This window comes from Lotus japonicus, chromosome 2 (assembly GCF_012489685.1).
Source record: "Lotus japonicus ecotype B-129 chromosome 2, LjGifu_v1.2".
Lineage (NCBI taxonomy): Eukaryota > Viridiplantae > Streptophyta > Magnoliopsida > Fabales > Fabaceae > Lotus > Lotus japonicus.
The window spans coordinates 68,954,796-69,021,336 of NC_080042.1; the positions used below are offsets into that span (position 1 = coordinate 68,954,796).

The window sequence follows — 66,541 nt, forward strand, 5'->3', positions numbered from 1 at the left end:
CTCGCCTCAGAAGTTGAAAAAGAAGAAAAAGAAGGGCGAGAAACCTCCAGCTGGCGAAGCGTCCACCCCACACCTGGCGGGCGGGGAGACTTCGAAGCCCTTGGGTGGTGCTGAGTCCTCACCTTGTCCAGAGGGGGTTTCCGCTGGTCAATAACCTCCTGTCAATTCTCCCCAAACAATTCCTTCCCCTGATCCAGTCGGGGCGGACCCAGCTGGAGCATCTTTCGCCCGACTGGTGAGCCATCAGGACGAAAGTGCAAACCCCCAAGTGTCGCCAGTCTTTGCCCCCCCAGTCCTGAAACCAACCATGCTACTGCCGACGATCAAACGGGACCTTCACCAAGCCAACATCCTTCCATCATCGACTTCATGTTGTCCAACGACTTTCTCGGCAATATTAGAGCAGCTGAGATTCCTGACCATGACATCGCAGCGCAGGAAGCCCTCAACCACCTCTTGCGAGCGGGGTGCCTCTTTGCCCAACTATCCCAAGACTCAGTTTCTTCCGCAGAAGTGGAGAAACTTCAACAAGAGGCTGAAGGTTACCGCATGGCCACGCAGGAAGCTCACAAGGAATGGGACAAGTTGCTGGCACAGGTGGTAGCTCAAACGAGGAAACTGACCAACGTAGGCGTTGAGATGAACTACCACGAGGAGGACCTAGCTGCTTGCAAGGAAAGGACAATGAATTGGAGTTGGATTGGTATGAACTTCAGCAGGAGGTGAAGGCAAAAACGGAGACAATCAACACCGACAGGGCCGCTTGCATTGTTCAAGGCAAGGAGATCGCGTTTCTTCAGAGCGGGTTAGGAGCGACGAACGAGGCCCTGGCTGATGTGAGGTCACAACTTGAGGTAGAAAACCAGGCCCTCGCGGATATGGACTCCAAGATCAAAACCTCTCAAGCCAGGTTGGTAGCTAACGTTGCTGCTGAGGTCGTGGAAGAACGTGGTCGCGGCTTCTTTCTCGCCAAGGCTCAGGTTCAACATCTCTATCAAGGAATTAACCTTGATGGAATAGGAGCTTTCAAGAAGATTACCTCGCATGGGCTTGTTGGCCTTGACGATCCTCCGGGTTTCACTGCCGAGCGTTTCGCCGCTGCTGAAATTGAGAGGGAAAAATCGTCAATGCAAAAATAGCTATGTTTTTTTTTAAAAAACTCCCTTTTATCATCTTTTGTAAATATCATCTTTTGTAATCAATTAATGTTCTTATATTTTTCCTTTATTTTGATTTCGTCTCGCGTCTGCCCGCCGCCATTTAGGCAACTTTTAGGAATTTTTGCCTTGCGTTCGCCCATCACCATTTAGGCAATTTTTAGGAATTTTCGCCTTACGTTCGCCCGTCGCCATTTAGGCAATTTTTATGAATTTTCGCCTTGCGTTCGTGTAGCGATTTTGAAGGTGTGCCGAAGAAACTAGGACTTTTGCTCATTTTGAGGCTTTTATTCACAACAATATTTCCCGTAAGAGCAGGTGTGGCCTTGGCGGTTTCATCCCGCCAAGGGCTTACACTGCTGGGGGCCCAATGGACATATGGTTTACCCAGACTTATGCCTAGTTTATTTTCTCGCCCATATTTCGGGGAGCGTTGTATTCCAAGATTTCGGGGAGACTAAGGGGATAAGGGACCCACCCCATTTTGGGGATGAGTCGCTTTCCCGCACACATCGCCAACGAAAGGTCAGCGTTTTGCGCAGGAATTTCTCGGAGCAATCCCCAGACATCAAGGTCGTGTTGGGATTGCCACCTTCGGGGAATTTTTTCCCACCGAGCAAATGTGACGTGTTAATTGAGTTGCTAACTGGGTAGCGTCGGTTCGCGCCGGACTTTCACGGAGCAATCCCCAGACATCAAGGTCCTGTTAGGATTGTCACCTTCGGAGAATTTTTCTCATCGGGCGAACTCATCTTTGTTATTTGAGTTAGGAGTATTGCTAATGAATATCCTTTTGCATTTCATCTGAATAGAGAGAAGAGAGGGAGAGGAGATTTTCGCGAAAACTCGACCGATCTTCGTGCAGTTCGTCCCTACTTCGAGGTACTGAGGTAACTAGCATGATTCTTACCTCTGATTACTGTTTCTACTGCGTTTCTGAAGTCGTTTCTATGCTCACAGTTTTGAGCTTTTTGTAAAACTGTCTGTTTTCTCTAATTTCTCGCTTGGGTTATGTTCCCTACGTTCCCAATAGTCTAAAACCTCTGTCAGTAATCGCCGATTGCGATCGAGCTGTCCAGGATCTGAAAAACTGTTTCAAAACCCTTTTGTCGCACATTTCAGAACTTTATTGTCGAAAAGTCGTAATCTGACTTCGTGCCTTTAGGATTTGTTGTCACGGATGTCGTTAGGATCATTGCTGTCAAATTTGTTTTCCGAACTGATAACTTTGAGGTTTTGAGCTTTTATTTTGGACCAAAATGCCCCTGGATAGCCGTATTTCGACCCGATTGTCCGAAAATTGTTCTGACAGTTTCTTTGCCTTAGTTTTACCCTAAAACTACCTTGTGAATTGATTTGATCGAAGAAAAAGAGCCGGAGCTCTTTTTCCTTAATGGCCGAGAGCTATTCCTTTAGGGGGGGAGTTTTCGTTTCCGAAAACTTGTCTTTTCATACCCGATTGTCGTATTCTGAAGCTTTAATGCTTTGTCTATCGTTTATGTGTTGTATTGTGATCGAACTAATCGATTTCGTTTGGATTCTGCTTTGTTTTCTCCGAGGTTCAGTTGAAGGAACTTGAGGAGCTTCAAAGCATTTGAGTGAAGGAACCTTTGATTGCGAGGCTGGATCAGCTCGAGGTTAGGGCAACTTACTATATTAGCTATGATTGCATGATAGGCGTCGATAAATTCGACTTATGCTTTATCTGATGTTGTTGATGATGATGAGTTGATGTTATGATGCTTTTCCATAACTTGTGATATTGTGATATTGTTTGATGGTGCGTTTTGACGCGACTTCGGAGTGGAGATTCATTGATCTGGTGATCTTTGATATTTCGGGTTGGATGAACAACCCTAGGCAAGTCCAAACGAGGGGTTTGAGACTTAGCCATTTGTTGGTATTCGTTGGTTTACTTAGACTTTCCCCGGGAAACTTCTTTTGGCGGGTTTTTGGAAACTTAGAAAGATTAGAATTTCAAAAACTAGAGACTTTGGGAGACTTAGACTTTGAGAAATAAACTCATAACCTGACTAATCCAATTCGAAACGTTTTTACTAAACGAATAATCATAGGAGAACTAAAGGGGAAAATAATTGCGAAAGACGGGGAAAAGTCGACTTTTGTTGTGGGTTTGGAGAGTTATTGGAATTGGGGAAAGCCACTAAGGTGAGCTATGGTGATGATTGAAAGTCACCGAGTACTCTAGTACTCTTGTGGGTTGTTATTCGAGTTGTGTTGTATTGACCGACACTAACTCTGGGTTTAGGGTGTTGGAGTTGTGTTGTATTGACCGGCACTAACTCCGAGTCGTGTTGTATTGACCGACACTGACTCTGGTTTTGATTTTGGGTTTTGTTGTTTGAGCTGTGTTGTATTGACCGACACTAATCCCTTGGGTTATCTTGTTGTTGGAGCCGTGTTGTATTGACCGACACTTAGTGCTCTTGTTGTTTGGGCTGTGTTGTATTGACCGACACTAGACCCTTGTGTATTCTTGTTGGTGGAGTTGTGTTGTATTGACCGACACTTACTCCGAGTTGTGTTGTATTGACCGACACTAACTCTTGGGTTGTTTTGAGATTGGGTTTGAGCTAAATGTTTGCGTGGTGAGGACGATTCGATGTTTGGCTAACCATATTGCATCAATCGGGTGAATAACGGGAATGGTTCACCTGTGCATCTTTTGGTGAATAACGGGAATGGTTCACCAATGTATTAATGATGAATAACGGGAATGGTTCATCATACGGTGAATAACGGGAATGGTTCACCAAGGATGAATAACGGGAATGGTTCATCCAGGATGAATAACGGGAATGGTTCATCCATAGTGAAGAACGGGAATGCTTCACTTGTGGCGAACGGGAACGCGTCACAATCCGGATCATATTGTGCATTTCACGCATACATTCATTCTGACTAGAATCGTGTGCTGTTTGATTTATTGAAGCATTGTTAGAGCCAATAACATGCTAGGATTGTTTATATATATATCAACATATATATCTATACCCCATATCACATGTTGAGTGTATATCTACTTATTTCCGTGAGTTGACCCTAGCGCCTTGGCTTTGGTTTCATGTTTGTGTTTGGGCGGTCGGCCTGCTGCCAGATGCCGACGGTGGATTGGGTTTCTATGGTCTCTTCCTCGGGGGGGGATCAGGTATGAGTTGGTGGACCGTCATGCTCCCACCGCTGGGGTGATCTATCTTGTGGGTCATCGGGCGATGTACCGGGGAAGGGTCATGGAGGAACGGACTGACGAGCGTGGACGTCTGTCGAAAGGAGTTCTACGACGCATGGAGCTGTGCTTCAACTTGCCGACTTCAGATCGCTGTGGGCTTGGTACTGGGAGGTTAGGTTTAGGCAGGCGTCATGTTTTGTGTAGAGCTCTGATTCGTTTTGCTTTTGGGACAGGGTAGGTTCCCGACGCATGACTTTTTGTGTGGTTCTCTTACTGAGGGATCACAGTGAGTCAGTCGGACCATAGGGGTCTTTTCTTAGGCCATTTTGAGGCCGACTTTCTCCTAATGGATTGTAATTATAACTTTCTCACTCACACTTCTGGGTCTGTATATATTTGCCTGCGGGCACACTACTTGGAGTCACTGCCAGTGCGCGTGACGTGGGAGTGCAGCTGAGGCTGTACATGTTTATATTTGATGTATATTGGTTAGTTTAGTGGTTGGGCTATGTCTTTATTTTCTATTGCTTGATTTAAAAGGAATCAAACGAAAAAAAAAATTAATTGTTTTCCGCGTAGAGTTATTTTTGGTTACTAAAGTGGCACCCGGAAATTGTAAGACCCAAGTTTTTAAGCTTATGCTAAGGGAATAAAATTCTTATTCACGATTAGGGTTGATGTATCTTGAAGGGAAACCTGAACAAGAGTGTACTAAATGAAATAAATGTATGAAGGAGAAAGTTCAGGAAAAGTCTGAGGATCGTATCGAAGTCGATAAAAGTTATGGCACGATCGTTATACGCTTAAACCTAGGTCAGAAACCCTAGTATATAGCTAATTTTCACTTAAAGTCACGATCGAAATTAATTCCAAAAATCTTCAGAGAAATGTTAGAACTTCTCTTTTTCCATATATGACAATCGTTTCGAGGCGAAACTCTAGAATCTACAAACGTCCGATTCCAATCATCGGAAGTTTGCCGAAACCGAAACCCTCGTATTTCAAAACCCTAGAATCAACCGACAGTGTAGACTTTTTCTATTCAGAGCTTCAAATGAAGATTCCACACGCGTACACCCATTTCTCTTGATGATTTCAATCTTTCTTCAGAAGGAAGCTTTCTATTCCGGCATTCGATGCAAAAAGTAACTTATCGGGTAAAATAGTTTTACACCGACTTTGCATTAGTTACTTAAAATACAAGGAAACCTCTTTTGAGTTTTGGTATTATGTCGTCAAAACCTATCTTAGAATTCATGGAGAATGAAGCCGGAAAAATCAGATTCGCGAAACTTTCATTTTCCCCCGTTTTTCCAACCTCTATATATAGCAAGAAAGATGAGAAAATATCACAATTTCCACCATTTTCTCTCCAAGAACCCGCGAGCTCACCAAGAGGAAGAGGAAGAAGAGTTTTTGTTCATTTCTTGCTTGATCGTCGATTAATCAGTTGCTACTTCAAGGTGTCGAGGTATAGTCGCTAATTCTTACCTCTGGTCGCTTTTTCTATAGCTTTTCTCTATGTCTTTTTGTGCTCATAGTTTTGAGGTTTTTGCAAAACTATCCTGAATACTTCATTTTTGATTCTAAACATCTTCCCTACATTCTTCTGAGTATGTCTAGCTAATAATACTCCGCCGATTCTCGAAAAACTACCGTCGAGTTTCAATTCTGGTGAAAATACCCATTTTGGGGTAAAGCTTCGTCCTTTGGACTGAAAACTATCGCCTTAGCTTAGTGCTAGTAGGATTAGTTGTCATAAACGTCGTTGGTGACGTCCCTGTCAAATTTGGTTTTCGGAATTTCAGTTTTGAAATTCTAAGTTAAAAATATTGACCAAAATACCCCTGCGACAGTTTTCGATCCGATAATTTTTCCGAGTTTAGAATACCCTTAGTTACGGCTAATGATAGCATAGGAACCAAGTTTGATCGAAGAAAAATCGAGCCCCACAATTACCAAAAGTGGCCGAGCCCTCTAAGGGGGGAGGAGGAAAATTTCCTTTTCCGAAAACTTGTCCTTTCGCGCTAGATTATCGTACCTCGGAGTATATGGTACTTCGAGTAACCTTAGTAAGTATTGATAGCTTAGTTTCCGATAGATTCTGATAGTATTCTGTGGTTTTACTTTAAAGGTGCTTTTGAGGAATTTCCTGAGGAGCAACGCTTTGCTTGTGAGGAAGAGTTCGAAGATCACCCTGTAGAACCTACAGGTGAGGGCTTCTCACTGAATCCTTAGTTAATGCTTAGGTGTCGATATTTCGACTTGTTTTACTGTTTCCGCACTTGTTTGTGTTTGATTGGAAAAATGTTTTCTGAGGCTTCGGCTGACAATGTGGATGATTCATCTACTGAATGTTTTTGAGATTGACTTACATGCTAGGTGCTATGTGGGTAATCTAGGATGTGCGGTGCATGCTTTATATGCTAAGTGCTACGTGTTTATTCTGAGATGCATTGATATATGACATGTTGGTTGACTGTGATGATTTAATTATGTCTTTTAATGATATCTGAGATTCTGAGTAGTGAGAATAGCGGGCAGGTCATGCCGATTTTCTTTTGAGAGTTTTGAGAAAGTTTGATAGGACGAATGAGTTTCGGGCCTTGTTATGGTGTTTTATGGATCGAGACATTCTCTGGAGTCAGTTGGGGATTAGGAGATCCCGAGAACTCATAAGATTCTGCGATAAGACTAAAAGGATATTATTTTGTAAAGAAAACTCATAAGACATTAAACAACCTCTAAATCTTCAATTAATGATAATAAACTCGAAAGGGAGCTTAGGATGCAAATCTTAGTTTTGGAAAACGAGAAGTGTCGTCGGATCCAAGTGTTGAGGAGTTTGATAAGTTTTGAGTATGTTGATGCTCTTGTGCTGTTGGAGCAGCTGTGTTGTTGGCCTATCCGGGGGATAAGTCCGGGAAATTGATAGTTTCCGAGTATGTTGATACTCTTGCTCGTTGAGCGGTCTTGACCATCGGATTGAGATGAGTCGGATGATTTGGAGATCATCATGAGTTATGTGTTGTTTTGAAGTGTGTCTTTTGTCGCAGAATCGACTGTTACCTTAGGGTAAGCTTTTAGAGACTTTAATTTACCTAGAACACGTGGCGACGTGTCGAGTGAGATTCGGAGACGTTGTTTGACTAATCATCCTGCATTCATGCAACATTAATGAGGTATTAACACAGGACGTACTCTGGACCTCGTCGGTTTCCAAAATGGTCATAAGACCCGGAATGCCGTGTAAGAGCGTTTGTAGACGACTCTTGTAGCAGACCGAAATGGCAGACCTACGGGTTACGGCTGATCTGACTACCATTGTTGTTGGAGTAAGAGGCACGCGGTCCGAGATGGTCCCACCGTGGCTGGTGTTAGGGCTGATCCGTTTGATGTCCATCCGTTCCGGAATGCATTTGGTTAACTGGGTTAACCGTCATTTGCATATCATGCAACATGCATACTGATTTAGTTGTTGAGTGTGATTGTTACCTGTTAATCCTAGTTGGAACATGTTAAGTGTTATTATTGTCATTTATGTTCATTATGGAATATGCAACCCTAGGATGTTATCTCTAGTTATAAGCCTAAGTGGCAATTTATAATCTGTACCTATTGGGTTTATTATTTACATAGTTCTTTGGAGTTGACCCTCGCGTCTTCTGTGTGTGTTTTGGCGGACAACGCCTTTTGTCAGATGTCCCTTGCGGACTGGTTCACAATGGTCCACCCTTCGGGGGGGATTAGATACGAGATGATAGACCAGGATGACCCCGGTTCGTGGGTGGTAGACCCCGCAAGCCACCGCGCGACGTACTCCGGGAGGATCATGGAGGATCATGTCGACACGTTAGGACACTTGACGGGAAGAACGATGAGGAGATGTTCTGTCAGCTTCAACTTGCCGCCAGGAGTGCATTGCGGACCCGGAGCAGGAGGAGCACCACCGCCACCTTCGTCTTCGGATGAGGAGGACCCTCCGAGGAGGAGCCTGTGGGAGTGCATTCATCAGAGTCCAACACACTCAGCGTTGCGATCATTGATGATCAGGGTTCGGGCCCTAAGCCCGCGAGTCCAGCATCGGAGCGCATTGTGGTTGCGAGGGGAGGACGGATAGGGTTGGTAGACTTAGTCGTTCTGGATTCTGATTCAGACGACGATCATGCTAGCACGTAGGTTTAGTGCTGGTGTGAGCTCCTCGAGTTAGGATTAGTGTAGGAGTAGAGTCTTAGCTCTGACAGTCATTGCTTCATTTGTTTCTTTGGGGACAGGGTAGTTTCCCACCTATAGCTTTTTGTGTGATTTCTTTACAGAAATCACAGAGAGTTGGTTGGACTTAGGAGGTCTTGTTTCAGGCCGATGGGTCAGCTTATTCTCAGTTTTGAGGGATGGTGTTGCGGACACTTACCTTTATATTTGGTTTGTACATATTGCCTACGGGCGCTACTTTTCTTCTTTCCGTCACTGGAGGTTACTCGTGACGAGGTTGCTACTTACAGCGGGGGCTGTTATATATATATTGTACATTAGTTCTGTTGCTTTTCGCAGTTGGGTTGTATTTAATTCAGTCTTGTCTATATTATTATCGAAAAAAAAATATTCACACTTTTCCGCATTAAGTTTATTTTTGGTTACTAAAGTGACGCCACCGAAATCGGGGTGTTACAGAAATCGGGGTGTTACATTGTGGTATCAGAGCTTAGTCGAGTCTTTTGCGAGTCTTTGGGGAATAGATCCTCTGTGCTAGGTTGTGTGACTCTGCAAAGAGTGAAAATTGATTGTCTGCAGAGCGATTTTCGCTCTAATTGGTTGCGTTACTACTTAATCGGATGGAGTGGTTTGTCTAGTGCTACCGTATGGTTAGTACTAATCGGACGTTTGATGAGACATAGGATGGTGGACCTTAACCGGATGGCGGAGGTAATAGCTACACTGATCGAGGCAATGATGAACCAGACTGCGGAAGACGCTTATATGCGCGCTGAAGAGGCTGCACGTGAGCATCATCAACGACTGATGGCGACAGCTATGTATCAACAAAGAGGAATGGACCGAACAGGAGCTGGGGGACCAATGAGGTCAGGTTCCCAAGGCTACAACGGAAGGGAGAGATATCATCAGTGGGGACCATATCAGCGTTCCGAGGGAAGAAATCTTATCTCAAGAGTGTACAAACCAAAAACTGCTGATACTGGAGGGAAGCCAGTTGGTGACAAAGGTGTGACATGTTTTCGTTGCGGAAAGTTTGGGCATTTTGCTAACAAGTGCTCAGTGATTGGACGGAGATGCTTCAAGTGTAACTGAGAGGGGCATCTAGCTGTGAACTGCAAGACACTTCGGGAGGGGACGTCTGACAGTGAGATGAAAGGGAATGATGCTACCGGAGGGACAGGAAACACGATTTCGGGAAGAACAGTGACGTGTTACAGGTGCAGAAAGTGGGGCACTACAGTAACAAGTGTCCAGACGGGGGATCTCTATGCTTCAACTGTGGAGAAAGCGGGCACTACGCCAGTAGGTGCAAGATCAAGGCAAGTCTATGCTTCAATGGAAACCAACCGGGACATTTCTCCAGAGATTGTAAGGCACCCAGGGGCGAATCAGCAGGGAATGTTGGGAAAGGAAAACAATTTGCTACAGAGGGAAGGATTCATACCAAGGAGGGGGCAAGAGCTGAGGAGTTGAACGAGGAAGAACGTGGGAACGATGGTGATATTTTAACTGTCCTCTTATTCTAGAATAACTTACTCTTTTATCTTCGAAGCGAGTGTGAAGCGCCTAACTTGTATTTACTACTTAGACTATGATCTTATGATTATTGTCCCTAGTAGGACCTTATTCGAAGTTGCTCGTGTTTTAACTATAGAAGTTACACGAGGTTGGGAATAGCACACTAAGTCTAGAAAGTAGTCTTCCACCGATGCGATTATGAGGAAGCTAGTAGCTGAAGAACGAATCTTAGGGAGATTCTGTATGGGTAGTATACGTGTTATGTTGAGGGTGTGTAGTTCCGTAGCGGGATCATTAAAGGATTTAGTATCAGGATATTTGTGGTTACTGGAGGATAGGAACTCATTGACTGTTCCAGTGGGTTTTTCTAAATTTCCACCTTCAATGTATTAGGCCTGATCAACCTAATATTGAGGGGGTGATATTCGGAATCACAGCTGGTAATGGACCTTGATAGAAGGATGTGTAAGATGAATTTGAATTGATTGAGGATTAGTCGGATTTGGGAGGAAAGTTCGTGTTAAGCACTTGATTGTAAAAGATTAAGATTTAAATCTTTGGAAGTCGATGAGTGTCGTATAGACATTGATTGGTTAGTTCGTGTGATTGCTCCAAGTAGAGGTAGACTAAGTCAAGAGATTTAATGCTGGAAAAATATTAAGTAGTTTCTCGGAAGTTATGAAGTCATAGGTTATGTGATTACTGAGTGGAATTGTTAGAGACTAAATAAGTTGGATTTAATCAGGTTTTAGATGATAGCTTGATGGTAGCAAGATTGAGAAGAATTAACTCTGAACTAGATTGTTATAGTCGAGTTCGAGGAATAAGTATTGCTAAGCGTTTGATTAATATGTGGAGACATTATAGTCTTAAGAGATGAATTTTCTTTTGAAAAGTGTTGAATTAATGATTAAGTTGGAGAAAGAAAGTTTTAGCATAAGTTGAATACTTGAGGTTGTTGATATGAATTCCAAAGAAATATGCTAAGATTACTAAGTGAGATTTACTAAGTTGGATTGAAATCTTAGGGTTAAGATTGATCTTGAGAGTCGGGAATCGCGTACGAGTAGGAGATCTTAGGGTTGTAGGTGTGACAATGGGAATTGAATCTTAGAAGATTGAAGACCTGAAGGTGAGTTTCGGGTTAAGACCATTGAGGTATAGTATAAGAGAGATCTTGAAGTAAAGGAATTCTGGGTTGTGTAGGGTGTTAAGGTTGGTTATAAGTTGTTGATCGATTGATGTTGATTATGAGGTTGCGGACATAATGACCATGTGATAAGATTTGAATGATGTTAGCGTAATAAGTTGTGAATGTGAAAGCATGACGACACTAGTCAGGTCGTTTGGGTCAGTGAAGGAGTTATAGTTTTTAAGAAACGGATATTCATTTAAGAAGTATTGAAGGATTAAAGGTCATTAGAGAATCAAACTTGGTGAAGGTTTAGGTTTTAAATCTATGAATGTCTGTCTAAGGTGTGTAGGACTCGAAGTTTGTCAGAATTTGATTGAGAGATTAAGAAGTTGATTGACGAGATGGTGATTGAGTTACAAAAAGGAAAGTGTTAGTATTAAGATGAATACTTAAAGTTGTTATAATTGAACAAGTTTCTTAGAGCCTAAGAGTGAATGAAACTTTGTTATGGATTTTGATGATGCATATTACGGTTAACAAGTGAATTTTACCAAAGTTGAATGAGAATCCTAGGTCTAAGGTTGATCTAGTGAGCTGAGATTCATGTACACATAAGAGATTTAGTGGTGTTAGCGGTTACGATAAGAGTTAAATCTCATAATATTGAAGGATCGGATGATACAATGGCTAGTTAAGTCCCTTGAGGTGTAGTTATGATGTAATCTTCTAAAGGATAAGTCTCGATTTGTGCGAAGTGTTAGGGATTTCAGTAAGTGTAAATAGGTTTGAGTGATGGAAGTTTTGAGGAAGAAGACGATAAAAATGGATTGTTAGATATTAAGAGGAGGATTATTTTATAAGTTGTTGATAAAATTGATGTTGAAGGGGATAAGATTAGTGAAGGACAAGAAATAAGGACATAAGTCGAGTTTTAATTCGAATAGTGACTAAGTAGAAGTTTGATTTCTTGCTGTGTGTAAAGATAGTTACGAAGTTGGAGGTGTTTTAATGGATTAGCGGTTTCCAAGGGGATGATTTGTCTAGGAGTTACCGAACGGACAAGTGGAGTTTTGGATTGTAGATGAAGATCACGAGGACAAGTTGAGTATTTACTTTGAAAGGACAGAGAGGCACCGAGTTAAGGAGGATTTCGGGCGACCGAAAGTAAAGAAGCAAGTGGCTAAGATTGTGCGACAGCACGGAGTGCCAACCGGTATCATTTCAAGCAGAGGTCCGACGCCAGTGATCGAGCCAGACGACATGAAGTTGAATGATGGTTTGTCTTTTGAGACGCCGACAGTTAACAGTGGGGATAGAAGAGTGAAACAGTTAAGGGGAAAACAGATTGCTTAAGTAAAGGTTATGACGAACAATGACACGGGCAATACTACATGGGAATTGGAAGACAAGATCAAGGAACTGTACCCCGGACTTTTTGCAGAACTCTGAGTTTCGAGGACGAAACTTTCTTTTTGGAGGGGAGTATTGTAAGACCTGGATTTTCAGAACAAGTTAATTTCCGACTCACGCGTAAAATCAGTGTAAGCGTGACAGGAGTTTGATATTTGAGAAAGATTAATGAAGAAGAAAGTTCAGGAATTGCTTGAGGAATGTTGCGTAGTCGCTGTAGGAATCAGCGCGAGTCGTCTGCACACCTGCCTTATGGCGAGCGTGTCCAGAATAGACTAATTTCGCTTTAGAGCAACGTTTTAAGTGAGATTTCGAATTCTTGGAAAATTTAAAGATTCTCTTTATTTTTCCTTCGACCAGCGTTTCATTTCGGAACTCTGGACTGTACGCACGATAGTATTCACTTTTCGGAAGTCCGACGACGCTAATTTATTTGCTTCGAAACCCTAGATTCGAGCGATGGATGAAGACTTTTTCTATTCGGGACTTCTAACGAAGTTTCCGTCTGCGTTGCCAGATTTGTTTCGAGGTTTCCAATCTTTCTTCAGAAGGAAGTTTTGTCGTCCGACGATCACAGCAAAAAGTAGTTTTTCGGGACAGATTAACTTACACCGCTTTTGAGATTTTCGATATCGTTTTTCCCAAATCATAGATAATTGTTTTGAGTTCTGGAATTCTGACGCCAGAATCTCTCTTAGAATTCTTTGGTGAACGTGCTGCAAAAATCGGAATCGCGAAATTTTCATTTTCCCGCGATTTCACCTGCCTATAAATAGGCGAAAAAGCAAAATATCTTCTCATTTGCACCAAAGGAGGCCGTGAGTTTGGGAGAAGAGAGGGAGAGGAGATTTTCGCGAAAACTCGACCGATCTTCGTGCAGTTTGTCCCTACTTCTAGGTACTGAGGTAACTAGCATGATTCTTACCTCTGATTATTGTTTCTACTGCGTTTCTAAAGTCGTTTTTGTGCTCACATTTTTGAGCTTTTTGTAAAACTGTCCGTTTTCTCTGATTTCTCGCTTGGGTTATGTTCCCTACGTTCCCAAGAGTCTAAAACCTCTGTCAGTAATCGCCGATTGCGATCGAGCTGTCCAGGATCTGAAAAACTGTTTCAAAACCCTTTTGACGCACATTTCGAAACTTTATTGTCAAAAAGTCGTAATTTGACTTCGTGCCTTTAGGATTTGTTGTCACGGATGTCGTTAGGATCATTGCTGTCAAATTTGTTTTCCGAACTGATAACTTTGAGGTTTTGAGCTTTTATTTTGGACCAAAATGCCCCTGGATAGCCGTATTTCGATCCGATTGTCCGAAAATTGTTCTGACAGTTTCTTTGCCTTAGTTTTACCCTAAAACTACCTTGTGAATTGATTTGATCGAAGAAAAAAAGCCGGAGCTCTTTTTCCTTAATGGCCGAGAGCTATTCCTTTAGGGGGGGGAGTTTTCGTTTCCGAAAACTTGTCTTTTCATACCCGATTGTCGTATTCTGAAGCTTTAATGCTTTGTCTATCGTTTATGTGTTGTATTTTGATCGAACTAATCGATTTTTTTTGGATTCTGCTTTGTTTTCTCCGAGGTTCAGTTGAAGGAACTTGAGGAGCTTCAAAGCATTTGAGTGAAGGAACCTTTGATTGCGAGGCTGGATCAGCTCGAGGTTAGGGCAACTTACTATATTAGCTATGATTGCATGATAGGCGTCGATAAATTCGACTTATGCTTTATCTGATGTTGTTGATGATGATGAGTTGATGTTATGATGCTTTTCCATAACTTATGATATTGTGATATTGTTGGATGGTGCGTTTTGACGCGACTTCGGAGTGGAGATTCATTGATCTGGTGATCTTTGATATTTCGGGTTGGATGAACAACCCTAGGCAAGTCCAAACGAGGGGTTTGAGACTTAGCCATTTGTTGGTATTCGTTGGTTTACTTAGACTTTCCCCGGGAAACTTCTTTTGGCGGGTTTTTGGAAACTTAGAAAGATTAGAATTTCGAAAACTAGAGACTTTGGGAGACTTAGACTTTGAGAAATAAACTCATAACCTGACTAATCCAATTCGAAACGTTTTTACTAAACGAATAATCATAGGAGAACTAAAGGGGAAAATAATTGCGAAAGACGGGGAAAAGTCGACTTTTGTTGTGGGTTTGGAGAGTTATTGGAATTGGGGAAAGCCACTAAGGTGAGCTATGGTGATGATTGAAAGTCACCGAGTACTCTAGTACTCTTGTGGGTTGTTATTCGAGTTGTGTTGTATTGACCGACACTAACTCTGGGTTTAGGGTGTTGGAGTTGTGTTGTATTGACCGGCACTAACTCCGAGTCGTGTTGTATTGACCGACACTGACTCTGGTTTTGATTTTGGGTTTTGTTGTTTGGGCTGTGTTGTATTGACCGACACTAATCCCTTGGGTTATCTTGTTGTTGGAGCCGTGTTGTATTGACCGACACTTAGTGCTCTTGTTGTTTGGGCTGTGTTGTATTGACCGACACTAGACCCTTGTGTATTCTTGTTGGTGGAGTTGTGTTGTATTGACCGACACTTACTCCGAGTTGTGTTGTATTGACCGACACTAACTCTTGGGTTGTTTTGAGATTGGGTTTGAGCTAAATGTTTGTGTGGTGAGGACGATTCGATGTTTGGCTAACCATATTGCATCAATCGGGTGAATAACGGGAATGGTTCACCTGTGCATCTTTTGGTGAATAACGGGAATGGTTCACCAATGTATTAATGATGAATAACGGGAATGGTTCATCATACGGTGAATAACGGGAATGGTTCACCAAGGATGAATAACGGGAATGGTTCATCCATAGTGAAGAACGGGAATGCTTCACTTGTGGCGAACGGGAACGCGTCACAATCCGTATCATATTGTGCATTTCACGCATACATTCATTCTGACTGGAATCGTGTGTTGTTTGATTTATTGAACCATTGTAAGAGCCAATAACATGCTAGGATTGTTTATATATATATATATATATCTATACCCCATATCACATGTTGAGTGTATATCTACTTATTTCCGTGAGTTGACCCTAGCGCCTTGGCTTTGGTTTCATGTCTGTGTTTGGGCGGTCGGCCTGCTTCCAGATGCCGACGGTGGATTGGGTTTCGATGGTCTCTTCCTCGGGGGAGATCAGGTATGAGTTGGTGGACCGTCATGCCCCCACCGCTGGGGTGATCTATCTTGTGGGTCATCGGGCGATGTACTGGGGAAGGGTCATGGAGGAACGGACTGACGAGCGTGGACGTCTGTCGAAAGGAGTTCTACGACGCATGGAGCTGAGCTTCAACTTGCCGACTTCAGATCGCTGTGGGCTTGGTACTGGGAGGTTAGGTTTAGGCAGGCGTCATGTTTTGTGTAGAGCTCTGATTCGTTTTGCTTTTGGGACAGGGTGGGTTCCCGACGCATGACTTTTTGTGTGGTTCTCTTACTGAGGGATCACAGTGAGTCAGTCGGACCATAGGGGTCTTTGCTTAGGCCATTTTGAGGCCGACTTTCTCCTAATGGATTGTAATTATAACTTTCTCACTCACACTTCTGGGTCTGTATATATTTGCCTGCGGGCACACTACTTGGAGTCACTGCGAGTGCGCGTGACGTGGGAGTGCAGCTGAGGCTGTACATGTTTATATTTGATGTATATTGGTTAGTTTAGTGGTTGGGCTATGTCTTTATTTTCTATTGCTTGATTTAAAAGGAATCAAACGGAAAAAAAAATTACCTGTTTTCCGCGTAGAGTTATTTTTGGTTACTAAAGTGGCACCCGGAAATCGGGGTGTTACACCTGAGGTTCCTGAGTCTCTCCTCCTGACGCTGTGGGTGACCTCTGCCGCTCTGGCGAGGACGTCTGTGAGGGCAACGGAGGCGTCGGAGAAGGAGGAGGTGGAGGCGGAGCAGGAGGAGTCACATGATCCGTCTCCTCACGTTGAACCTGCGCACGTCGTGGCCTGCCTCTGACGCGGAGCGTCGGTGAAACATGCCAATGCTCAGGATCCTCATCACGTCGTCTGCGACGTGTTTCCATCGGAATTGGAGAATTTCTTCGGAAAAACTCGAAAACGGAAGAAATTGTATGGAAAATCAAAGAATCTTCTTCTGGATCACAATCTCCGAAAAACTTGAGAACAATTGCTTAGAAGAACAAGTCTCACTCTTCTGAATCACGATCCACGTAGTCCGGGAATAGAAATCTACCGATCCCCACAGACGGCGCCAAATGTTCCGTGCTAGAACATAGAGAGGGAAAGTAGTACCCAAAGTGTGAGGAAAGTGATGTGAATGCTTAGAGAGAGAAGCTCTAACCGCTTAGAGAGAAAGAATATAATTGAATTTCAATGCTATTATTTCTCAAATGAGCTAAGAGTCCATTACAATTGGTATTCCCCTCCTATTTATAGAGGTAGAGTTGGGCTTTGGCGCCTCTATCCTATCCAAATGGGCCAGTTGGGCCTCGAGAAGGGAGACCCAAGGTCATGGCGCCTCCCCCGCCTAAGGTCAGATTCCCTAGGCGAGGGACCCTAGTGTCTCGCCCAGTCCAATTAATATCTATCATGACGTATTATTTGTTTACCAAATAATATTATTTGATTGTGTTCAAAAAATAATTTTGTTCATCCTTTCAAAAAATAAAAAACTAATAATTTTGTTCATGTAATTGTTGAATAATTTTTTTTTAAACTAGAAAGAGCTCTAGATCTTTACATATGTTGTGTGGGTCTCCAATAATTGAGCCCACAATCATATGTGTTAAAAGAAATAGAAAATAAAAAGAATGGAGCTTGTGGGCCGTAGCCCATGTCTTGGTTCAAAGGGTTTATACCCTTGTTAATCCCTTGGTCGGTGCTTCAGTCACGTGAAGGAAAAGAAAATAGAATTCTCCAGATTGAGAATTGAACTGCCACCAAGTTGTAACGTTCGTGTGAGAAGAATTGAATTCCTTTTGGGAAAAGAAGAATTTGACTAGCCATGTGACAGAACCGTTAGAATAGTATCGTTATTGGAATTGGAATTCTAAAAGGAAATAGAGAGTATGCAAGAGAGAGCCACGAACAAGCAGTGCATATACGAGAGTGATAAAGCCTCGTGTGAAAAAAAGAAAGAACTGGGACTGTTGTAGCCGTGTGATAAAGAGGAGAAGACTGGTTCTTGATAGAAGAGTGGTACTGTTAAAGTGCTTTAATTTGGCTGAAATTACGGTGTGTGAATCCTGTCAGTGAGCTGGTAATAACAGTATTTTTCTCATTGTGTTTTGCCTTCTCTTTGTACCGGTTCAGTGTACCCTTGAGGTAAGATTTATTATGTTGTTATCCACCTTATTGGTGAAGATTGTAACTGTTTTGTTGATCCCTGGTGGTTCGAGGATGACTTGTAGTGTATCCCATTAATTTATTAGTGGAGAATTTTACTGGCTTGGTCTCGTGGGTTTTTGACCTCTTTGAGGGTTTTCCCCACGTTAAAATAATTCTGGTGTCTCTTGCTTATTATTTGTAATATTCTGTGCTTATTATTTTTTCCTGAATTGTTTGTCTGTAGCCTATTTTAATTGCATCGAGGGGAAAAGTCGATCCAGGAGCTTCCGCTAATTATTGTCAGATTATATTATTTGTCATCTTTTCCCAACAACTGGTATTAGAGCTCCGGTTGGAGTTATGTTTGGTGCTTTTAAAATGCGTGAAGGTGATGTTGCTGGTACAATGCTGAAATATTTCATAACATCCTTTATTTGAGTTCATGGGTTTCTTTTGATTGTTGTTTGGTATCTCTGTTTCTGTTTCTTTTCATTCAATGTTTTGGGTCGCCAATAATACTTTTAGAGGACAATTGGATCTACATGCTAGTTAATACGCAGTTAAGTCAATTTATAGAAATTTCTTATCATGTTAGCACATCTATATCATTGTATAAGGCTTAAAATTTTCATGTTACATTGCAACCGCAGGTGAAAAAAAAAGTAGCTTATAAGGTCCTAAAAAGCATTTGTGGTCTAATATTTTTTGAAGAAACCACTTAATGGCAACGGTTAAAAAACTGTGGCGTAAAAGGAATTAATAAACCGTGGCATAAATGGCAAAAAGTAACCGTGGCCAAACTTCTCAATAAACCGTGGTTGAAATTTCTATAGCTGCGGTTTACCAAATGCGGTATTATATAAACCGTGGCATTAAGCTTTTGAGCGAACTGTGGCTTTAAAAACACAAAACCGTGGCACTTGAGCTTGGCCACGGCCACATACACTGCGACATAAAAACCGTGGCCAAACCGCGACGTAAGCTTTCAACCACGGTTTTTTAACATGATGCCGCGGTTTTCTGTCTGCGGCAGAAAGCCAAAAATGTTGTAGTGAATTGGATTCTTCCAATTATTCTATCTAGAATTCCCGAATGGAAGACTTGCTATTATGTAAAGACTTGTATGATCTCATTGACAGAGATGACACTAAACCAGCAAATACATCTGATGCAGAATGGACAAAGACAAACAGGAAAACTATTGGTATGATCATGCAGTGGATAGACCAGAGTATCTATCATCATGTGGCCAGTGAGACTAATTCCCACAGTTTGTGGAAGAAATTGAAGGGCATGTTTGAGTCAAAAAATGCACAGAACAAAGTATTTCTATTCCGCAGATTGGTGAATCTGAAGTACATGGATAGTTCTTCAGTTGCTGAGCATATGAGTGAAGGTATGAAAAACACTACAGGGGGGGTTTGAATAGAGTTTTGAAGTATAACTGCTTTCTCTCAAATATTATGTCAATCTTTTCGGTGAAAGAATATAAGGTGATAAAGATGAGGGATAAAGAAAAACACACAAGAATTTTATCCTGGTTCACTTGATGAATCACTCAAGCTAGTCCAGTCCACCCGTTAAGGTGATTTCTTCCTTCTTAGAATGAAGGCAATTCACTATTCAAAGATTGTTACAACTGCACTAGCACACCTTGCATAGTGACTAACAATTCTAAGAACTAGCAACACCAAGACAACCTTGTCCCATCATGAACATTAAGATGAGGTGTAGTACCTAAGGTGCAAGGAACGTGATGTGAGATTCCAAGAGAGAATGAGAATGTAACCGCTTAGAGAGAGAAAGTAACTGAATTTCAAGCTTGTTATTTCTCAAATGAGCTAAGAATCCTTTACAATTGGTATCATTCCCCTATTTATAGTTGGGGAAGTTGGGCCTTGCGCCTCTAAGTCATCCTAATGGGCCAGTTGGGCCTTCGGGACAAAGGCCCAAGTCCCTGATGCGATTCTCGCCTTAGGCCAGCCCCCTGGGCGAGGGACCCTGGGGTCTCGCTCAGTCCACAAGACACCGAGCTCGAAGCATGGGAGCTAAGTGTGTCTTTAAACAAAAGAGACGAGGCGATGGACGTAAGAAACTAGCTAATGCCAAACATAAGGCACAGGAATAAAGAGCAACTGCCAACATGGCTTAGTAATTGTAAGACCCAAGTTTTTAGTTTATATCTAAGTGAATAAAATTCTTATTCACGATTAGGTTTGATGTTTCGTAAAGGGAAACCTGAACAAGAGTTTATCGAATGGAATATATTTATGAAGGAGAAAGTTCAGGAAAAGTCTAAGGATTGTATCAAAATTGATAAAAGGTATAGCACGATCGATATACGCTTAAACCTAGGACAGAAACCCTAGTAAATGGCTAGTTTTCACTTAAAGTCACGATGGAAATTAATTCCAAAAATCTTCAGAGAAATGTTAGAACTTCTCTTATTCCTTATACGACAATCGTTTCGAGGCGAAACTCTAGAATCTACGAACGTCCGATTCCAATCCTCGGAAGTTTGCCGAAACAAAAACCCTGATAGTTCAAAAACCCTAAAATCAACCGACGATGAAGACTTTTTCTATTCGGAGCTTCAAATGAAGATTCCACACGCATACACCCATTTCTCTTGATGATTTCAATCTTTCTTCAGAAGGAAGTTTTCTCTTCCGACATTCAATACAAAAAGTAACTTATCGGGTAAAATAGTTTTTACACCAACTTTGCATTAGTCACCTAAAATACAAGGGAACCTCTTTGGAGTTTTGGATTTATGTTGCCAAAACCTATCTTAGAATTCACGGAGAATGAAGCCGGAAAAATCGGAATCGCGAAACTTTCATTTTCCCGCGTTTTGCCAACCTCTATATATAGCCAAGAAATGAGAAAAAATCACAAAAACCCACCCATTTTCTCTCCAAAGGCCGCGAGTTTGCTAAGAGGAGGAGGAGAAGATATTTTCTTCATTTCTTGCTTGATCGTTGATTCGACAGTTGCTACTTCAAGGTATCGAGGTATAGTCGCTAATCCTTACCTCTGATCGTCGTTTCCGTAACTTTTCTCTATGTCTTTCTGTGCTCATAGTTTTGAGGTTTTTGCAAAACTATCCTGAATACTTCATTTTTGATTCTAAACATCTTCCCTACGTGCCCAAGAGCATGTTTAGCTAATAATACTTCGCCGATTCTCGAAAAACTATCGTCGAGTTTCAATTCTGCTTAAAATACCCATTTTGGGGCAAAGCTTCGTCCTTTGGGCTGAAAACTATCGCCTTAGCTTAGTGCTAGTAGGATTAGTTGTCATAAACGTCGTTGGTGACGTCCCCATCCAATTTGCTTTTCGAGATTTCAGTTTTGAAATTCTGAGCCAAAAATATTGACCAAAATACCCCTGCGACAGTTTTCGATCCGATAATTTTTCCGAGTTTAGAATACCCTTAGTTACGACTAATAATAACCTAGGAACCAAGTTTGATCGAAGAAAAATCGACCCACCTAATTACCAATAGTGGCCGAGCACCCTAGGGGGGAGGAAGGAAAATTCCTTTTTCGAAAACTTGTCCTTTCACGCTAGATTATCGTACCTCGGAGTATATACTACTTCGTGTAACCTTAGTAAGTATTGTTTGCTGAGTTTCTGACTCATTGTGATTGATTTCTGTGGTTTTGCTCAAAAGGTGCTTTTGAGGAATTTCCTGAGGAGCAAGGCATTGTTTGTGAAGGACCGCTAGACGGGAACCCTGGAGAACCTTCAGGTGAGGGCTTCTCACTGAATCCTTAGTTAATGCACTTGCTTGTGTTTGATTGGAAAAATGTTTTCTGAGGCTTCGGCTGACAATGTAGATGATTCATCTACTGAATGTTTTTGAGAATGAATTACATGGTATGTGCTAAGTGGGTAATCTAGGATGTGTGATGCATGCTTTATATGCTAAGTGCTACGTGGTTATTTTAGAATGTGTTGATATATGACATGTTGGTTGATTGTGCTGAGTTAACTATGCTTTTCACTGATATCTGAGATTCTGAGTAGTGAGAATAGCGGGCAGGTCATGCCGATTTTATTTTGAGATTTTGGGGAAAGTTTGATAGGACGAATGAGATTCGGGCCTTGTTATGGTTATAGTGGATCGAGACATTCTCGGGGAATTAATTGGGATATTGGGATGTCGAAAACTTATAAGATTTGCGATAAGACTAAATGGAAATTATTTTGCAAGGAAAACTCATAAGACATTAAACAACCTCTAAATCTTCAAATAATGATAATAAACTCGAAAGGAAGCTTAGGATGCAAATCTTAGTTTTGGAAAACGAGAAGTGTCGTCGGATCCAAGTGTTGAGGAGATTGATAAGTTTCTGAGTTTATGTGTTGTTGTGAAGAAGTGTCTTTTGTCGCAGAATCGACTTTACCTTAGGGTAAGCTTTTAGAGACATTAATTTAGCTAGAACACGTGGCGACGTGTTGAGTGAGGTCGGAGACGTTGTTTGGCTAATCACTTTGCATTCATGCACCATTAATGAGGTATTAACACGAGACGGACTTCGGACCTCGGTGGATTCCAAAATGGTCATAAGACCCGGATTTCCGCGTAAGAGCGCTATTAGGCGACTCTTAGTTGCAGACCGAAATGGCAGACCTTCGGGTTTTATGCTGATCTGACTACCGTTGTTGTTGGTATAAGAGGCACGCGGGCCGAAATGGTCCCACCGTGGCTGGTGCTAGGGCTGATCCGTTGATGTCCATCCTTTCCGGAATGCATATTGGTTAACTGGGTTAACCGCCATTTGCATATCATGCAACATGCATACTAATTTAGTTGCTGAGTGTGATTGTTACTTGTTAATCCTATTTGGAACATGTTAATTGTTATTATTGTCGTTATATTCATTGTGGAATATGCAACCCTAGGAATGCTATCTCTAGCTATAAGCCTAAGCGGCTATTCTATTATCTGTATCTATTGGTGATATTATTTACGTAATTCTTTGGAGTTGACCCTCGCGTCTTCTGTGCGTGTTTTGGCGGACTACGCCCTTTGTCAGATGTCTTTAGCGGATTGGTTCACGATGGTCCACCCTTCGGGGGGATCAGATATGAGATGATAGATCAGGATGACCCCGGCGCGTGGGTGGTCAACCCCGCTGCTAAAGCAACAAGTCAAGCTATATGGCTTCGAAGAATACTCGAAGATATGGGAGAAAAACAAGATGAGTCTACTATACTCAACTGCGACAACAAATCAGCTATTGCTATGGCGAAGAATCCGGTGCATCACAACAGAACAAAGCACATTGCCATCAAATACCACTTCATCAGAGAAGCTAAGACATCAAAAGAGATTCAGCTCAAGTACTGCAGAACTGAATATCAAATCGCAGATATATTCACGAAGGCGTTACCGAGACCAAGATTTGAAAAACTACGAACTACACTTGGAGTTGGAGAAATTTGCATCAAGGAGGAGCGTTGAAATGTGATGGAAATTTCTAGAACTATTTAGACAATTAAAATCTCTATCTATCACAAATTTTCTAGAATGTTAAAGAACTATGTATAGCTATAGTATACTAGAATGATCTAGTAATCTCATACATGTGCAACCGACAATGTTAAGTCGGTCAAATGATGGCTATAAATAGCCAGTGCCTATGTGAGTTTGAGATCAAGGAAATCAATGAACTAGTCCTTCTAAATTCAGCTCCTCCCTCAACTATCTGTTCAGAATACTAAATCAAGCTACTCGGCTACTTCCTTCCTAAGTTTACCACTCTGCCATTAATTGCTTCAAAACTATTTACACCAAATACCACTATTCAAATACTAACAAAGAGGCCTAAAGCACAGGGTTATGATCTTTGTTCTCAATGCAAGGAGTCCGGCCGCATTTCCACCAACAAAAGGCGGGCAAAAAATTTGTGATTCTCTATTGTATTTCCCTTAGGGTTCAATAGGAATCCGATTTGTTGTTTTTGCTATTTTAGGGTGTTATTGCTCAGTCTGTGAAAGATGTTATCCAGAGTTTAGTGGATGATGATCTTGTTTCCAAAGATAAGATTGGAACTTCTGTGAGTTAACCACATGTTAACCAGTAATGCATTTTACTTGTTCTAGTATTTTTGACATTGTTAAGATTAGGAATGCTTGGCATATTAGTATGAGATACTTGTCAAGGAAAATTGTCAAAAAGAGGGAAGTTTTTTTTGTACTTGGGTTTCTTCCTCTAATTGATCAGTGCTTATACAATTGTCTCTCGGGTGTATTTTTGGAGTCTTCCTAGCTGTGCTGGGAAAAGGCTAATGCATTTTGCTGTTATACTTATACCATCTTTATGTTGATAAGTTGGTCTTTACTAGTAACTACCTTTACCCATCTTTATGTTGATAAAGTTGGTCTTTACTTAAATATCTTTATGTGAATCGGCATGCCCAACTTGTTGAACAATGTGAGGCACTAAAGAAGGGGAGAGAGGAATCTGTGAGTTATAATCCGTCCCCTACTAGATTCCAATTCACCCTGATTCTCTGTAGCAATCAAATGCCAGGTCGTCATATATCCTTATATTGCATTTTGGCTAGGATGAACGAGAGGTGGCCCTAGCATATCTAAAAGCCATTGAGCTGAAGCATAAAGAATTGAAGGTTGCCAGGTCGTCATATATCGTTATAATGATCCGGCTGCCTTTGAAGCAATGAGTTCATAGATGCTTGCTTATTTATTTATTTATTTTCTGTCCTGTGCTTTTACGGTATTGATGGTTAATCCTAAAGATTTGTCTCTTTTGGTGTGAGTGGTTTTACTTTAGAATAAATTAAGGAGTAATAGTCATTCGTTGATAAATCAATGATGAGATTTAAGCAACTGCATGATTAATTATACAGTATACACATGTATGGGTATAGTTATAAGCTTAGCAATTGATTTTTGGCTTAAATAAGTTTTTCGTCTCTAACCTTTACATAATACCTGGTTTTCGTCCCTCGCCGGAGCAAAGGTGGGGTTTAGTCCCTAACCTTTGCCAAAACGTTTGGTTTTCGTCCCTCCGGAGCTCTGGGTCAACGTCGGAGCTCCGGTGGCCCATGTGGCATCGCCACTTAATCAAGGGCTATTACTCCTCACCAATTACTTTAGAGGAGTCAAATCCTAATCTTAATACATTATTACAATTTTGGAGTTGTGATACTTATGTTTCGGTATTGATATTGCCAGAGGAAGCTAACAGATGGACAGGTTTTACCTTCTATGTTTTCCCTTTCCTTTTTTCTCTGAATGGAGTTGTGTCTAGGAGGGAGAAATGGAGTGGCTGGTATTTTAATATATCACAGTTCATACCATGATTGGGATGCAAATAATCTCTGTTTGTTGTGGCAAAAAAATCTATGCAGACAACATTTTCACTTTGAAGCAATGGTGTACAAACAACTTCCCTCAGGCTAAGGAACAACTTGAAAACTTGTACAAGGAGGTCAGTCATTTCAGTTTAAGGCCTCAATCTGCAAAGCACTATGTGTAATCCACAGCTAATTATTAGGAGTTATTTTGGCTGTGAAAAGTTACTATTAGAATTCTGGTTGGACCTAACTCTAATTCTACCTCATTGCTTGAGGTAATGATTGCTCTACCCTTTATAAGGACTCATTTGGTCATATCTCTAGTCAATGTGAAATTTGTCAACTGTTACTATTGGAATGATATAACTTGGTAAAGTTATCACGCTTATCATATTAAATATGCTTTTGTGATTCTTCCTTGATGTCAATCAAGCTGTCCGCTCCCATCTGTTATTGTTTCTTATGTGTCTTGCACCTTTTTGTCTCCATGCAGGTCGGTATAACTGATGATTTTGACTATTTGGAGTTAGCACCTGTTCCCCTCAAAGCACTTGCTGATTAATTACTTAGCCTATCTGAAGGCGCAGTACTAGCTGCCGTGCTTCTCTCAAGCACCGAAAATTAAAATCTAAAAGTTAGTATTGCTAATGACATCCTCATATATAGAGAAATGTCTTGTTGTTTTCTCTTTCTTGGTTCATTCTTGCTGTCTTGATATTTTAGCTTGTAGTTGCAGTATATTTGGAAGCACAGAAACTTCAAAACAGTAGCTATGCCTCTTTTAAAATCTATGGTGTCCGTGTCGTATCTCGGTCTCATGTATCCTTGCTTCAACTAGTACAGATATACTACGATTATCTTTTACTACCTCTTTTTTGGGTTCCCATCTCTTGATTGAGGAAGGGGTTGCTTGATTTAAGGAGGCTTTGCAGTATGATTTCTTGATTTCTTGACACCTCTTTTGACATTAGTTTTTGTGATAAGGAAAAAACTCAACTGCCACATTTACTTCTTCTCTTCACTTTTCCGTGATATACCGTGTGCTATCTTTTTCTTCATGATTTCTTTTTCCCATTTTCTTATTTTTTAACACGCCATGCATAATATTATAAATGATAATTTCCATATAATTGTGCATGATTTGGCAACTTTCTTCTACTCTACTTTATGTGGAGTTCTTTTCTTCTATCTTTAATTTCACTTTACTTTGGTATTTTCCTCAGTCATTTGAGAGGCAAGGAAAAGGGTATTAGGGGGCACTCGGTCAAATGTTGTGAGATATTGAGATGAGCATGTAGTGAGGCTAATTCAAGGGAAAAAATAAGGATGTCTTATTTAAATAAAAGAGTGATAAGTTAGGCCAATTGCAAACATATTGAGGAAAAATATGCTTGAGAGCTCTAGAATAGAAAAATATATAAAAATGAATCTGAAACGTGATCAAAATATGTGTGAATTAAAATAAATTTTCATTTTACATTTTTCACAAAGGTTTGATTTTTGTCCACAATTTTACACGTTTGATGATCTTCAAAAAATTTAATCATTTTCTTTGTTTTCTCAAAGCATTATCCTGGAGTTGCAAATGTTTTCTAAGGTTTATTTATGTTGTTTACTCTTTTAAGTTTTAAATCCCGAAATCTGCTTTGATGAACATTTTGATTCTTCTCTTTTGTAAATATATAGTGCGCATTGCAAGAAAAATTATTTTTACATATTTTTTAGATCACTATTTCAATAATTTTATAGGTAAAGACATTTTAAAAAATTAATGTGATACAATCATGTACCGAGATGAAATTTAAATTTTAAACATATTAATGATCTTAATATTAAATGAATTTTGTATAATTTGTTTGCCTCATTATATAAGAGTACTTCTTAAAAGTAATATTAAAGTTTTATAAATTGATAATGATAAAACAATAACAAGTAAATTTATTATTGTAAACCATTGATGTCACAATTTTTGTTATTATGATTTTAAATTAAAAACTCTTATATAAAATTATCATTCAAAAAGATTTTTCTTAATTGAAATTAACATCTCTTATTTTTTTTTAGAAAATATTAATATATAAAATTCATTAAAAAATCAACTTTACACACACATATATATATATATATATATTCTAACAAACATTTATATATTTATGCAATTAAAAATATTACGAAAATTGCATAAATATAATATTACACAAATTTTAGATATTATAGTAAAGGTAATTCGTGCATTGCACGGATAATTCCGCTAGTTATATTGAAATGAAGTACAATGGGTACTTCAACCCAATACAAATAAGATAAGAGGAAAATCTAGAAGGAACATAATTTACAGTAACACAAGATCGCTCTACTATTAACGATATTCCACCACCTTCCTGGAGGAAAGATTTTAGAAACATACATCGTTAAAACCTTACTAGGAAAAATCCATTTGGAAAAATCTAGTGAAAGAAAAAGAGTATAAATTTCTAAAATCCAAAGAAACCTCACAAAGAACTAAAAACAAATCAAAGGAATGAAACAACCAAATTCCTACATTCCCATTCCAATCCAAACCCAATATGCCAACAAAGCAAACTTCCCAATAGCCTCAACCAAGTATATATCAGATAAGTAAACTGCCACATGAATTGGTACAAGCCAACTGTAAAATGTGAAGCTTCCATTCCAACACCAGACACCATCATCTCGTTAAGCTCCCCAAGTTGCAGCAAAGCCATCAAACAATTTTGTGAGCTCATAGTTCTAGAACCTCCAAGTACTCATGATATTACAAACAAATCAAGTACGATATTGGTATGTGCAAAGGCAAAGGATAGAAAATATTGTGATGGTAAAGTTCTAGACCCACAAACATCACATGAACTTATAGTACAGCAAAACAAGAAAGTGGTTCACCATATCATTCAGAAATTGCATGATGGAAGTCCTTATTTTTTGCCTTCAACCATGACCAAGCTTTGAAACGAACCAACTCAAAAATTTCTCCTGGATCAGTATTCTCCCCCTGAAAATTCGCCCATTCCTTCCTATCCACAACTGCCAAAAACCGCCATGCAAATCACAGCAAGACCCTTCCCAATCCGCAGTGTTTGATCACCCACACCCACAAACTGGTGAAAGTGATCCAACGCAACCTCAGAAAAAACGCACTGCCATCCAAGCCACGCTGCAACCATCGCCCAAACCCGCCATGTGAAACAACAAGAGAAAAAAGGTGATTTGTCGATTCCAAAGCTAGCATGCACATAGGGCAATCGCAATCCGCGTCTGGTAGAGATATATGTCTCCTAACCAAATTGACATTCGTTTGAATACGATCAATGAGCACCCTCCACCTTAAACACAATGGATTCGAAGGAGCCAAAATAGACCACAATTTTTGAAAAGCCCAATCACTCTCCAAACTATCCCAATCCATGAGTAACTCATAAGCAGAGAATCTTTAATCCACTGCCAAGAATCTTTCCTCCCTCGAACCAAAGAAATAGATGAAATAACTCTCATCAACTCAACTCGCTGAACCTCAAGATTACCCTCAATATCTTAAACCCACTTCAAATCCCAACACCATTTGTTGTCAACCCACAACCCCATATCAGACACGAGATGATGTTGTTGTACAGAGATATGAAATAAATCAGCAAAAGCTGCAAGCAATCCCCACCATGCCAGTCATCCTCCCAAAAGCGTTAATCGCCTCCGTCTCCAATTCTCCTACAAATGTCATGCCGCTCTCAAACCAGTTCCCATACTCATCCCAACACCCAAATGGACGTCTTTGTTCACTGATTAGTTTTTTCCAACGTGGCTACTTGGAAGTTGTTCAACTAACATGCATCCTAATTATCACGCATAAATATGATTAGCCGTCACATCAGTAGAGGTTTCACCTCAATAAAAATGTTAAGTATCAGATGAAGAGTTAGCAATGAGACATATTTGCATAATTAAAAGAGCAGAGGGATTGAAATTGTGGAATCAATAAACTTACGGTGTGTTTGGAATGAAGAAAAAAAATAGGAAGGAAAGAAAGTAGGGATTAAATTTTTCCTTCCATCATTTGGTTCCTCCCGACAAAGGAAGGAAGACTTTTTTTTGAGGGACCCATAGTAAAAACGTTTCCTCTCTCCCTTGGCGGAAAAAGTTGGAAAGATGAGGACTTAGACTCAATTGATGAAAACACCCTCCCTCATTAGCATTTTACCATTATTTTATTAAAATTCTTATTTTAGTTAGAAGGCACCGTTACATGAACTTTATGTAAAAAATATATTTAAGATTTTTAATATAATAACTGTTATAGTAAAAATAATTAAAATACTGTTTTATTTAATCTTTAGTTTAAAATATATAGATATTTATGAACTTGTAGGATATTGATATATTATTTTGGGTTGTTATGTCATTTCACAAATACACACTATTCTTTCCTCCTACTTTTCCTTCCACCTTTTATCACACCAAACAACTTAAAATACTCTCTCACTTTCCTTTCTCTTTCTTTCCTTTTCCATTCTTTCCTTCTAGTTTTCTTTCCTCTTCCTTTCTTTCCTAACCAAACATACCCTTAGGGATCAAAATTATGAAAAGAAAAATAGGGTGACCAATTACATAATCACCAAACTAGGGTACCAAAATTGTAAAATCACTAAATTAAAGACTAAATGTGTCAAAGATAGAGTAGGGAGACTAAATTGGTAAAGTTGCTACAAAGATAAAAATTGCAATTTAGTAAAAAAAAAAAAATTATAAGTCTAAAATGTTATCTTTTCAACACTATTTTCAAACCCTAGCACAACATTTCCCTTTTATTGACAAAACAATGCCCAATAAGAGAGGCTCGGTTGGTCGATTTCTGATGAAGACTCTGTAGCCAAAGTAGGTGGATGTTTCATTCTCAATCCATTCCCCCAGTCACCTCCCACTCACGCCTCCAATCTCTGCATTCTCCTAGGTAGTATATCTATCTGTTCAATCACGTCTACATGACGATTGCTTGCTAGGTAGTGCATTTAGATAGGACAATTAACATTAATCTGGCAGTGCGTTAATACTTTAAGAGATAAAATTAGTAATCAAGGAACATAATAAGTAAACTGGAATTGGGGGAATCAAAATCAATTACCATTTTAATCTTAAGACTTCTAGCTTCTGCTTTCTTCCTTTGTAAGTTGCCCATTTAATGCATGCTCACAAACAACTCTTCAAATCCTTATTCACCTAAATAATAAATCATCTCTTGAAAGTATTCATGCCTTAGTCCCATGTGTTTGATAACTAGGATTTTTTTGTATTACTTTTGCAATAGAAAGCACTTACTATTTGCTTGTGTTATTTTAACGCAACAATGGTGTTGGAAGGTGGTGATGGCGGTGGCGGTGGTGAAGCTAGTGGTAGTGATGTTTGAGAGACAATGTACTTAGAGCATGACATATTAACATCCATAAAAAAAACAATTTTTTCCAAAAAAAACCTCCTCACGACACTTTTTTTTTATAACTCTTAATTATATTTTGGCTTAATAGCATTTTTGGTCCTTCACTTATCACGATTTGACAGTTTTGGTCCCTCATAGAATTTATTAACCTACAACGTCCCTCACGTGTACTAATTGTTGCAGTTTTAGTTTTCCATCAACTTCCATCCAAGAGTTAACGATATTTTTATCAAAAAATCACTTAAAAAAACCATAAACCATAAAATTGTTAATTAGAAAACATAAAACTGTTCATCAAGCCTTATTTTTAATTAATTTTTTAATTAAAACCCGTTAAATATTGAATGAAAGTTGATGAAAAACCAAAATTGCAACAGTTAGTAAACGTGAAGGATGCGGTAGACTAATAAACCAAAATTGCAACAGTTATTAAACGTGAGGGATGCGGTAGGCTAATAAATTCTTTAAGGACCAGAAATGTTAAATCGTGATAAGTGAGGGACAAAAAATGCTAGTAAACCTTATATTTTTCTTCAATAAAAATAAGTAATTATTTTGCAAAAAGTTTTTCATAAATTTTGTTTGTTTCAACTTCTTATGTAAGAAAGTTTCAAAAAATTAACTTCTTATATAAGAAACTTTCAAAAAAAAAATCTATAAGGAGAAGAGAAAGCTAATAAAAGTAGGGGCAAACGGTACCTAAGACATTGATATTAAATAGAATAAAAAACTTAAATCATGTTCTCCATTCATTTAAAATTACTATTGAATTTTAACAAATTATAGACATGAATCGCCTTCCTCTTATAAACAAAAAAAATATAGACATAAATCAGAGATGAAAAAAATATAAAAGTTTTGATATAAGTTTTTTTCCCAATATATAATGAAATAAGTATGCATTTATTTTATTTATTTTCTCATATAAGTCAGTTGCTAATTCTTCAAAGCATATTCTTTTTCCAGAGAGTTTATACCTCATTAGCTGGCACTTTGTTCTTCAATCTCTATGTGTGCCCTTTACAGCTTAGTTTATTCTGCACTGTAATAGCAATTAGAGCTTGCACTTTTATGAGTTACCAACAACAACACCAATTCAGAATCACTCATCAGCATCATAGAAACAGATAAGCCATAGCTCATTGAGCCATTGAGAATACCGACTACCATTCATATAACTGAATATCTGTGGCCCCACCAACGGTAGCAGCCGTCCAAGGTAACGGTTCAATTGTCATTGGAGTTTCAAAATTATAAAAAAACAGCTAACATTAATTAAAATATAAACAAAAATTCAACCACATAGTTTGACGTAGTGATTCGGCATTTCGTCCCTTAAGCAAGTGATTAAAAGTTTGAATCTCGACTTTTGTAAATGCAAAAAAACTCGTTGGTCAAACCTTTAGCGCTAAGTACACTCACCGTGAGACGGGAAATTAATCTCACTCACAACTATCAGTGGAGATACTAAAAAAGACTAATGTTTCAATTCAATTCAAATTCATTTGAACCAAACAAACAAACAAACCAGACCACTTGTACTTGTTGCTGTTGTTACCAATCACTGAAAACTCACTCATTCATCTCATGTTGCAAATTGGAAGGTAAAGAAACAAGCATTCCAATCATTCATTGGTTGGAGTTGGACCAGGTCTTCTTCCTCTCCAGCTAGACTGTAACGTGCAAACAATCCTGACCCTACACGTGGCATACCTCAACGGCTAGTGATTGCCTTGTTCTCTAACCGATATTGGTAGCCAGAGTGGCTCTTGCTTTGCCAAGATTCTCACACAAAAAAACAATATTTTTCTTCTTTCCTTGTCTCTCCCTCACCCATTATAAGCCAACCTTGGCTTCAACCAGTTTCAAATTCAATTCAGAGTTTGTGTTGTGCTTGTAATTTGTTTGCCAATTGCAATGGAGGTGTTTAGAGTTCAGCTCTTTGTGATGTCCATCTTAGCTCTTGCTATTGCTTTTGTGATACCCTCAATCAATGCTCAGGTCCCTGCTCCTGCCCCTGCTCCCACAAGTGATGGTACATATGATTACTAACTATCACTTTCTATACCAATTCTGTTTTTTTTTCCTTGGCTGCATGTTTGTAAATCCTTCAAGAATTGATTTGAAAGTAGAATCAATTTTGGGAGAAAGTTATACTGGGTTATTAAAATTGATTCTAACGAAAAAAGAAGTTAATCCAAACATGCTATTTTGTGAAATTTTCTAAGGGATTGAAAAAGTTGATTTTTTGAAGATGAAATTTGATACATTCACACCCCCATTTTTTCTCATTTCCATTTTGACTAACTTTGATGGTATGTATGCTAAGTTATTTAGTGTGCTTTTTTGAAGATGTTTGATATATTTATAGCCCATTTTTTCTTCCAGTTTATTTCCGCAATCTTTCTCTTAAATTTGGGGGGTTTGGGTTTTCTGCATAATCCTAAATTCACACTTTCAACTAATGTGATACGCGATGACTCATATGTTTCATCAAAATTGGACAACTCATATAAACTGAGCGGACCAAGTTTGATTAAACAGTAAAATTCATCGATTTCTTAGAATTTTATTGACAGCAAATGAATTCAAATTCGTTTCTCTTATTACTTTTTTTTTCTTTTGGTAACAGAAGACATACATATCATATCTATCAATTATATATTTCTTCTATAAAAGTTTGTATGTCCTACTTATATTCTCTATGCCATTTATTTTGTGGGTGATGACTGAAGATGTTATTTGGTGTTTTGCAGGGATAACAGTGGACCAAGGAGTTGCCTATGTGCTAATGATGCTAGCTCTGGCCCTTACTTACATCATTCATTAACTAATCTTTGGGAAGACCTGAAGGGCTAGCTGGACTCACTCATCTATTCACCATGATTTGATTTCCCTTTAGTTCTCTTTTCTTTTGTATTTATTTGTTTGAACTCTATTCTTTGGAATGAAATTCTTTTGATCATGTATTTGTGCAGATTGGTCAATTTTTATTTCTTGAATGAAGTGGTTGTAAATTTCTAATCAATAATCAACCCTACTTTCCTAGTCTCAATAAATTTTGGCAAAATGCCATAAGCAACTTTTGTTTGCTTTTGACTTTTGAGGAGAACATGTACATCGTGTGTGGTCTCCACAAAGTAGCTTGCAACGTTAAATTTGCCTTTGGTTGCTAAGATTCTGAGTTGACGACAAACACAACTATCTGAACACTGAATTAAATAATGAAGGATGTGATCTAAGCAAACTGAACTGAAATTTTATGTGTTTGGGGTTGAGAAATTTAACTCAAATTATCATCCACCCAAAAAATCTCCAATGTTTCCCACCTCTCTTAACACTTATCCGAGTGTTTGGTCAGATTCATCTGATCACTAGGATTATTAGAATATAACCGCACAACTTGAGCTATGTTTAGTTTCCTGCTTGCTAAGAAAACATACATCCCAACATATCAATAAATGGCAATGCACACAGATATGTGAAGTCTTCACATCATAGTGGTTACATGCACAACAATGCCTGCAAAATCATTCTGGCTTTATCAAAGCAAGTGGCAAAACCAATGAGTACAAGTACACTCAACTCTACAAAGATCGTATTCCAACATGAAAATGGCCTTTCCACAAACCATTTAACTCCCATATCAAATGCAACACTAAAAATTTAACTAACTATCCTAAAGCAAACTAATGCATTGATAATTATTAAGTAATAACAAAACAAATTGACTCTGTGTCACGGCCAAGAAAATTAAGAAAGCTGCTCAAAGTACCATCTCAGCCTGCAAAGCTGCCAATTCATCTTCCTCAGGTGTCGGCTTCACCGGAACAGGGGGACTAGGTTGTTGTGGCCCAGGTTGGACCTGTACTGAGGCTGCAGGAGCTGTAGTTGTTGGCTGAACAAGCTGTTCTTCCAACTCAGCACCCTCCAGCTCTTCAAGTTCTGCTTCCAATTCATCCTGAAATAGGCAAAATAAATAAATCAGAATGCTCCATGGGCATGCATTAATTACTAATTAGTGCTCTACAATAAAAGGAACAAACATCTTGTCTCAGTTGTCTGCAACCAATATAGTAGAAATAAAATAAGCATTTGACCTCATCAAAATCAGCAGCTGCACCAATTGGAACAGACAATGCTCCCTGAATCTGTTTCATGTTCTCATTCTGTTCATTGATCTCATCAACTGCCTTGTCAACATCATCAATATTCCTGAAGAGCAAAAAAGTGTAGCAAACTCCACAATGCCATAAATCAAAATCAACACTTCATCAACATAGTATACAAAGAGCATGAAATTGAGTTGTAACAAAATATAAGATAATGTTTCAGTGTGATCATTTTATAACATAAATAGCGCTACATACATTGATGTCTGCATAGCCTTCATGGCAGCTGCTCCAGTTCTTAATGCATCCACCGTTTCCGTGGTGGCTTTAGCACCTTCCAACATTATTATCTGTGACAAAGATTACCAACATAAGATGCAAAAAGAAGCTTAATAACCTAAATCATCATTCTGAACTGTTACAATATGCAAAATTGCATTTAGACCTGGTCATGAATACGCAACTGAAAATTTCCAAGCTGCTCAATTTGCTGCTCATATAACCTCTTCCTCTTCAAACATTGTATATTTGTATTGCAGCTGCATTAAATCAACACTCATATCACATGTCATGATGCAAGTAAAAACAAGCACACTTTATGAGTCACAAATTAACTTGCCCTTTTTGTTCTTTCCCTTGGTGAATTCTGGCCTTATCAACTTCAGCTGCAGCCTTCTTGAGGAGTACTTTATCTTTTTTCTCTAGCATTTCAAGTGTCTACATAATTGAATGAACAACACATTCAAATGGTCAAATTCTCTCCCTCAAAGTGTAAATTTCTGCTTAAAACACTTGCTATTCAGATCAAGTCTTGCTGCAAGACAATAAATAATGAGCAAAATAGAACAATATAGTTCATTAAAGTGAAACAATTATGTTCAACATGTATCCACATACCACATAGCATAGCAGAAGCCATATTTATATTTTTAGATATAGCTGCACTTTCTGCCCAATCCAACAACTCTTAATTGTAACTTACCCTTCTAATCTAATTGAACTGTTATCATAAGTTTCTTTTATTTGAACTCTCTTGAATCTCAAATCGGATCTAACTATTACTTCGCGTAACACAGTGAATGAGCCGAGGCAAGGAAGCATACACATGCTGACTCAATTGATAAACACGAACAATTTTCCATCAGAAAGTTATGCGTTCTATTCCACGTGTCGTCGATGTGAGAGCATCGTGAGCCATCTGTAAGTACTTTGATAAGCAACCTGCGGTCGCGGAGGCATGCCACGTGGTGACCGAAGCCAAACTAACGGAAGATAATGTAAAAAGACCAAATTGTCCAAAGTTTCAATTTGTTGCTCATAAATTCACTGCTACTTCTGGTTTCTACCTCACTTTTCTGTGAAAAACCCTAGCCTTCAACCCTATCAGCTCTATCCACCGGCGAAGAATGAACCGCCACCGAAGGAGAACCGAGATCCCCACCATCACTCTCCCTCACGATTTGATCGTTCAAATCCTGCTGAGATTACCAGTTCGATCTCTGATCCGTTTCAAATCCGTCTGCAAATCATGGCTCTCTCTGGTTTCCGATCCCCAATTCGGTGAATCCCATTTTGACCTAGCTGCTTCTCCAACCCACCGATGCCTCACAGAAGGTTACGCTTGTGACATTAAATCCATAGATGTAGATGCACCATCACTTCACAATGATTCTGCTGTAGTAAACCTCGAATATCCGCGTGCATCACCCCGTCTTCCGTGGAACCCTGTTGAGTTCTTAGGTTCTTGTAGAGGGTTTATACTTGTAGCTTATCAATGTGGTGAAGCTTTTCTGTGGAATCCATCAACTGGTGTCCATAAAAAATTTGAAGTCATTGAAGAGTTGTACTATAATGTACATGGTTTTGGGTATGATTCATCAAGGGATGACTATTTGGTTGTTCATTTAGAATTGATTGATTTGGAACACTATCTCAAGGATGATCAGCGCGCTATAGTTGATCATCCTACTCGCATTTCGATTTTTTCCTCGAAAAAAAATGCCTGGTCTTGCCCTGAGGTTGCTAGTGATGTTCAATATGTGGAATTGGATTCGGATCGTGTTGAATGCCTAGCCGGGTGCTTGTTGAACGAGGCGCTGCATTGGTTGGTTATCTCTTACGAAACCAAACTTCATGTGATTATTGTCTTTGATTTGGTTGAAAGGAGTTTGTCGGAGATTTCATTGCCGCAAGTTTTAGCCGGGGAATTAGAACATAAAGAATATTGTTTGAGGGTCATGAGGGAATGTCTCTGCCTATGTTACCCAGGTAGCATGACTTCAATGGCTGAGATTTGGATGATGAAAACATATGAAGTGCAGTCATCTTGGACTAAGTTATTTGCTTTTTCGACTTGTAACATTCCCTACAATGTCTTTTATCCAATATGTTTCACCAAACATGGAAGAATTTTTGGATCAAATGGCTATGGGAGATTAATGATACTTGATGACAAAGGATGGCTGCATGATCTGAGTGCAGCTCGCCCTGAACCCGATAAATATGAATATATTCCAATTCATTGTGGTGCGTTTAGAAGGGAATTAATGCATTGTGGTATGTATAGAGAGAGTTTACTATCACTCCCTAATGACTTTGAGGAAGAAGGTGTTGACTCTGAGGAAGCAAGAGAAGACGAGCAGCTGACGAGTTTCTTTGAGGAAGGAAGTGATGATGACCAGCTGTTGAGTTCCTTGTTGAAGTCAAGTGAAGATGACAAATAGTAACTGCCAATAAGAATTAGTGTATGTAAGTTCTTCAATCCTTTTCACCATTTTATTTATATTACTATTTATTGAGCATAACGAAAAATGAGAAGTCATGTGAAGAGGAAATTATACAAGAAGATGATTCCTTAACCTATCTTGTACTCTCTCCTTCTTAAGTGACTATATTTCTTTCTCCATAAATAAGTGTGACACTTGAAATTGCTAGGAAAGATGAGGTTTGGTGGTGGACTGAATTTACTAATTGATAGGAAATTCATTTGGTGTTGCCTTTGCTTAGAATGATCAAAGACAATTTTGGTGGAAAATCATATAAGAAAAACAAGGTCTTGGGTTAAATATCAGTTCTCAAACTAAGATCTTGTAGGATTTATAAATTATAATATGGTGACATTTAAAATAAGCTCATCTTTTCCAGCAGGCCATGAAGGGTGCAAAAATGCTCTACACAGTTATGCTTGATGTCTTGGCTTGCCTTCAAATGATGATATTGCAAGAAGAGAGCTATCATTTGGAAGAGAATGTTACTTATACAATGTTAAGTCATCTCGCTTCAGTAGTGTTTTCTTAGTCGTGGTTTCAGTAAGTTGGAGTCGATACAGTCTTTCGAATTATATTTTAAAGTATGAGTTAGGAAATCCTAGCAGGAGTTAGTACATGCTATTTAGCAACTTTATTTTTTTCCCTTTTAATATTGTTATTGTAGTTGCAGTTCGTTCCTCTTATTGTCGTTAATATGGTTTTCAGGTTTGATCTCTTCTTATCTGTACTGTAATTAAGTACCTCTTCTACTGAAATAATTCCTGACTTTTGTAAGATATTTGCTGTTACTCATTTTGACTTGGAAGTTATGGTGATATTGTCAATCTTAATCATCTTGAAACTAATCAAGTTATGACATAGATTAATCTCCCATCAGGTCATTTTAACCACTTGATCATCCTAATGTTCATAAGGTATCTGTCATATCCAGTTTCACCATATCTGTAAAGATATTTGATTGCCGTAGGTATGGCAATGATGGTGCAACTGTGCAAGTATTGAATTTTTTTTTTAGCTTCATCATATCTGTGTGAAGAATGATAAGGGACAGGTGTATGAGATTGATGGGGTTGGTATTCATAGCATAATCTCAGTGATATGTGCTCAGAACAAGCTTTATGCTCATTCTGTTAGCGCTTCCACTCCAGAGTGGAATAGAGATAAGGACATTCTAACGCATGTTCACAAGTCTTTTAAGACAGTGGGAACATTTTAATGATTAATTAGCTTCTGTTCCCCCCCCCCCCCCTATATAAATAAAAATAGTTGTCTATTTTGTATATGCTGAGGGTGGTGTCTTATGATGATGATTTGATATTTTCCTTGCTTGTCAATTTTCTTGCATTTTTGGTATAGTAGCTTCCAATTTGAAGCTTTCAAGCATTTTTTCTATGGAAAATAAAACTACCTCTTGCAATTTTGAGTTTTGTGGTTTCGGGTTCGTTTATATCTAATTTGTGTTATGGTTGTTTGTTGCTTCTTTTGCTGTTGTCTTTAGTCCCAATTCCAGTTGAGTCAGGTAGTTTCAAATTTTTTTTGAGACGTACTTCAGAATCAAGTGTAAGATGAAGCTTTTATAAGTAGCTTTTGGTTTTCAGAATTATAAGGGAAGAAAATTGATCCAAAATTCCAAATATTCTCTTAATTTCTGATGAAATTGCTGGACCCAGAATTATTCATCATGGTTAGTGGCTAGTCTGGAGTTTCATTTCCATGATCCTTTTGGTCACACTAATGTTTACATCTCGAAGCAATTCTCAACACATTATGTCTTAGCCATGAAGCTAACCACATTATCATTTATCTTGCAAACGAAATTCACAACTTTGGATATTCACCTGTACATCTAAATAAGTGACTATATGTTAATCCTAGTGTTTGTGCAGGAGTATACATCACGTCTACCTTTTAAAACATGTTTGGTTTACATCAGAAGTCAAGCCAATGCATCAAATTTGTCTAAGAATTTGCTTCTGAGTAGAAATGAGACTTAGTACATGTTTACTTGTTTAGAAATACTTCAACAAGTCAAAATCAATTTCGGGGAGTAACTTATGTAAGTGCCTTTTTAAGTATCAATGAATATGAGGAAAGCGATACAGATCCAAACATGTTATTATTCCTCAAACCCTTGCTTTCACGTTGAAGCATTGGATATATATCGCAGCTGCTTAAGAAAACAATTTTTTATGTCATGCAAGCCTTGATACAAGTTTTAACTAAATTTTCTTTTGAGTAAAGTACACTCACCCCCCTTAAGGTTTGTTAGAATTACACTCCACCCCATTCTTATCTAAAATCTACATCCCACCCCATTTTATATAGAGGCAAATTTAGTGACGAAAAATATTTTTCATTAATAATTAGTTATTATTTAAATTGTTAATCAATAATTTCAAAAAAAAAAATCAATATAATCCAATAAATTTAAAAATGAAAACATCACAATCCTCCTCATTCTCTCAATCGCGTTTTTCCTCCGTAAATTCATAATGCAAATTATGCAATAGCACACCTGCCCGATTTACAAACCATATCTCGAACATAGTGAAACATGCTTGTGTTTTCATATTTGGTAATAATTCAATTTTAATCAAAATAATCTCTTTATACCTCCAATTTTCAAAATTGGGTTGTAGGCCAAAAAAGCAACACAAATGGGTGAAGAAAATAGAGAAACAAAATTATGAAAATATGAAGTGGATCTGAGGTTATTAGAGCCCAACGAGGCGGTGGAGCATCGTTTTTAACAAAATCCAACAATATCTAAGACCAACAGAGCGTTCGCTCACAACTTCAAGGGGTGAAATTCACAAGAAGTAGTTGAACAAGTGGCTTTAGGGATGTGCGATTCACGTTCTGGGGTTCAGGTTGCAACAAAACTTTGAGGCATGGAGGTGTCATGGGGTTTCACATTGTGGGACAGTGGAGCCGTGTTAAAGGGAGTAAAGGCTTGGTGGTGGCCGTTTGTGGTGAGAAATATGATTTGGAGATAGATGGGACGTGGACTTAACAGACAGAGTGAATGGTTTTTTTAAATTTAATTCAGTAAAATTATTTTCATAAATTAATGTATGATAGTGTATATGCATTAAATTTATTTAAATTTTTACTAATTAGTAATTAATTTTTAGTAGTGAGGAATTTGTTTTCGTCACTAAAATTTGCCTTTATAAAAAATGGGGTGGAGTGTAGATTTTTAAAAAGAATGGGGTGGAGTGTCATTCTTGCAAATCTTGAGGGGGTGAGTGTATTTTACTCTTTTCTTTTTATTTCATGAATTATGCTTAGGATGGCTGTTTATATTTCCAACAAAAAAAAGAAAATGAAATCATCAAGCGGGAAAAATGACAAATTAGTTAATGGAAAACCAAGAAGGAACTATTACCTCGTTTAACTTGTCCAAAGTTGCAACAGCTCTGTCTTCCTCTCCAGGTTTTGCAAACATCTTGCTAAACATGATTACTATCAAATCAATGGATTAAATGCTCCTAGTTCGTGAACGGGTCTTCTATAACGCTCAAAATTCCATCAAAACCATTTCAGTCGTAGAATGAATGATAATGCACAAGAGTTGGAGAGTGGGGTAGAAGGCAAAAAAAGGCAGAGTGATGTTGTTGGTTCAGTTTGCTTTTGCCCTCTGTTATGGTGTCTGAGGTTCAACATCCAGCTAACCTTCAAACTTGTTTTCTGTGTGTGTTCTTCATTTTCACATGGCGCGCGTTATTTTAATTTATTTATCAATTTATCTCCTAGATAGAATCCATTTTATGTTACCATGATTTATTCATGAAATATATATATATATATATATAACCAGTTAATTGGCACTCCCTCTACGCCTCAAATCAACCAAGAGGCCCTATTTTTACAAGAAAAATCAAAGATTATGGCTGAGCTAGCTTCAGCTACATCTCAAGAAGAGTTCAGATCAAGATTGGAGTTAGTCTCTGGAAGTCAGAAATCTGATTCACTAGAGGACGAAGCTTCTTTCAATTTGCAAAATAATTATCTTCAAGACAATGAAGATGATTGCTTCAACATGGGATTCCACTCTTTTTACTAAAGTGGAAAATATTTTTGCAGAAAAGACAAGACATACTGTTCAAGATCAAAAGCAAATCATCAGGCGTGGCCGACAAGGTCTATCAGCCATCCATATATATATATATATATATGATACTAAAAATTGTTCACCCCTTTTAATTGTTTGCTTTTAATATTTTGATCACTTAATTACAACATATTTTGTTCGGTTAAAATTATCCTTCGTTCGTGTACTAGGTTGACTGAGTTCTTGCTTAGTCAACAACCAGCACATGTTGAATTTCAACACCATTAAGTTATATGGTTCGTTTTTTTTTATAAGCCATGAAAAATATATTGAATAGAAGTACAACGGGTACTTCAACCCAATACAAGTGGAAAGAAAAAAATTACAGAAGCAAGAAGCAGTAGAGATACAGCAGATTAACCCCCAAACAACTTCTAAACTAAACCCGCTACCCCTAGGAGAAAGATAGAAGAAATTTGCCTCGTTAAAACCTTTCTAGGAAAAACTCTCTTGGGAAAACCTAGACAAGAAAAAAGAGTACAAAGATCTAATATCAAAGACTAATCTCCAAGGGGCCTAAAAATACAAAGTCATATGATCATACAACCAGCCCAAATTACCATAAACCAGTGATAATCAAAAACCCCCACTCTAAATAAACTTGCCAAATACAAAAGCAATCAAGCAAGCCCCTCTGTATGAATAATCTTCGTATGCCACTCAGCTAAGGATATCATGACACAATGCAGCAAAAATCCCAAATGGTAGTATAAAATCAAATAGCTCCACAAAGAATGAAAGAAGTTCCACGCCAAAGTACTGACAGGGATCACCAAGCTAGCTGCCCCCACGAAGAGTAAATTAACAATTCCAGTAACATCCCTCCTTGCAATAAACATGACCTGAAAGAAGAGTTGAACACAAAAAACAACAGACCGAAAAAAATACCAATTATAGCATCTCCAAACATACTCTTGGGTTTTCAATCCACTCATAAACTGACACCCCAAATGATGAATTGTTCGCCTTGAGCCACAGCCAGGTTCTGAATTGAATACTATCTAGGATTCTTGCGGTGTCTACTGAAACCCCTCTAAAAACCACTCCATTTCTTAAATTCCAAATGACACCAACAGTGGCTACCCAAATAAGTGAGGCAGCCTTACTTCCTCTACCATTAATACCCGGAATCACATGATGTAGAAAGTGTTGACTTACAGAATTAGTGAGAACCATTGACATGCCCAGCCACTTATATACTTGCATCCAAATCCTCCAAGATATATTGCAAGACAGAAATAAATGAGCAATAGATTCCTCACTGTCAGCACACAAGACACAGGCTGTATTCAATCCTCCTGGTAAAGCGTTACGCCTTGCTAGTTCCACCTTGGTTGGAATCCTGTTATTCAAAATCTTCCATGAAAGAGCCAGCGCATTGGAAGGAGCTTTTGCTGCCCACAGTTTGGTAAACACCCTTTCGTCCACTGCTAAGGATTCGACCCTACCCTGCAAAAATTCATATGCAGAACATACAGAATAAATTCCAGAACTATCCTTAGTCCAACACCACTCATCACATCTCACAGTTGCAGGAGAAAAGCACGAAATCAGTTGCAAACTATGATGCACGGGTACTCCAGTTTGGCCAACGTACCCCCGTACCCGGTACATACCCGGTACTTGTACTCTTGGGTACTTCATGGGTACTTAAAAATGCATACACAATCTATACCAAAATTTGATTGGGTAGTTTTTTGGTATCATTTGGGTACTTTTTTGTATCTCTACTACTATTACACATAAAAGCCTATATACTCTACTAATATCTTCAATTTGCATCAATCTATTAGTCAATTTAAGTTACTCAATTTTGAGTTTTCTTTCTTGCATCATGTAAAAATCTCAATTTCTTCCATTTGCTTTGTTATTTTTTAGAACAATGTGAATTTTAAGATTTTATTGTACAGATTTTCTCCTAATATGTTGAAAATATAATAATTAAATATATATATATACTAACGTACCCGTACCCATAATTTTTTGAAAAATGCCGCACCCGTACCCGGTACCGTACCCGTATCCGGTACCGTACCCGTACTCGTGCATCCTAGGTTGCAAAAGTTCATTAACACTTTCAGTTTCCCTTTGAAGTAATTGTCTCAGCAAATTAAACTCCCAAAGCCAAACACCTTCCCTCCACCTCCCCATCTCCTTTATCGTTGCCTTTGGTTGAGAAGACAACAGATAGAGTCTAGGAAATAGCTCTTTAAATACTCCCGCCCCCAACCAATCTTCCTCCCAGAATAGAAACTTTCCACCATCGCCAACCCTTCTGCAAAGAGCCTCATCGAACCAGCCACCAGAATTGTTGCCGAAACAAGACGCATTGAGATCTTTCCACCAACATGAGTCAGAGGGTTTAACTGTCCCCTTATATTTGCTTAGGATTTATAGATTGTCATATGATTATTTCTTGGAAGTTATGGAATTTCTCCTAGGTTGTTTTTAAGACAATTGTGTTCGAGTCAATAATTTAACACAGGTGCGTTCACAAGACTTCAATTTGAGACAACAGCTTAAACTAGAACAATTTCATATCAATTGATATAAGTGTTCGGTGATGATTATTCTTTTTTTTTACGATGATGATTGTAATGTTTAATGAATTAGAGCAAATAAGATTAGAAAAGTTTATCAACTCATTCACTGTTTGTAATAAGTTTAATATTTTCCCAACAAATGCTGAATTTCATGTTGGAGAAACGTTTTTGTATAAATAATTCCTTTCATTGAATTATAGCCGTTTGCTACCATCAAATTGCAAAGTCTAGTTGAATACATATTTTAGTTGAAATTTCCACTTGCATTCTTAATTAGTGGGTTAGATTTCACTATTCTGATTGCAAATTTGTAAAGCTCAAGACGAGATTATACCAAAGTTTGGACTAACCAAGTTACTCTCTGAGTTGAATACTTATTGAAGCCATTACCAATCCATAGAGTGGAGTCTTCCTTGAGTCACAAAATACTTAAATAGAATTGCCCATCTTTCAGAGAGGTTATACCTCAAAATAAGATTGACAGATTCATTTTAAAGAGTAAAGTGAAGAATAATTGCTGTTTGATTGAAAATTCAGGCTTGATATTCAAGTAATTTCATTTTTTTTGTAATTTACATGCATGTATTTGACAATAATTTCAACTGTTAATTGTTTAGTTAATGGGTATCATTTATTTTGTTTTTTAAAATGAGTCTTTCACTTTAGAGAAGTTAACTTCATGAAAATAAAGTAGAGGTCCCAACAACAAAGTTGAAGGTAACTTGAAAGGACAACAGGTTCAAGGAATTTAACATGAAGCAAATGCAATCTTATTCATGTAGACCAACATCGTATACTGCAAATACATAAAATGAAACATATAATCTCTGATAATGAGGATAAAACTCAGGCAACACGCCTGCAAATACTGAGGCCATCGCCTACAGAAGTAAGAGCGAATTCGACGCGAGAATCTTTTGTGATTGTTTTATTAAATTCAATTGCTGCATTCCTCATTGGCATACTGTGTGGTGGAACTTTCTCATCAGGCCAAGCAACACAACCACCCCAGAGTGTGTTATCATATATAAGCAACCCACCAACCTTCACCAGTTTTATGAGCCTCTCATGGTAGTTCACATAGTTCTCTTTGTCAGCGTCAATGTAGGCAAAATCAAAAGTTCCTTCATTTGCAGCCTGTGACAAAAAAGTTTTAAAAAGTCACAAATCAGCTGATAAAAACCAATGTGAACCTTTAAGTGGTAACAGATCTAAGACAAACAGAAGGAACGTGCTTACATCTTCTAGCAGTTTATCCAAAATTGGTAGAGCTGGAGATTCTATGAAATCAATCTTGTGCTCCACACCAGCCTTTTTTATGACTGGTAATCCAACCTCATAAGCTTTCCTGTCAATGTCTATGGCTGTTATCTGCAAAATCAATGAATTTTTAGTTCAAGTAGGCATCGCTGAATTAGACCACCTAGGATATCTATGGAAATTAAATCCTCTATGCAAACCTTTCCATCATCAGGAATGTTGAGTGCAGTGAGGAGAAGAGAGTATCCAGTAAACACTCCCACTTCAATTGTCTTTTTGGGGTTCAGCAGCTTCAGAAGAATGGTGATTAGCGGACCCGCTTCGGGTAAAGTAGCTATGAAACCCCTGAAAGAATGTGAAAACAAGTCAGTTGAGATCTTTCTAGTTCTGTTTCAGTCTCAAATCAGATGGGGAAGTCACAATTGCAGCAGACAGAATAATTAACAAGGGTGATTGATTATCAGTGACATCCCTCATCCCTTACCAGGTTGAAACCTTTCTAGTGCATGTTGGGATACGGTGGAAAACTATGGTCAGCCAAACTCACGGTGGACAGAAGCAACTTCCCTTATCTTTTGTGACTGTCCACTGTGATTTGGACATCACCGGTTTTATACCGTGTATCCAAACATGCACCTAGTTTTGTTTTAATCTCAAATCAAATGTGGAAGTCGATCACAATTAACAAAAGGCTGAATGATTACCAAGGGTGACTCTCAGTGGCATCCCTCAGCTCTTTGAGAGGTTGTGGTTCTCGAGGGTAAACAGCAGTCTCTAGTATATACTGTCATATCATTGTTCATGTTGTGTTAGACATGAATATACGATTGATATATGAGTTTTCAAGATATACATTTATCTGTTTGTGCCATGACTGAAAACAAGGAAAAATTTCAAGATAAATTTGCAGACATACCTTAGTTAAGTCCTCGCTCTGCAGTATGACTGGTTGTTTGTAAATTGATGGATTTTTAATGTGTTCCATTTCTCTGCAACCAACCAATAACAACACTACAACTTATGAGCCCCTCCAAACACAGAGAGAACAGAAGGAAAAGAGAGAGGTTCTAGATGCTATCAAGTCATGTGCATTCTACTAACATGTTTGCAAGCTATCCCCTCAACTATGAACTGATCAAAATTAATAATTTTCTAGTGCTTCAATATAGTACCTGGCTATGATTCCCTTTAGTTCTGAGGTGCAATAGTAAGTTATAGAAATTATTTAAGTTTGCTATATAAAATTAAGCAAAGATGACTTTTATTTATGGACTTAATTAACAGAGGACCTGAAAGAGTTGGTTGAATTAAGAATGCTTTGATACAGAAACAAACAAGTTTAAGAGAGACATACCTAAATATTAATATGAAATGGTAACTTCAAAAGAGCTCAGGGAAGAAGTTGTAGAGAAGTATGTGATAGAAGCTGAACCTGCTTGGGGCTATATACATATCACCTACTCGAGATCCAGTAACACAGGAATTTTGAGTGAAGACTATTCTGTGTTTGTTTGTCAAAGGAGGCGGCTTATAATAGTAACATTCACCTTGAACAATCCTCCACCATATTAAATGTTGATATCAATTATGTCACATAGAAAAACAAACATTTCAGGATAGAGATTCGTCACTTCACGCGTGAGAATGATCCATTTATTGAATTTGTCTCAACATTTCCTTAGACTGAGCCATCTTTCTTCTATACCAACATTTACGTTGTTAATTAGTATATGTAGAGTTACGAGGATTAATAAAAATAGATCAGATTCATCTTTTTAAAAATATTTTTTATACATGTTAACTAATAAAAAATGAGAAAAGATAATAAACATTGCTGACTTGACTTTTTTCTTTGAAAAAGAAATACCAATACAAATCTAAGGTGAAGAAGAAATCTGAGAAGGAGCATAACACCGTTAAATGAGACTGGAGGCCGAGAGTCAATATGGAAAAATGTTATTGGTGAGAGTGAGACAAAGAATGAAATACACGTTGGAGACACGAGATTTTTATTCTAAAATGAGATGGTAAACCTATGTTCTGATTCAGCGTATACAAAAAGATAAATAACACGTAGCACCTTAGCTTTTACTTCTATCCACCATGACTTTCGAGCGAGTTTCCTAATATGCATTAATCAACTAGCTTTGAATGTGTGTGACAATAAGCTTAGTGCTTTGAATACATAAGTTCCTACCCAAGGATATTTTAGGTTATGAAATTAGCTTAGATGCTTCATCTTCTGGTTATGCAGGCATAAACCCTGCCCAATTTTTGGAGCTCTACATTATGTATGAAGCCTCTTTGGTATGAACTCTCATAACAAACAGTTAAAGAGTTCCACCCGTCTTGTACCATGAGTCACAGGAGCCTCCGATAAGCAACCTTTGAACTTAAACCTGAACAAGATTTTGAAGAAGCTAATGAATGTCCTTGGAGATATTCCGGGCATGACTAGCTGAGTTTTGTTTGTAAAGTTCATCCTCAGATTCGCTATTTTCATAATCAAATAGTGCAATGACTAATGAGGCCTGTGAGATACTGAGATATATTAGATTCCAATTTTCACTTTTCTCTTTCTGAATGCAAGGCTCATGAGTACTCGCAAGGAGTTTCCTATGAGTTTTCAACCAGATCATAACTATCAGAATCAGAAAATGTGTTGTGTGCTCTCAAGCATGCATTTCTATTCTCTCTGCTCACTTCCACGTATATTTTTCCAGGACAGGAGCGTCATGACTAATTAAAGTTTTGGGAGTAGGCAAAATGTCCCCCAATGAAGATGGACATAATCTAATGTAATATTAATATCAGGTGATCACTTATATAATCCTTATTGCAAAAGCCGCCCTTTAACGTTCCATAGTTTTATTCCTCAGTGACCTTTTTTTTTACTAGCAATGATGGCCATGAGACTTGAACCTATGACTTTCTGCATACTATCCAAATCCCTCACCACTAGTCCAATTCCTCCAAAGTTTCAATACCAGGTGACTGCTACCTAATATAGAGCTTCTTCCTTTTGAAGATGGCTCACTGGTTCGCAGGTCATCATCTCCAAAAAAAACAATTCTGACACAGATGTAATATCTACCTTTTTCTTGAAATCTCTTTCACAGCACCTCAACCAGCTGAAGATGGTAGCAACCAAGATTTTCTATCAGTACCCCACACTTTTATTATTTGTTGATGAAGCCACAGAGCCCCACTGTTTGCAATCGGGTCAGAATTTCCATAATCACATGTCCCAGAACTTTGGACGTTACCACCTTGCTATCTGAACCTGTGTCATCTACATCATAAAAAATTCAAAAGTGACAGGCAACAAAGTTCTTTTCAAAAGAAACTGCAGACTTCGTCAATCTTTCAAAAATCACAGTAAAACGTGACTATGTACTCTAAGTTATGGAAGAAGCTCGTGTTTGGTCATGTGTAGCTAAAACAGGTGGAAAATGTGCTTGTAATAACAAATAGAAAACAGCCGCATTCAATCTTTCTCATTCTCTCACTCACCTCCACATAAATCAAAATATCAAACCATAACTATGTATGATAATATCATATGTTCTAACAGCATCATTATGTGAAATGTTCACTTTTGAGAGAAATGATTTTGTTCATTCTCCCCGTAATGAAAGAACCTTGCACAAAAAAATTATGAGGGTCCTTTTATGATATCATAAGTCAAATAACAATAAATTACAAAAAAAATATTGGCTAGCCACAAAATCAACTTTCCTGAATCAAGGGAAGTTTTTTAATTGGGATAAGGACTGTATTAAGAGGGTTAGAGTTTTGTTACAGATCATGAATTGGCTTCAGCGAATTGGCTCATCAAGATGGCTAAGTCCATGCCTCTTATCATCGTAGGTGCAGCAGTACTGTAAGGACACTCCTTGGAAAATCCAACTTTCCCAGATTTTAGTACCCTGGTTAGGCACTTCTTTAACTTCTTATGGCATTTCACATCAGTCATTCCTGTAAAGCCATGTTTAGTCAGTTTAAAGCAATCTTCTGAAGAGAGATCTGAAGCTAATAGAAAACTTAAAGGAGAATAACAGAAATAATTACGTCAACATGGAATTTCTAATATAAACATGCATTAGCTAATGGCTTTTACATTGAGTTTCTTACATTACATTTGAAACTTCCAACTTCTACCAAAGTATACTTCTCAGAACCACAGAAAATTTAATGACACCACAGAAATTTTAAATCAGATAGTTAAAAAGAATATGAGATTACCTTTCTTCTCATACCTATGTCAATGTCATTGGGTAAACATCAAATAGAAAGCTTATAATCATAGATGTGTTTGGGTGAACAGCTGAATTAAGCGCTTATTCATAAGATAATTTCAGAAACTTATTGAAATAAGCTGAAAATAAGCTGTGGATAAGCATAAGTTGTTATTCATAAGCTAATATGAACAGCTTATGAAAATAAGCTCGAATCAGCTTATAGGTATAATTATTTACATAAGCTCTGACGAATACTTGCATATAAGATAAGCTCAAATAAACTATTTAGTATCGAATGCACACAGAGAATTAGGCATTAGCTTCCCAACAATATACAAAATTGATTCAACAAAAAGATGCTTTCCATCACATAATTGTGGATGAATCATATTCCTACTTCCAATCCTAATAACTAACAGAAATTAAGGAAATAGAATGGAGAAGAGTAACAATACCGAATTTGCCTACGCAGTCATCATGGGTCATGCAACAAGCATCAAGATCATCGCATGGTTTCTCACCATCACAACCCGAATATCCTACCCCGCAATACTTGCCATACTTGATTCCCATAGCTGAAATGAAATTCAAATATTAATGCTTGTGCCCACATATATAAATTGAGAATAAATGCAATTCAGAAACTCACTGTCACATTGTTCTGCAATACATTTCCTGCTGCAAGTGAACTGCATCATCGATCGATAGTTAAGAACAATGGTCAATGTCTTCAGGTAATGCTATTACATTGATTAACAACAAACCAATTGAACCTAACTTCTGAGCAATGAGAGAGAAGATAGGAGGACTTACATCGGCGTCGGAGAAGCGGAGGATGACGGCGAGGAGCAGAGAAAGGAGGGCGAAACCCGCGGTGGCGCGTGACATGTTGCCGGCCACCGTTGCAGGCCGCGTGAGGCAGAGAGAATTGAATCTAACGTTGTTTTGTTTGGGTTGAGATCGGTGAAGTGCACGCCGAAATTACTAGTACCCTTTAGATTGTTGCCACGTGGTTAGATGGCAGTGGGCAATGAACGTGTATGCAGGCCCACCCTCCCCTATTTTAGCTGCATACAATTCAATAACACAAATATGTATTATTAACAATAATGTGTAAACATTATTTATTCAGAAAAAAAAAAAAACAAGAACTCCTAAATCAGTTAATTTTTTTTCTCAGTTGTGGGGTATTAGAATTTGAAAAATAATATCTTATAATATCATTTTTTTAAATCAATATCATTATTATATTTTAGATTAATTTATATTATCTTAGGTAATTTACATTATTTTCTAACACGTCGTGCAAGTGTCTGTTTGATTCACCTATGAGCTAATATTTAACTTATTTTTAGAAAATTAGGAGTGATAATGATAATGATCGGACTCTGGACCGTTTTATCATAGAGGCTCTGATTAGAGCATCTTCAATGAAAGTATCTAATGTTAAATACATACTCATATGAGTATCTATTACCATTGGAGTACATATTCAATTCCAACATGACAAAGATGAGTATGTGGGAATAGATACTCTACACTAGACTTGAAAAGTAAGCTTGTATTTATTACCAGCACTTACAATTAATATAATTATATTAAAATGGAGATAAATATAAAATATACAAATGTGATGTTGATGGTGGGATATACTATAGAAACTTTTAAGAGTTGTTGGGTTGGAGCAAAAAGTTAATAAAGTGGTGTAAATGATGTGACATTATAGAAAATTATAAAAAATAAAGTGTAAATATTTTAGTGAATATGATGAATGTAGATGGTCTTACATGTCAAAAGTCAGTTATACCAAAATTTTGACTCTATTGAGAAAGAGTATTTTATATCATCACATATCCCTAGAACATGTCGGAATGTTGAAGAAGAAAGTAACAGCATTTCAACTATCAAGACAAAAAGGTCAAAGTTACATGTTCCTTCCTTCCTCTTAAAAGTCCTTTTATTCACACTTTTCGGCTAAATGAACATGATGTAAAATCAACACACGTTTCTGGAGTGACATGACTTCCCCCCAATTCCCCAAACAAATAATCCCGCTAGGATATAACTACTGTGAAGTATATATGAATTAACAGTGTAAAAGAATTAAGCTAAATGAACAAAACAAGGCAATTACGTATTCAAAACTTTTTTAGTAGTCCTGAAATAGAGATGTACAAAAAAAGAAATGGGTAAACCAAATTCTCACTCAATTTACACAAAAAAAGAATGCAGTATCTTTATTCTTCATGTAATTTGAATCTCAAATCACGCATCTATATGTGACAAAATAGACTGTAGAAAAGTAAAGCTTTTAGACTATGTAACACAAGCTATGTTGCTAATTGCTATGCCCAAGCACGTTAAATTCACTGACGATCCTTCTTAAGAGACAGGAAATGAGCAGCAAAGGAATCATAGTCAGGTAACTTTGGATGAACGTGAACAGTTGCCTTCTGCTTAGAGGGAGTGTCTCCATCAGAATTTTGAGATTTGGAAGCCGCTTCACCTTCTTCACTATCTTTTCTCACTGTTTTAGGAACAGAACTGGAAGGTTGCAGCCTTGCAGATTCAGAGCTCCTCATTGTGGATGAGGCATTTTGGTTTCTGCTCTCATTAGAAACCCTTGAAGATTTCCATCCAAGTCCTGTACCAGAAGTCGCAGGAGCCTCAGATGAAGGAGCATTCTTCGAACTTAAACCTGAACCCGTTTTTGGTGAAGCTGTCCTTCGAGAGATTCGACTGACAGGACGGGCTGTGGCTGAATTTTGTCTAGGAAGTTCATCCTCAGAATCACCATCATCAGAATCAAAGTAAGGAACGGGGGCTCGAGAGCTAGACTTCTTTTTTGCTTCCACTTGTTCTTTCTGAATGCTAGGTTTAGTAGTTCTACTTGTCTCTTGTGTATTTGCAACCAGATTATAACGATCAGAATCAGAAGATGTGTTATGTGTTTTCAAGCCCACATTTTTATTTCCTCTGCTGACTTCCCTCTTGTATTTATCCTGAACAGGAGCATCAGAGCTGACTGAAGTCCTCACTGTCGGCAAAGATCTTTCATTCTGTACTGCAGTGTCCCCCAATGAAGATGAAACATCATCCGAGGTGTTCTTAATATAAGGTGGTTGCCAATAGCTTTTGTTGCGACGACCACCTTTCAATGTTCCATAGTTTAATTCAATACCATCTTCCATAAAAGATTTCTCCGAAATTTCAGCCTCATCAACATTATTAGGTGACTGCAATGCATGGATATTTCGCTTAGAATCAAAATCCAATATAGAGCTTCTTCTTCCTTTTGAAGATGGCTCATTGGTGGGCAAGTCATCACGACCGTGATTTTCTGTCATAGTAGTGGTGTCTACCTCCCTCTCAAAATGCTCTTGCACAGCATCTGAACCAACTGAAGACGGTGACAACCAAGACTTTCTGTCTGTACCCAAATTTTTATCACTTCTTGATGAGGAACCTAAAGCCCCATGGCTTGCATTCTGATCAAGGACATAACTTCCATAGTTAGAGGTCCCAGAAACCTTAGACTTAACCAAATCCACCTCGCTATCGGAGCCTGCATCATCTGAATCATCAAAAGTGACAGGTAGCTGGTTTTCTTTTTCATAAGAAACTTCAGACTTTGTCAATCTTTCAGAAACCACAGAAAAATGTGACTGTGTATCGGAACTTGTTTCTTTCTCATCAATGTTCTGTCCATGCCTCCAAGAACTTGTATTTTCCAATTTATCAATTTGAGATTTGTAATCAGGAGATGAGGAGAACAAGCTAGATTGCTCACCCTTGTAATTTTGATCAACATCAAATTTGTAACCATCATCCTCTGAACCCGAATCATCAAATGCAACAGAAGTATCATTGTAAGAACTTGTTTCCACAGTGTTTCCTTCAGTAAAAAAAATGTCTTCCCCAGCGCTTTTCCCTGTCGTCCAATCATTCAAGTTCAAATTGTCATTGTGATCATCACTTTGAATACTGAGATTAGAAGAGGAAGCTTTTCTATATTGTCTGTTTGTCCTTGCATATCCAAAGTGATCATTGTCTTCAGGATTCAAATAATCATCACCATGAAATTCAGTAACAAAATCTTCTTCAGTTCGGCTTGCTTGCCTTTTTGTGCTCAGTTCATGTAAGTCATTATTCTCTTGCTTAAAGGAGTTATTGTGCTGATATGTATCATCAACAAAAGAACTACCAAACTTCACCGAAGGTGACCGGTCATGTTTCACCACATTCTGATGACTGTTCCTGTAATGTTCATTGGGGGATCCTACCAGGTTATCTTGTTCTCTAGCAGTACCCTGTTCATTGTGCATTCCAGAACTGCCTCTATGGAAGGTGCTATTAACAGAGCCTGTAGAAAGATGTTTGTCATCATGAAAAGCATATTTTTGAGGTACTTCATCTCTTGACTCATTGCGAGAAGACCTATGTGATCCACTTGAATACTGCCTTGTCATGTTTTCACGGTTTGAAAATTCTGCAGCTGCTCTTGCAGCCATGTTTGCACGTTCCGCAGATTCTGCAGCCGCCTGAGCAGCAGAGGCAGCATCCTTGAATTCCATGTTCCAGTTCTGCCTCCCCACAGGAAAAGAACTCCTGTTTCCAGAATGCGAATCTCTAAAATCCATTTCTTGATTTCCAGGTCCTAAAAGACAGAAACCCAAATATTCAGGTAATAGACAGAGCAAAAGCCAAAAAGTTGATCAGTGACAAACAACTTCTTCTAAGAAAAATACCTGAAGATCTGATTTCTGGATCAGACATGCCTGATGTGGTTGACTGATTGCCACTAGCTTTTCTAGAAGCACTACTTGTGTTCTGCTCATATGAATTTGTAGATGCATCATGCATTGGTTTAAGTTCCGAGGAAGTATGTACACTTGGAGGACCCTTTTCATCATGGACAGGTGGAACATGGACTTGAGAAGGTTCTACAAAAGAAGCCTTCTCAAAAGTATTTGGTCCAACCTTAACGTATAAATAATAATGTCAAAATACTACAATACAATTGAACATATTTTATATCAAAACAAATAAAGAAATTCCAGAATGAACAAAAGCCTACCAACAAGTCTTGAGAAGACTTCACATCAGTTTCTCCAAATGACTTGGGTTCCCATTTGATATTATGCTCCTCGGCTATAGCAGCTAATATTTTTATCTTGGCTGGACCATCGGGTGCTTTGGCAGACAATTTCTCAACCAACTAAAAAGACAACATTAAATTAGAAAAAAGAAAAAACTGACATGAAATGATCATATCAAACTTCAAGCAGGTAGAGAAACTTACCAAGCGATTTACACCACAGTCAGGACGTAATTCAACAGCAGCTGAGACAAATTCTTTTCCATACTTGGATGTAATTTGCTTCTTCACATCCATGAGCTCAGGTAAGTCTGAACATCTTGGAATTGCAAATATTAAACTCGAAACTGCTTCCTTCAAATCGATGGGGCAGTTTCTGTAAAAGTTCAGGAAAAAAATTGAAATTGTGATGAGATCAAAGCGGTGAGAATGCACTATCATAATGAACAAACTTATAGATGGCAAGATCAATCGTTTAGAACGAAAAAGTTATTGGGCAAAATCCCCTCAGACATACACAAATATGGTCAAAGAAGAAGATGAATAATAATGTCAAAGATTGGGAATTGCAAATATTTACATGAATAACTGACATATAATCGATTTAAACTTAACATCAACCCCAAAACATGAAATATTCTGTATGTCAGGCCTAAAATCATTAGGAATTAAGCTAATAGGTGCGACTAGTACATTAAACAATCAGTTGAGGATGGTTTTTGATCCAGGGTCTTTGCTACTGTGCCAAATGCACCATTTAATACTCTTCTAAAATACATTGTGCAACAGCATAAAAATTAATATAAAAACACATTGATTAATGCTATAGCTAGATAGATATGAAACCTATAGTTTTCACATAGGATCAGAGTTACCAGGACTGAGATAATGAATTGCTACTTAGGCCCAACCCAAGGACCCATTGTCTAGTTAATCTGATTTTCTACATCTCCAATCAAGTTCTACCCTTTAGTCAAACTCAACCCATCTCCGTTACACATTTACCTTTTATTCCTAAAAGTATTATAGAATTACATTCTCCTAAAGTGATGATCACATGTTTGGTTGACATATCTTAACAAAATAATGATATGGGCAAATTCAATGGTATTGCTCAAATCAAAGAATATAAACTTCCAAACAGATCATCACAACAGGGGGAAAAAGAGGATATTATCCCTTAAAGAATACACAATAACACATTCAGTAAACACATTTGGAAACAATTAAGACATATTCAGTGACATGAATTTAACAATGCAGACAATTTAAGTATTTCACAATTCACATACTTCTGTGATTCAATCATGGGCAAGCGCGCCGCCATCAATTCACAGTAAATCTCAATAAGATCATAAGCTGCCATTGTCTTCTCTTCCCTGACAACATGTTCCACCTGAAAAACAAAACAAGCAAAAAAGTCAAACAAAACAACTGTTGAAACCCAAAAGGGGAAAAATTAAAAAAACAAAAAAACCCAATTGTTAGAATCTAACATAAAACCTAAAAACATAAACTTTACAAAAGGATGCAAAAAGAGCAACAGTGAAATAATCAATTAATTAAAAAAAGTGCTTTTGTTATGAATTACCCTGATTCTAGCAGTTTGATCCTGACCAGACTCGAGCAATTTGGCTAACTCCTTCTTGAGTTGCCTGACCTGAGCTTCTCTCTTGTTCTTGAGAAGCTTTATGCGTGAAACGGCGAGCTTCAATGCCGTTTTGCTGCAGCAAAATAGAAACGAATTCAAATCAATCAATCAATGAATCTTCAACCCAATTAAACAGAAAAACAACATGAATTGAATTCGATCGAAGCGTTACCACTTTGCGGGCTTGAAGCTTCTGTGCAACATGCTCTGCAGAAACTGAAACTAGAAGAAGGATTTGAATTGAATGGATAATGAAACAGGGATGGTGAAGTGAGGAAAATGGGGTTTGAGAGGATTGGATCTTGCAGAAGAAGGAAGAGGAAATTTGATTGAAGTTTCGATGAAGAAACGTGACAAGCGAATACGAGTGGAACAAACCTTTTTTCTATTTTTTTTCTAGAATAGTAGAATGCTTACGCTAACGACGACGAGTTATTCCGTACGGGAAGGTGCATGGGATGGAACACCTCAATTTCGTGTTAATATATTTTATTTTATCTTATTTAAATTAAATTTTTGAAGTAAGAAAATAGCAAGTCTTATAGGTGGCAAATGTCAATTCATTTCTTTGTTTTGTTTCTCTTTGCTACATTTGTAACTAAAATCGATTATCAAACAGGCGTGAGAGGATTGTTTATTTGGGCTCTTGCCTTTTCGTAATCTTTGACCTTTGGGTTAAGCCCTTTCATAAATCAATCAGATTTCTTTGACAACAAATAAAGAAGATTGTCAATGACAATAAGTTGACAAAATCATACAAGCATTTTGTATGATTTTTCTTTCATTGTTGATTCTTGCATGAGCCTGAGCGAGCATGCTTTGTTCTTAATTGTTTATCTAGTTATTTATTGTAATATAGTTGCTTGGGAAGTTGGGATCTTAGTTCCACTTATGTGAATTTCACTGTTGTAAGTGTCATTAGACAATATTTGAATAATAATCTATGTTCCATTGAAGAAAAAAAAGTTAACAAAAAAGAGGATTTATTTATTTTTTTGAGAAAATTTTATTTGATAAATAATGTGTTTTGTTCGTTTAATAATCAAATAATGATATTTCACTGCAAGCGTGTAGAACAACTAGTACGATCGTATTCTTGTGCATAAGTACAAATACCGCATTAAATATTTAATAAGGAAAGCTTTTTCACTCATGGATATTATACCCGACATTAACGCACAACCAAATTGACCATAAAGAATTGATTAACATATAGATAGTTGTATATTTGCGAAGCACACGATTCTAAGAAGAGTAATGAAAGGTAGATATACACTTTTTTGGAGATATCCATTACATATACATTTTTGTGTCATTTTTACCTCCATAATATTTTGTGGTGGTTAAAAATTGTCACAAAATTATATATTTAAAATGTGTTTGTAGAAAGTGAACATCTATAATCATTTATGTTTTAAGAATCTTAACTTATGTGAGAAGTTAGTTTGTCACTTATTACTATATGATAGAACCTTGCCTAAATAAACTATTGTTTTTCTTTTTATGATATCATAAATTAAATTACAACATATTAGAATAAATTGGCGTAGCCAGGCTCAACAAGTGCATCATATAAGATCAACATTTCATGAATCTAGAAAACTTTGTTAATGACAAATAGTGTACAACATTTACTAAACGGTTAAAGTTTTGTTAGAACTAATCATGAAATGTTTCATTCAATTGGCTCAGCAAAATGGCCAAGTCCATGCCTCTTATCATAGTAGGCGCAGCTCTATTGTAGGGACACTCCTTAGAAAATCCAACATTCCTAGTTTTCTGCTCCCTGATTAGGCAGTTCTTTAATCTCTTATGACATTTGACGTGAGTCATTCCTGTAAAACCATGTTTCGTGATCAATTTAAAGCAATCCTCGAGATGGAGGCCTCAATAATCAAGCTAATAGAAAATGTAAAGGAGAATCAAAGAAGAGTTTAATGGATATACACTGAGAGTGTAAAATAATTTTACACAGACATCTAATTGAATTTCGCCAAATCAGAAAATATCTTATTCTTTTAATTAAAATTAAAGTCAAATGTAATTATCTCTCCTATGTGACATGCTTTGATTGGATGACTGTGTAAAACTATTTTACACTGTCAGTGCATATCCATTAAACTCATCAAAGAAACAATCATGGTATGCATTTTTTGCACAAACATACATTTACACTAACTAACCGGTATTTCTCATACATCCAATTACAAATTATTTCACTTTCAATTTATTTTTTATTACCTAATTAGTTTTAATAAAATTAATTATATTTATAATCAATTCTAACAACGTTGATATAAACACGGGTGCACACAAAGAATGTAGGAGCAAAGAATAGAAAGAGTACCGAATACGGTGACACATTCGTCATGGCCCATACAACAAGCATCAAGCCCATCGCATGGTTTCTCACCAGGACAACCGAAATAACCTACCCCGCAATACTTGCCGTATTTAATATCCAACGCTGAAATGAAACAACAACAAAAGTAACTTATGTCAACCGTTATAAATAATAATATATAATTATTCATGTAACACTTATTGAACAACCGAAGCTTTTGAGATAATTACTTGCTTGACATAGTAATAGAACCTGTGCGACAAAGTGATCTAGAGTTTAATCTTTACCGCCCCATAGTATTATTATATTAGAAAGTAGAATTTCAGCACATAGTAGGTGGATATGTGCATTTTCACAAGCTAAAGCTCAAGTGAGTCATTGCGTGAGAGAGCGTGTTTAAAATAATAATATAAAATCATTCATTTGTTCTTACTCAATAATTTAAGCTTTTGTGAATTTGAGCCAAAAAAAACCTTTTTTTTTTGAAATGGAGCTAAAAAACATTGAAACAAATAAAATGTGACAACCAATAAGCAAAGGAAAAGATGTTAATGCTACAAAGAATTAATCTTACTATCACAATGCTCTGCAATGCAATTCCTGCTGCATGTGGCCTGTCCTCCAAAGTTAATTAAGAAAAATTAATGGCCAAATTTCTCATATGTTATATGTTTATGCTTCAAAATCCAACCATATTAACAACAATCCTAATTTCTGAACAATGTGAGAGAAGAGATGACTTACATCGGTGGCATAGGAGGAGCGGAGGACGACGGCGAGAACCAGGGATAATAGAACGAATGTGGCGGTGGCGCGAGAGATAATGCAGGCAGCCATTGAGGGCGTAAAGGAGAAAGGGTCTTGATGTCTGTCCGTTTCTTATTCTTAGTTCTTTGTATAGTTTCAAGGAAAAAAAAAACGATGTTGTTTTATTTGGGATTGGGAGCTGAAATTAGCAAACCAGCCTCTAGATCGTTGCTGGACATTATGGGGTATAGCAGCATGTATTTGATTCTTTATCTTCTGCAATTTCCAAATACAGATTCATTAAATTTAGGTATGAAGTTAAAAATAGTTAGATTGATATAATCACAATCCCTTTTCTTAGGAGGGAAAACTCTACACTACAATATTCCATATGTTTCGTTAATGGGTAATCATTTATTTACAGCAGAAAACAACACCCCTGAGTTAATTAACTAATAGTATAGCAATTGATGGGAAATTGGGAATATCAGCATTCAGCAAGGAAGGTGCAACTCTTATCTTCGAAATAACTTTTTTTTTGACAGCAAAAAAATAAATCTTTATTAAAAGAGAACCCTCCAAGAGTACAATAAACAAAGAGAAAACCAACCCTACCCAAGGTCTTTGAGACTAAAACCAGCAATCCAATAACCATCAACATTCAATTTGCAAGAAGGCAATATCAGCATTCCCTATAAAACAAAATACATTAATGTTATTTGTTTCTATTAATGTCAAGTTTTATCAATTTGTTAGAAACAAATAAAATTCTGGAGCGGGCCCTCTGTTAATATGACTGAAAAGGAGTACTACATTTTTTTTTTGATAATGTGAGGGGCAAAAGCCCAGGAGTACTACATTATTACTCTTAGCAAGTTAGGATGCACCAATAGTTTTTTTTTTTTAAAATGTAAGGACATGAATAACATTGGCTCGCGATCTGGAGATGCAATGTGTGACATTCGAGTCAGATTCTGAGGTGCTAATCAGGGCGATGAAGAATGACTCTTGTCCGGTCGTTATTCAGCCACTAGTGGAGAATTGCAAAGCCTTGGGACAACAATTTCAAAAGATACCTTATTCTTATGTTAGACGTGAAGCCAATAGGGCAACTCACTCTCTACCTTTGGTTGCTTGTAAATTTGCTTCTAAAATGTGGTGGGTGATCCCCCACCCGCAATTGATCACAATGTCTTTATAGATGCTTCTTTTGTGAATTTATAAGATATGACGTACCTTTCCTAAAAAAAACATTGGCAATAAACTTACAACATTAAGAATTATTTTAGACATATTTTAAATAAGAAAATTTATTTAAATACAATTCTTTATCATTTCATATTGTACTAAATTCTCATAATTAAGGAGGGTCATACCCATATATACATGTGACACACATCCAAACATGCATTATAACATTAGAAAATAGAAATAACAAGAAAATATGATAAAATGCTAACCATAATCATGTAACCAGCTGGGCCTTTGTACCTCTCCCATGGGCCTAGGTAAGTAGATTGGGGCAAGCCCATGTTGGTACCAGTGCCTTCAGTACCTGCGGAGTTCGGGTTATACCCTACAGGGGCCCATTGTGCTGAATTGCTTTATCTTAACTTGGGAACGTATTATTGTAAATACAATATAATCATAATATTGAGTAGCATAATGTGGTTCACTTGACCAATTCACATTCAAATACTTCGCCACTTATGTGTGTTTCAAGCAAATTACTCCATCATGCACCTTTTGTTGAGATTATCAACATAACTACTGTAAGGGTGTGCTAAACTCCACCGAGCTAGTAGTAGGGTTATGAAAGAGAAGGCCACATAATTTTCTTGCATGCTTTGCTCAGCTTCATGTGAGATCCACATGGATGCTCTCATTAATTAGTCAATACTCAATTGAGTAGTTGTTTAGTAAGATGTCAAAGCACCATAGAGATATAATGTTTCTGATATGACGTCGTGAGGGTATGTCCTTTCAACCCTCACTGATTTGTTACAACACGAGATATATAGTCATTAATATATTTTTTTATAACTACACCGAACTAGTGAACTACATTTGTGAATAATAATATTGTCACCATTATAAGTATGCATAAACTCTTATTAATAAATTAATTTAAACAACATATGAAAATAAGCTCAAAATAATTTATAGATAAATTATAAACTATTTAAATAAGCTATTCTAAATGCTTCCACAAGTGCTAGTGTTATAAAATAAGCTTAAATAAATTGAAGAAAATGACTTAATACTAATTTATTATTCAATGAGTTTTCTTATTTACTTCGGCCTATTAGACTGCTAGCCCATTTACTTCTTCTATCAAACACCACACATTTTTAGCCAATTTTACTTTTATAGTTTAACAACAAATTTAGTTTAAACTACTTTTTTAATCACATGATGGTACACAAGTTGACTTTGCATAAAAACGAGCACACAAACAATGAAGGTTTGGTTTAGGTACCATTACATATTGTCTTTTGTCAACATGAATAATGAAGATTGAATCTTAAATGGGAAAGAAAACCACACAACATAAGAATTAAAATATTCCCACAACCACCTTAATGAATGGGGCAACAAGCTATTCCACGCGCAAGTTTCAATATGGCCTGCCCATAAACGCTCATTTGGTCATTCGCTTTCTTAGACATGTGACTAAATATTTATTTAGGTATTTAAAATGTTTGGGTTGACTTCAGTTTGAGTGTTTGAGATATGAGTGATCATATTAATTTAGTTTTCAACAATGATAAGTGGCATCAAAATATCTTTCCACACTTAAATCACAAGATTGGGAAATTAAACTAGTGTTTTTTGGAAAATTTTAACCTACACAAGTAAAAACTTGTGTATGGTTGTACATTGGCCTTTTGACCCACTATAGCAGGTTAAAAAAAATCAAAAAACATATTTTCTTAATTAAATATTTATTTTTAATTAATTTCAAAAAAAAATATTTATTCTTAATTAATCATCTGTTCCTAACAACCAAAACCCAGAAAAAAAAACCATTCTCATCATTTCATATCATCCAACAAAAACTCATTAACCATCAGAACCCTAGTTGCCACCTCCTTGGCCTCGCCGCCACACATCCATGGTCGTGTTGCCGCTGCCGCCACCGCCACCTCCCTCTCCCTCCTGACCTCTTCTCCTTCTTCTCAACCGCACCTCCACCTCTTCTCCTTCTTTCCTCCGTCAGCGCATTTCCCGGCGACCACAACACCCTCTTCCTCCCTCGACGCCTTCCATCTCTCTCCTCCACTTCTAGTCTCAGATCTGCGTGGAGGTGGCGTGTGTGTTTCAGAAGTTGCGGTGGTTCTCCTTCCTGGGTCGTGTCCTCTTCGTTTCTCAGTGGTTGTGTTGCGGTGAGACCACAAATCTGGTGGTGGAGGCTTCGAGGACAGCAACCGTACCTGCAGATCTGGTGCTTGTGGCGGTATTTGGCCTTTACGCTGCCCTTGCTTCTGCAGATCTGGAAGAAGGGAGGGGCGGTGACTGACGGTGGGACAATGATGGGTTTCTGAGTTTGCCTATGCACATGAGATGATTTGCACGGAGGTTATTAGGTTAATAGCTTTCACAAAAATTCTCTATGTTCCTGTAGGTTTTGGATGTTCAATGATATTCCAGAAAAAGAGAGGGAAAATAAGTTAATTGATGGTGGCCTTGACATAAGTTGGTTGGAAAATATATCTCTGGTTAATCGTGATACAAATCTGTTCAATTTTGTGGTCATAGTTTTCATAAATGAAGCTCTGGTTTATATTCAGGAATTGTACTAGATGTAAACTTTGCATAAATTGTATTGCCGGTGAAACTTGCACAAAATTAAGATTCTGGGGTTGAAAAAATGGATGAGATGAGACAGTAGAGACATGTTATGATAATTTTGGAGTTGAAGGTTCATGTTTTCTTGCCTAAAACCCCACTCCAGATCCAGAAAAACATTGCAAAATTCAGATCCAGGAAATGGATAATTGCAGAGGCAGAGAGCATTTTTCAGAGATGAAAGGGGAGAGAGGATAGTGAAGTAATTAAGGATAATTAACCTAATTCTTCATTAACTAATTTACTAATATATATGTTTTTTGATTTTTTTTTAAACCTGCTATTGCAGGTCAAAAGTAGCTTGTGTAACCTTACACAAGCATTCAATTGTGCACCGTAAATTCCTCCGTGTTTTTTATATCATTGAAAAATTAAGTAAATCTTGAAATTTTTAGAAGATTAAATTGATGTCATTCGTGCACTATATTTGATGAGGACTAATTTTCTTTCAGAAAAAATGGTAATAAATGAGATAATAAAAATGATTGAGCAGATTTTTTGTCCAATCAATCAAATTTGTTAGTGAAAATACAAAGTGAGTCCTAACTCCTAAGCACATAACTCAGCAAATAAAAACCAATTATAGCAAGTGATGCATCGTGCATTCCGTGTCAATAGCGTTTGCCATGTTTAGCATTTCCCATAACAAATTAACTCGCAATCATGGTAGTTGAATCGCGTATCGTATCGTGTATCGGAAGACCTATTTTTTATCTCATGTATCGTATCGTATTATGTATCGTACGATACAAATACACACAAAAATAGGTTAAAATGAAAATTATATGATATTGCGGAAAATATATGATATTATATTGATAGGTAAAATGATACATGAGCAGTATTTATAGAATACAAATGACTAAAGACCTGGGCACTATTCTAGCCTAAAAATCAGGGAAAATATTCTCTCTATGAATGCTAATAACATTAACATAAAAGTCCTAATTAGTTGTACAAATCAGACTCTAATTATTCTAATTAGTGTGCTAATTAATTGCATTTGACTTTCAACACTCCCCCTCAATCTGGGTGGAAGATATCTATCATACCCAGATTGGATCTGATATTTTCATATATGTTCCTTGGAAGAGCTTTAGTCATGATGTATGCTGTTTGCTTGCATGATGGAATGTGATCAACACGTATAATCTCTTGATCAATTTTCTCCTTAATGAAATGCCTATCAATCTCCACATGCTTTGTCCTATCATGGTGAACTGGATTCTTAGCAATGCTTATAGCAGCCTTGTTGTCACACAGTATTCTCATGGTGTAATTGGTAGGAATTCTGATCTCATTCAGCATTCGTTTGAGCCAAATTCCTTCACAAATACCTTGTGCCATAGCTCTGAATTCAGCTTCTGCACTACTCCTAGCTACTACAGATTGTTTCTTACTTCTCCAAGTTACCATATTTCCCCATACAAAGGTGCAATAGCCTGTGGTAGATTTCCTGTCAGATAAGCAACCTGCCCAATCTGAATCAGTGTAGACTTCAATGCCCCTGATTGAGTTCTTCTGAAAATAAAGTCCTCGACCAGGTGATCCCTTTAGGTATTGGAGGATTATGTTCACAGTCTTCATGTAAGTCTCAGTTGGGTTTGACATGTAGCGACTAGCCAAGCTTACAGCAAAGCCAATATATGGCTTGGTGTGAGTTAGATAAATTAATTTTCCAACCAGACTTTGATATCTATCTTTATCAGCTGGTATACTTTCCTCTTCACTTCTTTTGACCGGCTCTATGGGGGTATTAGCTGCTTTGCATCCGAGCATCCCTGTTTCTTTAAGTAAATCCAGAGTGTACTTCCTCTGAGAAACATAAATGTCATTCTTCGTCCGAGCAATTTCCATCCCTAGAAAGTACTTGAGCTGGCCCAAATCCTTGACCTCAAATTCGTTTGCTAAAAGACTCTTGAGATGTTTGATTTGGTCATAATCGTCTCCTGTAATAACGATATCGTCAACATAGACAATGAATAAGGCTATCTTCCCATCCATAGAGTGCTTAGCAAACATAGTATGGTCTGTTTGGCATTGAACAAAACCATCTTCTTTGACAACCCTTGTTAGTCTGTCAAACCATGCTCTTGGTGATTGTTTTAGGCCATATAGTGATTTACGGAGTCTGCATACCATGTTTGAAGTGTTGGGTGATTCAAGTCCTGGAGGTATTTGCATATACACCTCTTCTTCTAACTCACCATTTAGAAAGGCATTCTTTATATCTAGTTGGTGAAGAGGCCAATCTAGATTTGCTGCCAAAGATAACAGGACTCGAACAGAATTGAGTTTTGCCACAGGTGCAAATGTCTCTTCATAATCCACTCCATATGATTGTGTAAATCCTTTTGCAACCAACCGGGCTTTGTACCTGTTTATACTTCCATCAGCATTGTATTTGACTGAAAATATCCACTTGCATCCCACTGGCCTCTTTCCTTCTGGTATAGTGGTGATTTCCCAAGTCCCATTTTTTACCAGTGCTTGAACTTCTTCTGTTACAGCTGCTGCCCATTCAGGTTTATGCAGAGCTTCTTGAATGTTTTTGGGAATTTCTATGTTGTCAACAGCAACTACAAATGACCTGTATTTTTGTGATAACTTTCCATATGAAACATATCTCTCAATAGGGTGTTGAGTACAAGTTCTCACCCCTTTTCTCATGGCAATAGGAATATCAGTGTCAGGTGCATTCATGTTAACAGTAACAGAATTAGGAACAACATTACCCGTAGGGACTTCATTTTCTAGGGCCTGGTTGGACTCATGGTTCTGCGTTGGAGTTGTGCTCGACTCTACTTCCTTCCTCCTTTTCCTTTCATAAGTCTTCAAGTTTCCTCCTTGTACTTTTGGGTCTTGATTCTGTTGGGATGAAGTTAAAACTTCAACTCCATCATTTTCAGTTTCTGCTACAACTTCTGCTACAACTTCTGTTGTCCTTTCAATTGGCTTAGGTACAACTTTTGCTGTCCTTTCAATTGGCTTAGGTGTTGTTTCAGCTGGCTGAGAGGAGGCTTGGGTTGGTAAGGTTTGTGCAGGTTCAGTTTGTTCAAGTCCTAAAGATTGGTATTCCAAAGTTTCAGTTGGATACCTGTATGATT

At 37.8% G+C, this 66,541-nt stretch overlaps 6 protein-coding genes and 1 pseudogene across 9 annotated transcripts; 1 reads left to right on the forward strand and 6 right to left on the reverse strand.

Moving 5' to 3' along the window:
• Positions 1-33,725: 33,725 nt before the first annotated feature.
• Positions 33,726-41,062, reverse strand: LOC130739082 (vacuolar protein sorting-associated protein 32 homolog 2-like; annotated as a pseudogene).
• LOC130739081 (F-box protein CPR1-like) lies at positions 35,646-38,420 on the forward strand. Of its 4 annotated transcripts, none has more exons than XM_057591309.1 (2): positions 35,646-37,563; positions 37,964-38,420. In XM_057591309.1, exon 1 carries the CDS (start codon positions 36,226-36,228, stop codon positions 37,540-37,542), a length of 1,317 nt encoding a protein of 438 aa, XP_057447292.1. In that variant the 5' UTR covers positions 35,646-36,225; the 3' UTR covers positions 37,543-37,563; positions 37,964-38,420. The 4 variants fall into 4 exon arrangements, with proteins under 4 accessions (XP_057447292.1, XP_057447289.1, XP_057447290.1 ...); XM_057591306.1 differs by having other exon boundaries at positions 35,647-37,567; XM_057591307.1 differs by having other exon boundaries at positions 35,647-37,567; positions 37,967-38,420.
• A 1,074-nt stretch (positions 41,063-42,136) lies between the features above and the next one.
• On the reverse strand, positions 42,137-43,345 carry LOC130736932 (uncharacterized). The gene is made up of 5 exons (XM_057588705.1): positions 43,307-43,345; positions 42,614-43,150; positions 42,466-42,543; positions 42,262-42,365; positions 42,137-42,161 (listed from the first exon to the last, which is right to left on the reverse strand). Exons 1-5 carry the CDS (start codon positions 43,343-43,345, stop codon positions 42,137-42,139), a joined length of 783 nt encoding a protein of 260 aa, XP_057444688.1.
• A 1,646-nt stretch (positions 43,346-44,991) lies between these two features.
• LOC130739083 (probable caffeoyl-CoA O-methyltransferase At4g26220) lies at positions 44,992-47,174 on the reverse strand. The gene is made up of 6 exons (XM_057591310.1): positions 46,859-47,174; positions 46,421-46,493; positions 46,209-46,288; positions 45,705-45,849; positions 45,484-45,615; positions 44,992-45,381 (listed from the first exon to the last, which is right to left on the reverse strand). Exons 2-6 carry the CDS (start codon positions 46,487-46,489, stop codon positions 45,091-45,093), a joined length of 717 nt encoding a protein of 238 aa, XP_057447293.1. The 5' UTR covers positions 46,490-46,493; positions 46,859-47,174; the 3' UTR covers positions 44,992-45,090.
• Positions 47,175-49,036: 1,862 nt separating this feature from the next.
• Positions 49,037-50,718, reverse strand: LOC130739084 (probable phospholipase A2 homolog 1). The gene is made up of 4 exons (XM_057591311.1): positions 50,559-50,718; positions 50,395-50,434; positions 50,201-50,320; positions 49,037-49,482 (listed from the first exon to the last, which is right to left on the reverse strand). Exons 1-4 carry the CDS (start codon positions 50,631-50,633, stop codon positions 49,310-49,312), a joined length of 408 nt encoding a protein of 135 aa, XP_057447294.1. The 5' UTR covers positions 50,634-50,718; the 3' UTR covers positions 49,037-49,309.
• Positions 50,719-51,854: 1,136 nt separating this feature from the next.
• On the reverse strand, positions 51,855-56,891 carry LOC130739085 (uncharacterized). Its single transcript, XM_057591312.1, has 7 exons — positions 56,667-56,891; positions 56,435-56,567; positions 56,136-56,239; positions 55,048-55,219; positions 54,823-54,963; positions 54,494-54,725; positions 51,855-54,402 (listed from the first exon to the last, which is right to left on the reverse strand). The coding sequence occupies exons 1-7, from the start codon at positions 56,696-56,698 to the stop codon at positions 52,112-52,114; spliced, it is 3,105 nt and encodes a 1,034-aa protein (XP_057447295.1). The 5' UTR covers positions 56,699-56,891; the 3' UTR covers positions 51,855-52,111.
• Positions 56,892-58,003: 1,112 nt separating this feature from the next.
• Positions 58,004-59,814, reverse strand: LOC130739086 (phospholipase A2-beta-like). Its single transcript, XM_057591313.1, has 4 exons — positions 59,583-59,814; positions 59,413-59,452; positions 58,842-58,961; positions 58,004-58,329 (listed from the first exon to the last, which is right to left on the reverse strand). Exons 1-4 carry the CDS (start codon positions 59,673-59,675, stop codon positions 58,154-58,156), a joined length of 429 nt encoding a protein of 142 aa, XP_057447296.1. The 5' UTR covers positions 59,676-59,814; the 3' UTR covers positions 58,004-58,153.
• Positions 59,815-66,541: the final 6,727 nt, after the last annotated feature.

Excerpts from the sequence above, each read along its gene's own strand:
- LOC130739081 (XM_057591309.1), top strand. The coding sequence starts at position 36,226 with ATGAACCGCCACCGAAGGAGAACCGAGATCCCCACCATCACTCTCCCT.
- LOC130736932 (XM_057588705.1), bottom strand. The coding sequence starts at position 43,345 with ATGAAGTACCCAAGAGTACAAGTACCGGGTATGTACCGG. Across the intron at positions 43,151-43,306 it reads AAGTACCGGGTATGTACCGG|GGTAGGGTCGAATCCTTAGC; the intron begins GTACGGGGGTAC and ends GAATTTTTGCAG. Across the intron at positions 42,162-42,261 it reads TTGATTATCACTGGTTTATG|GTTTTCCCAAGAGAGTTTTT; the intron begins GTAATTTGGGCT and ends TTTCTTGTCTAG.
- LOC130739083 (XM_057591310.1), bottom strand. The coding sequence starts at position 46,489 with ATGGAACACATTAAAAATCCATCAATTTACAAACAACCAGTCATACTG. Across the intron at positions 45,616-45,704 it reads ACATTCCTGATGATGGAAAG|ATAACAGCCATAGACATTGA; the intron begins GTTTGCATAGAG and ends TTGATTTTGCAG. Across the intron at positions 45,382-45,483 it reads TGGATAAACTGCTAGAAGAT|GCTGCAAATGAAGGAACTTT; the intron begins GTAAGCACGTTC and ends TTTTTGTCACAG.
- LOC130739084 (XM_057591311.1), bottom strand. The coding sequence starts at position 50,633 with ATGTCACGCGCCACCGCGGGTTTCGCCCTCCTTTCTCTGCTCCTCGCC. Across the intron at positions 50,435-50,558 it reads TCCGCTTCTCCGACGCCGAT|TTCACTTGCAGCAGGAAATG; the intron begins GTAAGTCCTCCT and ends TCGATGATGCAG. Across the intron at positions 50,321-50,394 it reads TATTGCAGAACAATGTGACA|CTATGGGAATCAAGTATGGC; the intron begins GTGAGTTTCTGA and ends ATTTCATTTCAG.
- LOC130739085 (XM_057591312.1), bottom strand. The coding sequence starts at position 56,698 with ATGTTGCACAGAAGCTTCAAGCCCGCAAAGTG. Across the intron at positions 55,220-56,135 it reads CCCATGATTGAATCACAGAA|AAACTGCCCCATCGATTTGA; the intron begins GTATGTGAATTG and ends GAACTTTTACAG. Across the intron at positions 54,964-55,047 it reads ACTGTGGTGTAAATCGCTTG|TTGGTTGAGAAATTGTCTGC; the intron begins GTAAGTTTCTCT and ends TTGTCTTTTTAG.
- LOC130739086 (XM_057591313.1), bottom strand. The coding sequence starts at position 59,675 with ATGGCTGCCTGCATTATCTCTCGCGCCACCGCCACATTCGTTCTATTA. Across the intron at positions 59,453-59,582 it reads GCTCCTCCTATGCCACCGAT|GCCACATGCAGCAGGAATTG; the intron begins GTAAGTCATCTC and ends TTTGGAGGACAG. Across the intron at positions 58,962-59,412 it reads CATTGCAGAGCATTGTGATA|CGTTGGATATTAAATACGGC; the intron begins GTAAGATTAATT and ends GTTTCATTTCAG.